Below are 68,505 nucleotides of genomic sequence, written 5' to 3' on the forward strand. Positions count from 1 at the left end.
AAAATTAACAAGTAATGCTGTAAGTCACTGGCAAATTCCAGAATCCGTTAACTGAACATTTTTCCTGTTACCAGGTAGCCTGTAACATTGCCATTTTCCTAAAACGTGCTATCATGTTCTTGAGAAGCTTAAATAATGAACAACAAGACTGTATACTTATGATTATGACTTACTGTATGATTAATGTGCCATATTACGCTTACACCGGAGATAGGACAGGAGATTCTTTGTTTAGGGATGTTACTTATTACTTATTGCGTTGTGATTGTGCTTGTCTTTGATGTTTTACAATTTTCATTTGACGTGTGGGTCTATGTTGAGAGAAAGGGGAATGGTTCTGGGAGTTTTCGTTTGAACGACCTCCAACGCTTTGTCTATTTTCTCTGAATGCTGTGTTACTCACTGATACAATCGTCGGAACTGCTGCTGAAAAATATGTTAGTCTGGACGTAGTTTTTCTAGTAGTAGATTTTTAGCACTGCAGTGTTGCTGCAGCTTACTGTAAACAGTTTGACACATTTTCTACGCCTGCCTATAGTCTACACTGAGTTGCCTATAGTCTCCATGAGTGCCGTTTAAAGATACACAACTGCTTGTGTGGCAGGTTTTGCATGGGCCCAACTGGATTTTCTTCCATTTTTAAATTTTTGGAAGAAACACTTAAAATACTACTCTTTACATTATAAAACAGAAACTATCGCTGCATCGTCTTCACTACAATAGCCACAGTACAATTCACCATATGACATGAGCCGTTTGGTATGTCATAGGAATGTTACCTGAAGCGTCAGTGATGACAAAAACGCCACTTCTGTCATTACTGACATTTATTCATGTTTGTGTAGTGTCTATGAAGGCACTATGTCCTCTTTATGAAGCTGGTATATACCTGATATATATTCATAAACTGGAACTATATATGGAAGGGTATTGATAAAAAGTGTTAGCAAATATGTTCCTGCTTTTGAAAATAATAAGTAATGATAAAAATAGTTTTATAGCTGTCGTTTAGATGACAGATTTTGATATTCCAGTTCTTATCTCTCCCTTCAGCGAAAGAAGTGAACGTTTTAAAGTCCAGGCCCAGCTTCTCAGACTGACTTAATCAAATGCCTTCAAAGGGTTCCCAGAAATATTTTCCAGTAAGCTGGCACTCGGCTGGAACAGAGAAGTATGGGAAGGCCGAGACTTAGACTCAACATTTAGCCATAAATTTGAAGCACTATTAACCCGCCCCCCCCATAATGCTTTTATTTTTCTGTTCAGCAAAGGAAACTAAATATTTTCATTCAATCCTGGCCATAGTTACCACAGAAGAGCTCCTGTTCTGCTCAAGTAGTCATTATTTATGACATTTTAAGTCAAACTAACATTATACAATACAAAAAATACAACACGATACAGCACAATACAATGCAACGTATTACAACACAATAACTTACAATACTATGCATTGCAATACAACGCAATACCACACAACACAGTCCTAAACAGTGTAATACAATACAATAAATGATGATACAATTCTCTTTTTATTATCCCCAAGGAGAAAGGGACATCATCATTTATGTAATATGCATAAACCAAACACACAAAGCAGAGAAAACAATAACAGAATTACAACAGCTGCATGCCAGTGTGGGAGCTGTGAAAAGTGCAAAGTCCACCGAACGCTAAATCCTTGTTGCCAGGGTGATGGATAAACACGGAACTTGTGTGTTGTGCGCTCTGTCAATACTGATAAGAGTTTCTTGCAAGGAGAAGCCAGGTTCGCCCTTCAGCCTACCAGGACTTTTGTGACTTTTTGGAAATGTATTTCTCACTTTCTCCATCTAAAGAGAATAATTAGGAAGAATTCAACTCTGAATGAACCTGCTCATACAAACTACATTATTTAAAATGATGCATTTGTGGAGAAAATGAGACTCCAGATCAGCGCGACTCAACTCCTCATCCTGCGGGACGTGGAGTTGAGTAGCGCTGCAGACACTGCGGCCCGCAGGACGTGGAGTTGAGTAGCGCTGCAGACACTGCGGCCCGCAGGACGTGGAGTTGAGTGGCGCCATGCAGACACTGCGGCCCGCAGGACGTGGACTCCTTGTTCGATTGAGCAGGTAAACATACCATACATTTTCTCGGTGTTCTTTTCTTTTTTGCAGGTTTCGCTCCTTTACCGCAGCCATTGTTTCTGTTCTGTGTTTTCTGTGTTCATCACACTCTCACACCTACATACACACACATAGGAGCGGAGGGTCACTAAATACACACACACACCTACATACACACACACAGGAGCGGAGCGTCACAAAACACACACACACACACACACACTCTGGAGCGGAGCGTCACAAAACACACACTCACACACCTAAATATACACACACTGGAGTGGAGTGTCACTAAACACACACACACTGCAGTGGAGTGTCACAAAACACACACACACACTGGAGTGGAGTGTCACAAAACACACACACACACTGGAGTGGAGTGTCACTAAACACACACACACTGCAGTGGAGCGTCACAAAACACACACACACACACACACACACACACACCTAAATATACATACACTGGAGTGGAGTGTCACTAAACACACACATACACTGCAGTGGAGTGCCAATAAACAAGCAGTTTAAGAGCCTCAATGAGGTACCATGTTCCGCTGTCCTGAGACTATAGCCCAGTTTGCTTTCAGATTGAGCGTACTGTCACTTTAAGGATGCACTCTGCCACGCTACAGAGAGACATGGCAATGGGGGCTCCAGTAACGCTCCACCATTGGCATTGCCGTCCATCCATTTCACAGACCAAACCGGCGCGAGACCAGCTCGCTCTCAGACAAAGAGGCCAGTCAGGAAGAGGAGCAGATGTTCAAAGAATGCAAAATAGAGAATAGTCCCGCCACTGCCCAACGGCTTGGCTTCAAACGTGCAAAAAGGCTGGCGAGCTGACAGCTGGCGTTGATGGTGGTGCGATGGGCACTCGCTGTTCTGGGAAACCTTTTCAGTGGGCAAAGGCACAAACGCGTTCTGAGTACCGTAGCAGAGCCTGCACATCATCCAGACATTGGCTTTTGTGCGCAGTTACTGAAATATAATGCATAAAGCACAGCTATGAAGTTGCTAACATCATTGTGCTGTAATGGAAGGCTACAGTAGCCCATCCCTGACAGCACAGCTACACAGGACTGATGTTGGTGTGATGCTGCGCCACCCCGTCTATGGAAGGCAGTCACGATCTAGCATGGAGTTAATTTGCCCATTACGAAGATTTAGCAATGACGTCGCTGTGTATGATTGAGGGCAAATATATATATATATATATATATATATATATATATATATATTTTTTTTTTTTTGCAAAGAACAGTATTGATTTCAAGAAGCCCTTTCAGTTTGGAACAAAAAATATATAATGAAAGTGATTTATTTCTATGCCTGTGCATCTGATACTTAACACAATCTGACTCTATAGTAATGCACTGGTAAGTGACTTAGCGGCATAGTGACATAGCCACGCCATGTCATGATGCTTACGCCTACATGGACCCTACAGTATGTCACTTGTCCCAGTGTGCGGTCTTGGTAGCACAATGTGTGGTATAATGGTTAGCACCATTATTGCTAATCATAAACTGCACTGCATAAGCACGCTTTATAGTGGGCAAGGACACATGAATACATCATTAGCTAGAACCCATCTGCCAGTACAATACATTGCCATTTTGCCATTTGCAACAATCTTAGGGAGGTTAGGGACCTGCGGGTTCAAGCTTGATTCCTGGGTGGCACACTGCCATTGCGCACATGTCCTGTTCCTCTTAAACATCCAGCTGCTTATGTACGCGGATTAATGAATAGAAAAAAAACGATCCACAGAGCAAAGATGCAATGCTCGGCAATAATTTATCTCACTCAATAGAAACCAGGCTGTCCCAAACGAAAGGATTGTGAAGAATTTCACATGACGGCTTTGGCAACGTCAAGTTTGCAGTGCAGTCTCCATTTAAGGTGGTGGTGACGTCATGCCGCGAAAACACCGGCGTCACAAATCACACAGGAGCTCCGCAGGATGCTGGTCTCCAGTGCAAACAAGAGCGTCCTGGACATTGGTCCCGTGGGAAAGAGGGGGAGGAGCCACTGATACAACAGCGAATGACTTTGATGTGTTTAGAGACCCAGGAAGTGTGTGCGTGTGTGCATGTGTGCTTGTGCAAATGCATGTGAGTGTGTGTGTTTGTGTGCACGTGCAAGTGTGTATGTGGGTCTGTGCATGCTTGTGTGTGTGCAGGAGTGCATGTCTGTGTGTGTGTGTGTTTGTGTGTGTGTGTGTGGGGGTGTGTGTGTACATGTGTGTGTGTGTTTGTGAGCGGGGCTGGATATGCAGGTGCACCCTGTGGAGTGGATGTTATGCCATGAGTATATTTTAAAAGAAGAAGCACATTTCTCATTATTAAACAGCAGTTGTCCGTGTCCATTTTTAGCCCAGTATCCGTGTACAGCGGACAGCTGGGCATAACAGTGCAGGTGCAGGGCTGGAGAGTCCCTGGAAAACAGCACAGCCCCCAATATTCATAAAACACATAGACTCATATTCATAACGCATCTCAGACCCATATTCATAAAACATCTCGGACCCATATTTATAACGCATCTCAGACACAATTCATAAGGAACCTCAGATCCATATTCATAAAGAATCTCAGACCCATATTCATGAGGCATCTCAGAGAACAAGAGCTGACCTCTGTTTCCCCTATACATACTCTCTTCTGGATTATGAAAACAAGTCAGAACTGATCCTAGTTCAGGGCACAGATTGATGAGAAACTACACAGTTGTTTTTTTCAGTCTGTGTTCTAGTAGCTCTCATTTAGATCAGCAATAAAATGTTCAGTTAGAATATTCTAGTCAGTTATATATTCTAGTCTAGTCATACAATCATGACCTCACACATGAAGGGGTCAATGAGAAACGTGTTTTTACGAACCCAGACCCAGGCCTGCAGCGATGCAAACTGTTGTTCGTGCAATCTGTTTAGAGAGTGGGGTGTTTTGACTGTGCCTGGTCTCGGTTATGAACCCACCACCGCTCGAGGCAGGAACCGCAACGCTGCAATTACCACTGCTGAGGTTTCTGCCGGCTCGCAAGCACTGACGTGGGAACTGCAGCTTCAGGGGGACAGGAAGTGAGCGGTGAGGAGGAGGAAAGTGAATCTGCGAACGAGTGTGCCTCTGCGCTGACTCAAAAAACGAAGAGACGAGGTGAGAAGATTAGCCTTTTCTGGGGCGAGGCTTCTGGAGGTGTGAAGAGAAACCTGACTTCCTTTGTTGTCATTTGGCCTATGCGATGGCCCTGGTTTTTAGTTCTGTTCGGTTTTGTAAGGTTTTATTTTGGTAACCTTATTATTCACATTTTAAAAACTAGACAAACTGATGATAAATATATTAGTGCAAGTGTGCATACAAAGAAAACCTCAAACAGGGCTGAACGGCTGAGCACAGGTATGCAAAGGTAATACGTTTAAAGGAAGAATAATAACCAGTGGTGTGGAATCAGAGGGGGCAGAGAGGACTGAGGGCCCAGGTGCAGGGAAGGAAAACGTCAAAATAATACCATTTTCATAAACTGTACACAATGGTTTCCATTTTAAACAAACATTTGTAAAGTCTGTGCTGAACATCTACTGAAGTAGATTGATTTTGGAAGGAAACACAATGCTGGTTTGGCATCTTGCCATTTGGTGCGTCTTTGACATCATTATCTTTCATAAATGCCAGGCGTCCACCCTTCCCAGTGTTTTACTGATATCTCTCTGTACATCCAATTAATGAACACAAAATGCACCCTCACTCAAAACGAACTATTCAGCACATTGTAATACATTCAGTTACAGAATTAATTGTTTGAGAACAGAGCTGACTGAAACAACTCATTAAATTAACATCATTCTGAAGGTCATTATTTGAAATGTGTTTGGATATCTGTTAGTCATGAACGGATTGAAATCAGTTTAGAAAGGAAGGTTGGGCAGATTGGTATTCAATACAAGACCAGTATACAGAACAAGCTTACGTTTACATTGCTAATGATTCAGCAGACCGACGCAAAGCTATTAGCACATGAAACATTTTCCGACTATAAAACCAACATTGTTACAGCGAAACAACTTGAAACACTTCGCTTGAACAGGGACTTGAACCCTGGACCCTCAGATTAAAAGACTGATGCTCTACCGACTGAGCTATCCAGGCTCTGTGTGGAATGGGCCAATGACAGGCTAGGTATGCATTTTCCCATTAGCCACCATTACCCAGCCGTGAGTCATACTCTTGTGTTCTAGTGTGTGTCGGCAATGAACCGGTGCTGAGGGAAAAAAAAAAGAAAGAAAAAAAAGGGATCTGGCCCTCTCAGTTCAGCCGTGTTTACCAAGATCTAACTATCATCGTAAGTGGACCACGTAGTCAAACGGAAACTGAGGCTGTTGAGCTTCTGCAGCTTTTGCAATGATGATGGCGGGGATTGCCACAGACAACAACCGCCGTAATTTACAGGACCGTGAAAAAGCCATGGCACTCTTCCTCATTCCCTCTGTGGTCACGTATTTGTCACACTGAATGGTTTCATATCTTTCGACAAAATGTAATGTTAGAACCCAAAACTCAACATTTGCATTTAATTTAATACTAATTTAAAATTTGTATTTCAAATGATTATTTTGTGTATTTAATTAAACGTATCAACACCTAAATCACCCCTGCAAATAAAGAAATGCCCCCCATTAAACTTAATAACCATCAACAGCAATAATTGCAACCAAATACTTCATATACTGTTATATCAGTCTGTGGAGGAATTTCAGCCCACTCTTTGTTGCAGCACTGATGCCAAATTGGCACATTTCGGGTCCTGCCACAACATCTCTGTTGGGTTCAAGCCAGAAATTTGTTTCAGTGAGGAAAATCTTGGGCGTGTTCCACAAAGCAGGATAACTAAATAAGCCAGATAACGGCACTGACTAAACCCCACCCCAAAACTGGAACATATATAAAAATATATTTTCTGGGTTTTACTGGATGAAATTGTCTGGCTAGCTCAGTAATCCTGCTTTGTGGAACTGGCCCCAGGAAGGGGGGCAAATATGTTTTCATGGCACTGTACCTCAGCACATACTGTATATTTATTTCTGCAGATTTTTCCTCTGTGCCTTGTTAAATACCCAGGCCTAATAAAACTACAACTGGCAGGCATGTGTGGTCAACACACCCCACAGAGGCACATGCTGAACCATAAACGCCGGAAAGTGGCCTCGTCGTAAAAGCAGCCAAACGAAGAGCTCTAAAAACACATGCGTTTAATTAAGCTAGTGCTGGCGGCGGTTGCAGCTGAGACAAAAGACTTCCAATATTCTAGAATCCTGACCGCTGTTCCATGCGACTGTCCCAGCTTTTGCTCCAAAATACCAGAGAAATCCCAGAAAACATGTTGGTTGCATTTGTTTGCGTCACAAATTTCCAGGACTGCATGTGGACTGCATTTTCTATGATATTCTATCCTACAGTTAGGCTTCTCCCCTTCAGCATTCCCAGGCAAAGGTGTAGGATACAAACATGTACCAGCTGTAGTTCTGGTGTCTCTGTAGCATGGCTAGCTCAGCTAGTTCGCTAGTAAGCACGGATGGTGCAGTGAAAGCGAAGGCTGGTAGCAGGTTATCGCGACAACGCTCCCCGATGACGTAACCCTCAAATTCAAAAGAACGTTGTTGCCCTTGGCTAGAGGCGAGTTTGTCTTTAGCTGACTGGTAACACATTCGTTCAACAAATAATTTGGACAAGTGAGAGGCCGGGGTTCAAATCCCACCTCGGACTCAGGAAATTTCTCACCTGTTACATCTCCATGGTAACGGCCTGAGGGTGACCCCAGTGAGTCATCGCCTGCAGGAAGTGGTCAGATGGGAAATGTAGTCACATCACCTGTTATTTGCATTCAAGCTGGATACTTCATCTCACATTGGGTGGTTGGTTCTGTTACTGCTACCGTTAACAAACAGGCTGTTTCAATGACCATTACTGGGTCGGATGTAGAATCGCAGTAGAGCACGGTCTCAGCCAATCAGCATCCACGATGGACACAATCAATTTCATTATCAAGCAAACAGCAAAAATAAATCCACTTCACTAACTTCACTAACTTTAATGAGTGTCTCAGCCCGCTGTCTGCCCAACCAATGAAATACCTAAAAGCCCAGGATTGACATACAGGGTGTAAGTGGTAGACAGACGGGGGAGAGGAGAGTTAGCGTTGAGGTCACAGGGCTGAATTCGCAAGAAGCCTCATCTCTGCCGGTCACTCAGACCGAGTAGGGCCGCGGGGGATTCCGGGAGATGACAGGACCGTGAATATGGAGGTCAGAGGTCGTGGGATCATGCTGGCGCTCACAGTGGATCGTAGTGCAGGAAGCTTATCGTGGACTCGACTCCTACGAGGTCGGCCTATTATGTCATCATAGAGACTACACTCAGGTCATTTAATTCCACAGTCATTTCTTGTGCAATGCGCTGCCATAACAAATGCTTTTAAATGGGAATGTAATTTTGTGTTGTTATAGTCACAGTGTTTGGTAGTTTAGGTGTTGTAATTATGTGCTGTTATAGTTTCAGTGTTTGGTAGTTTCAGTGTTGTAATCATGTGCTGTTATAGTTTCAGTGTTTGGTAGTTTAAGTGTTGTAATTATGTGCTGTTATATTCACACTGTTGGTAGTTTAGGTGTTGTAATTATGTATTGTTATAGTCACAGTGTTTAGGTTGAAGCACAGGGAATCTGATGACATAAAGGCATAGTTCTCTTGGGAAGGGCAGGATTTCTCATTCAGCTGCCACACCTGCAACCCCCCCACCCACCCTCCCAACCTCCCACGCCTTCCTGTACAGCACACAATTCCAGACAGTTGCTACATGGCTGCTTTGATAAACAGTGAACTTGCATTGAAATGGCAAGAGTCTCTGTCACTCTGATGGTGATGAGCCATCAATGAAATGCAAGTACCAGTTCACAAACATACACAGAGTCAACATGTACACACGGGCACAAACAGAAACATGAACATGAACAACCACATGCACACATGCACATACAACATGGTTTGGGGGAGAGAGGGTTGATTTCCTTGTGCTCCTTTTTCCTGTGAAAAGAAGAAAGGACTGGAGAGGAGAGTGGTAAGGGGGTTCTTCTGAGTCACACAGACCTACAGCCTACAGGAAATTAGTTTTGCAGACTTCCTGTCAGGACTGCAGCATGATGGGAAAACCAGTTACACTCACAACACACTTCACTTGTGGGGGTCACTGTACCACTAACCCAGGTTGGACTCCATTCTCCCCCGCCCCACCATATTCTGCCTCACAGGAAGGGCAGGGACTGGACTCTTGAGTAAGACTTGCAGTACAGAAAACGGCTTCAGGGTCTGCAATGCATCAACAAGTGAAAGCACTTCACTGAATGGAGACAGTCTTCCGCTTGTCTGTCCATTCATACACTCATGCTCGCACACTCAAACACACACACACACACACACACACACACACACACACACAAGCACACGCGCACATACACATACATGCACACGCACACACACACACACCTACCTACCCTGAGGAGCCAGAAGGATAGAAGACGATATCTGACAGAATCCTACATTTCTGAGAAAAGAACCCTACAGAAAGCATTTCATCTGATCTCAGCCTGGCCTTCCCAAAATATTACCCCATGCTCCAGCCAAACCAGCCAAACTCTTCCCTTCCTGGAAGCGACGTCAATACATCAATGTTCAGGAGAGGAAACAGGAAGTGTTCGGTCAGGGGTCAGACTGAGAGACTACAGCTTCTGGGTCTGACTTCATCAGGGGGAATACCAGGCCCGTCCCCTTCCAAAAGAACGCTGGAACACAAACATCTTGGGCCTCCCATTTGGGACAAATCGTACATCATAAGGCCTGGGAGATGGCTGGGGAGCTTTCAGTGAATTCAGCTGAAATCTTACCTCGCCCTGATCCTTAATCTGAACAAGGAACCGTAAACATCAGTCCTGGAGCGCCATGGTGTCTGCTGGATTTATTGGGGGCCAAGCAGCAGAGGCACACAGTGTGTTTCTACCTTTTCTTATTCATCATCATCTTCATCATCATCATCTTCTTCTTCTTCTGGCTAGGGTGTCGATGGCAGCCCCTAGAACTGTATGGTAAAAAGTTTTGAAATTTGGCAAATTTGTTGGGGAGAGTCCCATGAATCTTTTCACCAAGACTCATGTCTCCACCTTGAGCGCTCTAGCGCCACCAATGGGTCAAATTTGGAGGTACTTTTTTGCATCTAAATTTTGAACTGTATGCCGATTCCTTGGATCAAGCTGAGTTCAACACATGGATTTTCCACCATATTGGATTTTTTGAGAAAGTTTAATATTCACATAATATTCATTAAAAAAAAAATTATTGTGTCTGGTTATACCGTCCCAAGTTCGAGACATGGCAACTTTTCATGTCAATCTAATTGATGCAGCCGTCATATTGGGTCATATCTTTTTGTCATAAAACTTGCTATCTGTGCTTACACCCACACTTAACATGATCCAACATGAACAAACAAACAAAACACACACACATACACAAACACACACACACACACACACACACACGCACACAGACACATACACACACTCACACGCAGACACACAAAGAAAAGCAAAAGAGTACTAGTGGAATGTATGGTTCTGAGCAGTGTCCATGCCTGTAGGTGGACAATATTCAACAAATGCAAAATAAAACCAATTTACTACAAAAAGCGCAGAACACCAGTTTGACCCAACCGTGGCAAACTGACCATTATGCCAAAGGTTTACAGCTACTTTTACTCGTTGTGACTTGGCATGAGTTGCACTGGTTACCTAAACCCTTATGCCTGCTAAATTCCTGTGTGTATGTGTAAATGGAAACAGACTGCTATCAATCTCCTAGATCTCTTTTTTCTTTAGTTTTTTGAAAAACCCCCTCAAGTGGCAACCCGCACCCCCTCTCCAAAAACTAAAAAGCCATCTGTGGCAGGAAGTGGAAACTGGAAATGAACTGAGGGCAAGAAAATAAAGGAAGCTAAGTCTCCAGCCAGCTCTCCAGAGGCCGGAATGGGTGAAATGGTTCTCTTCCTGCGATCTCCATTCCCGGGAAAGTCCTCCAGACCGTCCGGCAGCACCACCATGATTCATTTGAGAATTCACCGCCGTTCAGCACAAAGAGAGATGAGGTTCCGGGCTGTTGGGTGGAGCTACAACTGCCTGCCAATCACTGGCTTGAAACAATGACAGAAACAAGCAAAGACTGAGGATAAGGAACTAATCTCTCTCCTATTGCTTCTCCGGGGGGGTGACATTCTGTAGCGGACCTTCATGAACTACCGTCTCTGAACTACTATACGGAAATGGGGAAAGAAATACACCAAAAGATATAGCTACAAAAAAGAAAACTCTTTCTATAAATTAATCTTTGGATTGCAGTGAGAATGTACATTACCCACAGCCCAGAGTGAAGATAGGCTGGACTGAGTTACTGTAGAGTCTGGTCCTGGTTTCCGCCAGCTACCACTGGATCGATGAGCTACTTTTCTCAACCCAAGTGACATAAGCAGCTGCTTAGGCCCGGCAACCTCCAGGCAGACAGCCCCCTAATTATTCTAAAATATGTGCACTCTGCTATGTCCAGCTTGAAATGATCAGTTACCAGCCTTTTACCGGGGTGGCTTGTAGCGTAGTGGTTAAGGTAAAGGACTGGGACACGCAAGGTCGGTGGTTCAAATCCCGGGGAGGATTGTCTCCTGCTTAGTCTAATCCAATTGTACGTAGCTCTGGATAAGAGCATCTGCCAAATGCCAATAATGTAATGTAACAACACGTTGAGTATGGAACTGGTCTGAACTGGTAAACAGCTACTGGCTGTCTCAAAACCTAGCGTGAGTTGTTTTGTTTCAGCAGGGGTATTTGTAATGTTGGGTTGGAGGGGAATCCCAAGCCCAGGTCCTGTCCTGCTGAGGGCCCTTCAGAGGCTGGGCGGGTACAGGCTTCTAGGGACACAAGACCAGTCTTCATCCATGTTAAGGAAGTTACCTGAACTGTCAGCTAAATGAAATAATTGGGGTCAATTCAATAAATAAAACCAAATCCGGAAACAAATAGGGCCTCTTTTACCCCTTCTCTCACTCTCTCTCTCTCTCTCTCTCTCTCTCTCTTACTCTCTCTCTCACTCTGTCTGTCTGTGTGGCTGCAGTTTTTGTTCAGAGCGAGGAGAAGGCTGGAGTATTAGTATTATCTGCTGATGAATGATTTGTCAGATTTGAAAGAGGAATTGGTGTATTCCTCCAGTTCTGTGTGCAGTAGAGTTGAAGGTTTGAGTATGAGACATGGAGAGCTTTGCTATGAGGTTTCTGCTCTTGTATGTGTCCTGTTGCTGTGTGTGGCTGCTTTTTGTTTTTTTTCCATTTTGGTTTCATTTTCTGGTTGGGGCTTGTTTTGGAGTTGCTGCAAGGAGATTACCACTGTGTGATTAATGAAAATGGGATTAAAAAAAGTATCTCTCTCCCAGTCTGTCTCTCTGTATTTTTTTCTCTCTCCTACACTTTTTTTTATTGGCTTTAGCTGATGTCCCTCACTGTACTCTGTGACAGTTCTTAGTCTGTAGATACGTAGATCTCAGCACTTTTAAAAGCAAAGGAAACTCCACAACTGACGTCTGTCTCAGGTTTGTGTTTGCTTCCAGATCATTCCGGCATGTTCATCCTCTTTTAAAAAAAAAAAAAAACAAACACGGGAGCACAAGAGGCAAACACATTGGGTACACAGGATCGGTATGTTTGATGGCTTGTATTGGACGCAGATGTGGGGACGTTTGACACCGCACACATCCCTCGATGGCTCACGCCTCGCCAGACTGCTCTGTTCTTTGTCCCCGTTAACCTTGGAGAAAGTAAACACGTGTCGAAATATGCTTCCGCCCTTCTGTTGAGTACTGTCCTGCCCCCGCGTCACTGCGCAAGTGTTCTCCCCACACTCTCAGAAATAAAGGTACGGAAAGTGCCTAAAAATGTACAAATGCTTGTCACTAGGGCAGTACCCTATAGGTGCATAAAAATGACTGATTTGTACCCAAAGAGAACATTACTGTCCCTTCAGGGTACCTTTGGGAAATTTGATTCTTAAGGAATAAACATGTACCTCCACTGTCACTTTATTTCTGAGAGTGTAGCTTCGTTTGCGAGGCAGCCCTTCAGTGCTTCCGAGGAATCTTGCATCATGGACCATACAGTGAAATACCCAGGCCTGTGCCTTCAGAGCAAGACACAATCGTATAAACAGGAAGGAATCGAGGTTATTAAGTATAAACATTTTACATGGCATAATATTCCAGTGAAGTTCTAGGAGGAATTGCCATCTGTTTCTGCACGGGGGTTTTGAACATGCACGTCATAAACACAGTAATCATTCATAATGAATAATCCACAGTTAGAAATTAAGTGGATGAATTGTGTCCTCACCATACGTCTATGCATTACTATATATTCAATGAAGTTAAATTCAATTCAATTGTATTTGTATAGCGTCGTATATGTTACACACAAATACAACTGAGCTGTACAGATTAACCTCTCAGTAGTAGTTAGTTTACAACTACATTAGCCAATCCATGGAGCCTTACTGAAAAGTGTGACTGTGGATATTGAAACGAAGACAGATTTCACGGAGAGCTTTGAAGCCCCAGCTGCACGCGTGTGCCCTGGGCAGGCTTCGGCGTGTGGCTGCGTGAGGTGTCAGAGAGAGACTCAGCCCAGGTTATCTGCCGCCTCTGGCTTATATAGCGGATATTTTTAACCAGAAGTGGAACCACAGCCACTTCCTCCACGCTGCAGTGTCAGAAACACAGAGGTTAACAGCTGGGCGAGCTGAGATGCCTCAGTAACTCGGAACGTCCTGTCCCTTCTCCGGTTCCTTCATTTAACCAAGCAGAGTACAGTAACCCTGCTGTGCAATTTAACCAAGCAGAGTACAGTAACCCTGCTGTGCAATTTAACCAAGCAGAGTACAGCCACCCTGCTGTGCAATTTAACCAAGCAGAGTACAGTAACCCTGCTATGCAATTTAACCAAGCAGAGTACAGTAACCCTGCTGTGCAATTTAACCAAGCAGAGTACAGTAACCCTGCTGTGCAATTTAACCAAGCAGAGTACAGTAACCCTGCTGTGCAATTTAACCGAGCAGAGTACAGTAACCCTGCTGTGCAATTTAACCAAGCAGAGTACAGTAACCCTGCTGTGCAATTTAACCAAGCAGAGTACAGTAACCCTGCTGTGCAATTTAACCAAGCAGAGTACAGTAACCCTGCTGTGCAATTTAACCAAGCAGAGTACAGTAACCCTGCTGTGCAATTTAACCGAGCAGAGTACAGTAACCCTGCTGTGCAATTTAACCGAGCAGAGTACAGTAACCCTGCTGTGCAATTTAACCAAGCAGAGTACAGTAACCCTGCTGTGCAATTTAACCAAGCAGAGTACAGTAACCCTGCTGTGCAATTTAACCGAGCAGAGTACAGTAACCCTGCTGTGCAATTTAACCAAGCAGAGTACAGTAACCCTGCTGTGCAATTTAACCAAGCAGAGTACAGTAACCCTGCTGTGCAATTTAACCGAGCAGAGTACAGTAACCCTGCTGTGCAATTTAACCGAGCAGAGTACAGTAACCCTGCTGTGCAATTTAACCAAGCTGAGTACAGTAACCCTGTTGCGCGGGAGAGCAGTACAATATTACTATGATAATTGTTTTTAAAAATACATCTTTAGAAAAACCACAAGGAAGCATACGTTTTATTAACATCATTTTACACACACACACACGCTCGCACAGACACACACCTGGCGTGTGGTGTGGATAACCGCACCCCTCTCACACACAGCCTTCCATGGTCTCCTTTCCCCAGCATTCCAGTTTTCCACTCAGACGTCAGCAAAACCCCTTATTGTTTCAGCCGTGTGTGGCAGCAGAGGAGGAACAGACCGAAACATCCTGTTTCTACCCTTCTAGCTGCCATGCAAACATTTTTGCTAATTTGGCCATCTCACTATTGTTTAATCCTCTTATATTTTCGCGAGCAGGCTTAATTAGTTCACAGTCAATCCTATCTTTTCACATTTGTAGTTTCTGAGTATTTAGCTCCCCGCCTACGGGGTTACTGTTACTCAGAAGCCTCGTCTCACTGTAAGTCACTCTGGATAGGAGCATCTGCCAAATACCGGTAATGTAAAATGGTGGAGGAAATCACTCAACCACTAGGGAGGTACTGGAATGAAACTCTGCAGTGACCTGGGCCCTCTATCACAAAGCAGGATTACAGGTAGGGTTGCCACCTCAGTCCTGTAAAAATCCTGGACGCATACGAAGCTGGAAAACTGAGTAAGCCGGACTGTCAACGGCTCTCGAGGGTGCGTGAGCCTGAAGGAATGTGGTGCACAACTACCTTGTGCTTGGTGCCAATTCCTCTTTCATTTACACAAATGTGTAATTCGGGAAGGTTAATAACATCTCTGCACCATTTGTTACATTACATTTAGGAACGAACACTGGATACGCTGTCTACATTTCATGAAGCAATACTAATGAAACGCTCAAAAATACTTAAATTCCGGGACATTTCGTTTCATTATTTTTTACAAAAACTCTGGGACTGTCCCAGAGAATCCAGGACGGGTGGCAACCCGAATTACAGGGTTAGCTGGATAACTGTGGTGAGTAAAACTCGGAACAGCTCTCTTTGCTTCGGTCCATGTTCCAGACTTGATTCCGGGTTTTAGTCAGCGCACTTATCCAGCTAACTCATTAATCCTGCCTTTGGTCTGGCATCTACAGGCCTTGTCTGATCTGATTCAGTCTGGTCTAGTCTGGTCTGGCATTTAGGTCGAGTCTGACCTGTTTTGGTCGGGCATTGACTGGTTTGGTGTCCTTGGGCCTGCTTTGCATGGATTGGTTGGGTCTGGTCTGCTCTATTCTGGTTAGATCCAGTCGGGACCCTGGCTGATGCCCTCATGGTTTCTCCAGGGCAGGAGCGAAATGTCACAAGCGGGCAGATGGAATTGAAACAGGAAGTAAAAGAGGAAGTCCTTCACTGAAGAGTGGCTCCATCAGCGTGGGTTCCCAGGGAAGCTACTGAAGAGGGGCAGCACAGCCTGACCTCGTGTTCATTTAAACCAATTGCTCCACTGGAGCACTTCCTCCCTCCCACTGCAGCTCCATCAAACAGAATACGGCTCCTCTCTGAGACAGAAATACACAGCCTGGATCAAAGGTCCCAGGGTCATAGCCTGCATTAAAGGTCACAGGGTCATGGATAATGCTACTGTATCACCCATATTACATCGGTCAGCCAATCAATCCATTTTAGTTTTATATAGCACTCTTAAGTGGTCCTGTGTGTGTGTGTGTGTGTGTGTGTGTGTGTGTGTGGTGTGTGAGCGTGTGAGCATGTGTGTGCATTTATGTATGTGTGTGTGTGGTGTGTGTGTTTGAGTGTGTGTGTGTGTGGTGTGTGAGTGTGTGAGTGTATGTGTGTGTGTGTGTGTGTATGTGTGTGGTGTGTGAGTGTGTGAGTGTATGTGTGTGTGAGCATGTGTGTGCATTTGTGCATGTGTGTGTGTGGTGTGTGTGTATGTGTGTGGTGTGTGAGTGTGTGAGTGTATGTGTGTGTGAGCATGTGTGTGCATTTGTGTATGTGTTTGTGGTGTGTGTTTTTGAGTGTGTGAATGTGTGTGTGTGGTGTGTGTGAGTGGGTGTGTGTGTGTGTGGTGTGTGTCTGTGTGGGTGTGTGTGGTGTGTGTGTGTGTGTGTGTGTGTGTGTGAGTGTGTGTGGGTATGTGTGTGTGGTATGTGAGTGTGTGTGTGTGAGTGTGGTGTGTGTGTGTGTGTGTGTGGTGTGTGAGAGAGTGTGTGTGTGTGTGTGTGGTGCATGGGTGTGTGTGTGTGGTGTGTGAGTGTGTGTGTGAGTGGGTGGGTGTGTGTGGTGTGGTGAGTGTGTGTGGGTGGTGTGTGAGTGTGTGTGGGTGTGTGTGTGTGGTGTGTGAGTGTATGTGTGTGTGTGAGTGTGTGTGTGTGTGGTGTGTGAGAGTGTGTGTGTGTGTGTGTGTGTGTGGTGCATGGGTGTGTGTGTGTGTGTGTGTGGTGTGTGAGTGTGTGTGTGAGTGGGTGGGTGTGTGTGGTGTGGTGAGTGTGTGTGGGTGGTGTGTGAGTGTGTGTGGGTGTGTGTGTGTGTGTGGTGTGTGAGCGTATGTGTGTGTGTGTGTGTGTGTGTGGGTGTGTGTGTGCGTGAGTGTGGGTGTGTGTGTGTGAGTGTGTGTGTGTGTGTGGTGTGTGGGTGTGTGTGGGTGTGTGTGTGTGTGTGTGTGTGTGTGTGTGTGAGTGTGTGTGTGTGTGTAGTGTGTGCTTTTGGGTGTGTGTCTGTGTGTGCTTAGTCTGAATCTGCAGAGGGAGCAGTGAAATCTGAATCGTGTCAACAAACCGCCTTCCAGAACTGCAGACTGCAGAAACAAAGAATCACAGCAAGAATACCCCTAAAATACACACAGCAGGCCTGACAGAATATCCTTAAAATACACGCAGCAGGCCTGACAGAATACCCCTAAAATACACACAGCAGGCCTGACCCCCCCCACCCCCCACCCCCACAGGCATGCATTACTCCTAATGGAGTCCTACTGTAAACACTGTGGATTGTGACCGGCTGCTGACATCAGCCACGCGTGATCCCCTGTGTATTTACCGTGCCGTGTACATCTCCACTGCCTCTCTCTCTCCTCTGCTATATCTATATGAGGTCACAAATACTCCATTAGAATGTTCTCAACGGAACATTCTGCGGCCGATGTCACATTCAATCCCACCAATTGCAAGTGGTGGAGTTGGAAAAAAGAAAGAAAAAGAAGCCTACTCTTGAAAAGGGCTAATGAGGCACTGGAAGCCCCCGGCAGCCCCAGCCTTTTCCTCACGGACCCAGACGCAGACGGCAGCGGAAAGCTGCCCACGGCACGCTGCGGTGCTGAAGCTCGCGGTACGGTGGGCTCTGGATCCATACAGTAGCTGAGGGCCGTCTGCGGGAGCCCAGTGTCGATCCCGCGACTATTTCCCCTCTCTAATCCGTCTCAAATGTCTCACAATGCGTTTACTTTGTCGGTTCATCTTTGAGGTGGATGTTGGTCTTATCATGTTTCGTCGAGGGAGTGTGTGAAAGTGAGTGCGTGTGTATGTGTGTGCGTGCATTTGTTTGTGTGCGTGTGTAGCCCTCTTTATTATCAGAGCTCTGCTCTGCTCTGATAGGCAGCTGCTGAAGCGTTTATCACCGGTTCATCTGCCGTGGCATGTAACTGACTGCGTTTTCTTCACTGTGCATGTGACTGGTGAGCAGTGAGTGAACGTGCTGACCTGCGTGGCCCAATTCTTGGTTTATATTGGCCTTGCTGATAATATTTGTATTTATTAGACTTATTTGGGGTGACATTGGCTCAGGCGATAAGAGCAGCAGACTGTGACTGTGTATGAATGGGTGAATGAGAAGCATCAATTGTGCAGCCTTTCAGATAAAGGCACTTTATAAATGCCCACCATTTACCGTTTATATTTTTTTGACTTATTGGTCTTCTACTGCTGTAGCCTATCCACTTAAAGGTTTGATGCGCTGTGTGTTCAGAGATGCTCTTCTGCATACCACTGTTGTAATGTGTGGTTATTTGCGTTACTGTCACCTTCCTATCAGCTTTGACCAGTCTAACCATTCTCCGCTGACCTCTCTCATTAACAAGGCGTTTTTGCCTAAATCCAAGGAGATCAGCAGTTTGTGACATATTCAAACCACCCTGTCTGCAAACAACAATTATTCCACGGTCAAAGTCACTTTGATCACATTTCTGAGAGATGTCTGAAAAACAGCTGAATGACTGCATGCTTTTATGCATTGAGTTGCTGCCACATGATTGGCTGATTAAATATTTGCATGAACAAGCTGGTGTACAGGTCTACCCAATAAAGAGCTCACTGACTGTATGATCTACTCCACGGTGTGAACGGTGCCAGACCAGGCTGAGCGTTGACGACACACAGGCTGGGAGACCGTGGGATCGGCACTCAGACGGAGCCTGCCAGCGCCCGCCAGCCGTAACCATCCCGCAGTCTGGCAGCAGATGAGACGCAAGGCCCATGTTCCTCCTCCCAGTCCCACTCCCAGTTTCCCAACGCCCATGTTCCTCCTCCCAGTCCCACTCCCAGTTTCCCAACGCCCATGTTCCGCCTCCCAGTCCCACTCCCAGTTTCCCAACGCCCGTGTTCCTCCTCCCAGTCCCACTCCCAGTTTCCCAACGCCCGTGTTCCTCCTCCCAGTCCCTCTCCCAGTTTCCCAACGCCTGTCGTCCTTCTCCCAGTCCCACTCCCAGTTTCCCAACGCCCGTGTTCCTCCTCCCAGTCCCACTCCCAGTTTCCCAAAATGCCCGTGTTCCTCCTCCCAGTCCCTCTCCCAGTTCCTGGATGAAATGGATGAAATGCCTTATGGGGGTGTGCTCAGTAGTGTTAGTAATGTCTTTTTTGTTGAGATTCAAATAACACAACCCGACCCCCACCCCACAAAAATGTGTAATGAGTACTTCACAGGACTTGACTTAAAGGTAGGACTCTGTCTTGTACCCTTTGGCAAACTACTGAAGTAGTTTCAGTTTTGAATTGTAATAACTTTTCAAACATTTTTTCACTTTGTCATTATGGGTTATTGAGTGCAGATCAATGGGCAAAAATGGCAATTTTATCCATTTAAAATTAAATCTACAACAAAAAAGTGTACAAAAAGTGAAGGAGTATGAAAACTTTCTGAATCCACTGTACACTGTATCCAGCTGTGTAAATACATACTATGTGAAAATGCTTAGGTTGTGTAGGTTGCTCTGTTTGCTTTGTAACATACGGTAAAAGAGAGAACCATTAAAAACACATAAAAAGCAGCAGAAACCTCACCAGCAGTACTGGAAAAAACAGAACAAATGCTCTATGTAGCCAAAAGAAACACACACACACACACACACACACACACAAATGTAAGAAAGCACGTATGTTGTTAAAATAATGAATGAATAACATGAAAAGCAAGCAATCACAGAAATAAGATAGTATTTATGAGCATTGGGCAATAGTCTCTCTCCCTCTCTCTATCTTCATGTGAACTGAGGGGGTGATCTATCAGCAGATGTTTTGGTGTGCACACTCCCACATACACACAAAAGATAAAGGGTTGACATTTATAAAGCGCCTTCATCCAAAGTGCTGTACAATTGATGCTTCTCATTCACCCATTCATACACACACTCACACACCAATGGCGATTGGCTGCCACACAAGGCACCAACCAGCTCATCAGGAGCATTTGGGGGTTAGGTGTCTTGCTCAGGGACACCTCGACACCCAGGGTGGAATCAAACCGGCAACCCTCCGACTGCCAGATGATTGCTCTTACCGCCTGAGCCAATGTCGCCCCTTACAAACGGGGTATTGCAGTGTAAAAATGTGTGGCGCAGCTTCTGGAAATCTGACACATAACACAGAGACCTCTGGCCTCCTTTGTCCGATCACCAACCCTTAGCAAAATGCCACTGTGGGAAAGGTCGCTAGTCTGGCATTCGGAAGCAATGTGTCGCCACCTGGTGGTGGAACCACTGAAATGCATGTTGAGGAAAAAAACACCATGGCTCAGATGTCCTGCCAGCTGGACAGAAGTATTTGTGTGGGGGGGGGGGGGAAACAGCAGAGTCATCAAAGTGTTTCAGCGAATGGATAAAAACAAAAATGGCTCAGTCCACACAACACGGTTTAATGTTTTGCATAAGAGTTTACTGCCCTTCCAGGAATCACCCTAGTGCCCAGAACATCAGATGTACTGACCAGGGCTGTCTCTAGCAGGGTGAAAGGTGCCGATGGCTCTAGGGGCCCACAGCTGCAGAGGGCCCAACATGCCAGTAGGATGGGGCCCCAGAGAGGCATCCTTTCAGGGGGCCCAATTCCAAGCTACATCCTACCTGGGGTGACATACCTGGGGCGTCATAGCTGGGGTGACATACTTGGGGCGTCATAGCTGGGGTGACATACTTGGGGCGTCATAGCCGGGGTGATGAGGCCTTCTCCACCGTTGCCCCACTAGAACTCTCTCTCAAAACGCATCAGAGCCGCAATTTCAGCCCATTTGTTCTAAACTGCTCCTGTTTAAATCTGCTTTTAAGGTCTGATTTCACTGCTTGTGTTCTAAACTGCTCCTGTTTAAATCTGCTTTTAGGGTCTGATTTCACTGCTCGTGTTCTAAACTGCTCCTGTTTAAATCTGCTTTTAGGGTCTGATTTCACTGCTCGTGTTCTAAACTGCTCCTGTTTAAATCTGCTTTTAAGGTCTGATTTCACTACTCGTGTTCCAAACTGCTCTCAGAACACACCTGTTGAAATCTGCTTTTAACAGCTGATATGTATGCCTTTTTTTTTACCATTCTTGTTATTTGTCTTTGTCATCACCATGATGAGTCAGTTGATTAATCGGTTGATTAGTCAGTTGATAGGTTCATTGAGCCAGCTGTGAGTCCCCTGGGCAAAAATGCATAAATGGAAGGAAAGGGTGTATGTTTTATTGTCTCTGTAACAGATTTCAGAGGAAAGATACAAGGAGCTCAAACAATGCAAAACACTCGCGTGCACACATACACACACACACACACACACACACACACACACACACACCATATCCAGTAACTGCCAAAGCCAAAGCCAAAGACTCTGTCAGTATCCACATGACACAAAACGGTGTATCTCTGTAATGAGCATAGTGCTATAGTCACATATGCTATATTGGCAAAATTCCCGATGCAGTTTAAAAAAAAGACAAAAATGTATCATTCTTAACCCTCTTCTATGAATAATTCCTGCGTTTTCCCACAGGATAAGCACCTGCATACAGTATGACTATGTGATTGGTTGGCAAGGACAGTGATTTAAAAATGTAGTCCAGTATAGTGATCTGTGGTTGGCTGGCAAAGACAGTGGTTATCTAAAAGCTAGCCAGAGCGTGCAATATAGTAACGGTGATTGGTTGGAAAAGCCCGTGGTTATGAAAAAGCAGAGTTTACACTACAGTGAACTGTAATTGGCTGACTTGGACAGTTACTGCGAAGAGACAAGCAGTTGCTAGCATAGTGAACTGTGATTGGCTGGCTCTGGCAGCTGCAGTGAAATGGCTGGCAGGTAGGCTGCTGTGCTCTTCTCACTGGGCATGCTCAGTGTAATTCAGGCAGCTGCAGAAAGAAGAGAGAGATAACCCTCAGGGCACTGTACATGCATCATATTTCATCATATACCTTTCCAGTGCGCTTCAGTCCAGCTGGACGAGCCCCTCCCTGAACCCCCGTCACTGACTCTTACATCACACGCTTACGACACACAGCCCGTTATTCCTATTTCACACTGCAATGTCCTGGTAAATGTTAGCCCTTTAGATTCCTGTCAAAGTTTAAAACATTTCTGCAGATGCCTGTACATGTTCATCAACCAACATGAACTGTACATGTTCATAACCAAGTCTTAAGATTCCGTGCAGTAATCATTTAAATTTAAATACGATTAGATTAGATTTGAGTAAGAGTTGTGCAAGATTTGAAGAAGATAAGAGTAAGTGTTCTGTAAGAGGAGAGTAAAAGTTATGCAAAAGTTGAGTAAGAGAGGAGTAAGAATTGAGTAAGAGAGGAGTAAAAGCTGAGTAAGAGAGGAAGAAGAGTTGAGTTAGAGAGGATTAAGGGCTGAGTAAGAGAGGAGGAAGAGTTGAGTTAGAGAGGATTAAGAGCTGAGTAAGGTATGAGTAAGAATTGAGTTAGAGCTAAGAGATGAGTAAGTGTGGAGTAAGAGCTGAGTAAGAGAAGGGTAAGAGTTGAGTAAGAAAGGAGTAAAAGAGCAATAAAAGCTGAGTAAGTAAAGAGTAAAGTGTAAGCTGAGTAAAAGAGGGGTAAGATAGGAGAGTTGAGTTAGAGGGGGGTAAGAGCTAAGTGCTAGTTGAGTAAGAGAGGAGTAAGAGCTGAGTAAGAATTGACTAAGAGTTGAGTAAGAGTTGACTAAGAGAGGAGTAAGAGTTGAGTTAGAGAGGAGTAAGTGACACTCACATTGGACGGTGACCTTGGCCAGGGCCTGGCTGGATCCCCACTTGTTGGAGGCGACACACTTGTAGGTCCCGGCGTGGGCCAGTCTGGCCTGGTTGATCAGCAGGAGCCCCTCGGTGTTCTGGGCGCGGGGGGGCAAGCTGCCCCCCACCCGGGTCCACTGGAAGCGCACGGGGGGCGTGCCGTGGGCCAGGCACTGCAGCCGAATCGCCTCGCCCACCTGCACGCGCACCTGCTCCGGGATACAGGTCGCATAGGGAGGGGCTGCCACAGGGGGAGGAGAAAAAGAGCGGTCAAGAGATACAGAGGCAGAAAAGAGAAGAGAACAATGAGAAAGTAGAGGAAAGAGCGAACAAAGAGGGGAAGAAAGAAAGAGGGGATTGAGTGGAAAGGAGAAATCACTGGGGATTTCAAACTTTATCAGTGAGAAGAGGTTGTGCTTTCCTGTCCCGGGTTTAGAGAGACAGAGGCACTCTGTACTCACTCTCCACCTCTATCTGGACCGTGGCCTCATGGAAGCCAGCGCTGTTTGTGGCGTTGCAGATGTACTGGCCTGAGTCCTGCCTGCCCATGTTCTCCAGGAACAGCGTGCCGTCCGTCACTCTGTGTTGCCAGGGCAATGGAGCCCTCAGCTTAGACCAGCTGACAGTTGGGGTGGGGTACCCTAGGAAACAGGAACAACTCAACAAGGCTGCTGGGGGAAGGGTGGGGGATTGGGTGGGGGAGTTGTGTGAGTGGCGCAGGGAGGCAGTTACCCGTGGCTTGGCACTGCAGCGTAGCCAAGTCCCCCTCCACCTTCACCATGTCAGACTGGAGGATGGAGGCTTGGGGTGGGGTGGGAGTGCGGGTTCCACCTTCCACCTTCACCTCCAGCTTTGCCTCCACTGTGCCCTCGCTGTTCTCCGCCTTGCAGACGTACACCCCCGCGTGCTCCGGACCAGCAGCCGGCACCTGGGGTGGGTGAGGGGGTGGAGGTCTAAAGCTCCTGAAACACCACAGCTGTCACCACCCTGCGTGGGCCACTCTGTAATACTATACAGATACATAGTGGCTAAGGCACTAGACCCAGACCTGGGTTTATGAGAGACACTAGAGTAGCACAGTGTCTCATGGGTTTCTGATAGACTAGAGTAGCACAGTGTCTCATGGGTTTCTGATAGACTAGAGTAGCACAGTGTCTCATGGGTTTCTGATAGACTAGAGTAGCACAGTGTCTCATGGGTTTCTGATAGACTAGAGTAGCACAGTGTCTCATGGGTTTCTGATAGACTAGAGTAGCACAGTGTCTCATGGGTTTCTGATAGACTAGAGTAGCACAGTGTCTCATGGGTTTCTGATTGACTAGAGTAGCACAGTGTCTCATGGGTTTCTGATAGACTAGAGTAGTACAGTGTCTCATGGGTTTCTGATAGACTAGAGTAGCACAGTGTCTCATGGGTTTCTGATAGACTAGAGTAGCACAGTGTCTCATGGGTTTCTGATAGACTAGAGTAGCACAGTGTCTCATGGGTTTCTGATAGACTAGAGTAGCACAGTGTCTCATGGGTTTCTGATAGACTAGAGTAGCACAGTGTCTCATGGGTTTCTGATAGACTAGAGTAGCACAGTGTCTCATGGGTTTCTGATAGACTAGAGTAGCACAGTGTCTCATGGGTTTATGATGGACAGTAGAGTAGCACAGTGTTTGTTATGTGCTGTAATAGATGGTGGAATAGTGCAGCGCTGATGAATGGCAGCTTGCTCACCTGCACCGTTGCCTTGGCTTCGGTGGAGCTGCTCGTCCCCGTTTTATCACCCCCCTCCCTGTGCCAGGTAACGGTTGGGCGTGGCCTGCCTGTGCCCTGGCACTCCAGGTTGATGGCTTCGCCGGTCCGCACCCGAACTGGGCTCTTGGGGGTGACCTGTACCTTTGGGGAATCTGCGGAAGGAGGACAACACCAAACCATGGAAAAACTTTGTGACGCTGTTCACAATGACAGTATCATGCAAATATCTATCACACTTTCAAAGGAGGAACCACTGAAGAATGTTATCACTCATCAAAAATATCAATCCACTCAAAAGTATTGCTTTTCAAAATTATCAATCCCCTTACAAAATCACTGATGTTCAAAAGAGGACTCCTATAAATCACCACGGTACTGCCCCTCCCCCACCCTTTTATCCCAGGCTGTGGGCACTGAGAGGGAGTGGGGTTGACATACACACAGCGAACAGGCAGGGTGTGGGTACTGAGGTGGACATACGCACAGGGAACAGTCAGGGTGTGGGTACTGAGGTGGACATACGCACAGCGAACAGTCAGGGTGTGGGTACTGAGGTGGACATACGCACAGTGAACGGTCAGCGAGGCGGAGCTCTGAGATTTCCCTTTCGTGCTGGTGCCCACGCAGCGGTAGGTGCCATGGTTACCGGGGCGGGAGTTGCTGATGGTGAGGACGGAGCCGTCTTGGCCGATTTTCACATTATCTGCGGCCGAGAGAAGGTCAGAGGTCAAAGAGAGCGCTCCTCACGTGTATGGTAAGCTAGAGACCCCAGAACACACACACACACACACACACACACACACATACGCACACACATATGCACACACATACTCAGTAATTATCTTTTTTGGGCAGACCTTTTTTTCTGCATGCTCACTATCTTTTCAGACTGTTAGCTCCTGTCCGCAGCGAACAGGAGAAAGTTTGAATTTGTTTGTCAGCCAACATTAGCTAACCTTAACCTTGTTGAACCTGTGTTAGGTGTACGTGCGATTTGTGTGCCGCGACATGACATCTACCAGGAGAAGAGGGATCGCAAACGAAGACGAGTTAACAGGTGCCAATAGAGAAAGAAGACTGATTGCGATTCACCTAACAGCGCTTGGTTGTTGGTTTTCTTCCACTCCAGACGCACGGGCTGGGTGCTGCTCTGAGCACTGCAGCTGAAGCTGACGGAGTCGCCCTGCTTGACCACGGCACTGTGCGGCTCCACGGACACCACCGGGGTCTGCTGCTCACCTGCGGCAGGTCAGAGAAAGCCCACCCCGTTTATACCGCCCACACAGGCCTTCTTATACTCCTTTCTCATATTCTCCCCTATTCATCTTCTTCCTCCAACAGTGTAGTTCAGTAACATCTCCTCCCTTATGATCCTCTCTCTACGTCCCTCTCTATCTCCCTCTCTGTCTCCCTCTCTCTCAATCTCTCTCTCTCTCTCACTCTGTCTCCCTCTCTGTCTCCTCCTCTCACTCTCTGTCTCCTCTCTATCTCCCTCTCTCCTACACTCTCTCTCCCTCTCTCTCTATCTCCCTCTCTATCTCTGTCTCCCTCTTCTTTCCATCTCTCTCCCTCTCTCTCCATCTCCCTCCCTCTCTCTCGCTCTGTAACTCTCATTTAAAATCTATGTGAAACTGCAAAAATGCACTGAAATAAGAAACCAAATCTTCCTCATTTTCTTCATCTTCATCTACCTGGACACCTAAGCTGTGCATGGAAACTGAAAGAGTGATCAACACAATGGACCTATTTTGCACACGAAGAGCCCAAATCATTACGCACACTCTACAGAAGTCAGATTCCAGAGAAGGAGGGAGGGAGAAAAACAATGAGGAGGAGAGAAGGTAGCGATTGAGAGAGAAAGAGAGGGAGGGAGAGATGGAGAGGGAGGGAGAGAGAAATAAAGAGGGAGAGACAAAGAAAGAGAGGGAGGGAAAGAGCAGAAGAGAGTGGGTGAGAGAAAAAGTAAAAGAAAGGGATGTGAAGAGAAAGAGAGATGTAATAAGAAAGCAAGGGTGAGGAAAAAAAGAGGGGAGAGAGGGGAATAAAGAGAGGAGGGGTTGAAAGGGGGGGAGGTAGAGAGAAAGTGGATGTCATTCTTGGGATCAGTGGCCATTCTGATAGTGAGAGAGGGACCATTCTGCCAGCAAGCTTAATCGCTTCTGGCTGTTCTGAACTGTTCTAAAGAACCTGTGCTGGGATTTTCTGCTATGAAGTGGTGACATAACCGATCGTTTCAAGGTGCATGCCAATACTCTAAAAAATGGACCTTCCCTTTTTTCTCTCAAAAAAGGATACATTTTTTTTAGAGCATTGGGACATTGGTCTTTCCCACATTGAATGTTTTGAAAAATAACTTTCTTATTCCCACATCTAACTGACAGGGAAAAGGTGAATTAGCTCCTTAAAAGTTTATCTTCTGTTGTCTGAGGTCCGGTCCAGGTGGTTTATTCTACCATAGAGAAAGGTTTATATACAGGCCGGCATCTTAAAACACGACACTCTTGCATGCCCCATTTGGACTGTCATCGTATCTAGAGATACAGCTTGAACTTGTCTCAATGCTTCTGCTGTAGTCACGCAATCCGCTGGTTTCCTGTCATGTGATATGTCTTATCGTGCAAGCTGTTTATCTACGCTGCGTTCTGTAAGGGCAGAATCAGATCGAGCTTCACTTAAACCGTTTTTACAGCTTTTTCCTTCAAGGGCCTCTGCTGTAAACCACCAAGAGACGGTCACTGAGACAGCCAAAAGACTCCACATAGTTAAAATAAAGTAGTTAAATAAAAAGTGCAATAAAAATGACCTTTCAGGGCCCCATTATCACAAAACTGCTGACAAGATGTTCATGATTTATAAAAAAATTACAAAATTACATGCATTAGGTTAGGTGCCCTCCTGCCGTTGCCCTCGACCGAGGCACTGGCTTAAGACCTGGAGTTGGTCCCTGGGCGCTAGGGTGGCTCAAATGCAGAAGATAAAGAACACCACGGGGTTCAATCTTAAAAGAACCGAACTTTGTGAATATGAACAGAACTCTCGGAACGGGAGTGAGGTGTGGCCTCCTATCTGTTTGGGTCCCAGTGCTCTGTGTGTGTGGGGGGGGGGGGCAGTGGGTCCCCTGAGCCTTTTGGAGAGGGGGGGTGGGGTGGGGGGGCAGAGAGAGGGGAAGGTGCGAGTTATTCACCTCCATACCAGCATGATGCCATGGTTACTGTCAACAGTTGTATCATGATGGGCAGGAAGTTTAAAAACGGGATGGAAAAGGAAATAGGAGATCGCATGACGTGACCGTGCCAATGGGACAGTGCACCACAGGAAGTAAGGTGTTACAACTGAAGAACTCACACGAGCCTGTACTTGATACACATGGCAACCGCGTTATCCAACGGACTGCCTTTCGAAATCGTGCCGCAGAGTACATGAAGGGTTGCATTTCGCATTTTTAAAAGGCTTTAGAATCCCCTGTACATTCACTTCATTTATGGCATTCAAAAGCCATAGGATACGTACGTACGCTTTTCAACCGACCGATTAAAATGCTGAAGAGGTCGATCATACGCTGTGGATCTGGATCGCCTAAAATGATGATTTATAATCACACACTGAATTCATTTGCAGAGCACCTATTTTAAAACACATGCGCTTCTCTCTGTCGTTTATGGGAAGAATGCTGGGTAATGTAGTCACTATCTTAATGGGTAATGTAGTCACTATCTTTTGGATCTTTCACATGTGCCCCTAGGGTTAAGGCTTTCCAGAAACAACGGTAATAAGCGCACGCATGTTTTTAGACGCCATATTCAAGTAGTGTGTGGTTACATAAGCTCATTCAGCAATTTATTAGGTAGAACTGTACACCAGCTTGTTCATGCAACTATTAACAACTAGCCACTTTTGATCAGCCAATCATGCGGCAGCAACTAAATGCATGCAGACATAGTCAAGAGGTTCAAATTTCAGAAAGGGGAAAGTGTGATCTAACTGGAATGTGGAATGACTGTTGGTGGCAGACAGGGTGGTTTGAGTATCACAGAACGGTACAAAAAAAAAAGATTTAATCCAGTGAGCAGCAGTGCTGCCAACAGAAACGCCTTGTTAATGAGAGACGTCAGAGGAGAATGGCCAGACTGGTCAAAGTTGACAGGAAGGTGACAGTAATGCAAATAAGCACACATTATTACACAGTGGTATGCAGAAGAGGATAGCCTACAGCAGTAGAAGTAAAAAAAAAAAAAAGTCTAATAAATACCTAATAAAGTGCTCACTGAGTGCATATTACATTGATTAAAGTGTACTATAACAGCCAAATACATCAACTTTTGTTTCCTCTTTGTTGTGGGTGCATAGTTAAAAATGTCTGCCATACAGTTGTGAATATTCCTGTATTCTTTAATTTAGTCAGCCTTCTGCAGTTTTTGGCCAACATTATTTTCAAACCTAGCTACCGCACAGTTCCAACGTGCGCTTCCTTGCCCACCTGGCACAAGATTAAACTGTTACCTAGAAACCAACACAGTTTCACCTGCACTACACTTTACATGTTTAGCAGACACTCTCACCTTGACAATCTTAGACACCTAGATACAGTATATATGGAAGGAATTCAGGTTAGATTAATTGTTTAATGGTATACAGGCTGTGCTCTACCTGGGAATGAAACCTATGACCTTATGGCCTTATGACATTATGCTATGGTGCCACTCAGTACCTGTCCAATAAAACTATTTTACTCTAACATGGAAGAGGCTACCACGAGAAGTTAACCAAATTTATAGAGTCAAACACTTATATGTATGTATCAAATACTAATTTTAAAAAGTAACATATTACTGTAAGCAATTTATGACTTTTTGCAGAAAAACTTGATCATGGCTCTCTGAGATCAAAAGCTAGGAGCCAAACAAAGTCTGCAGAAGTTCTCCAAAATGTACACAACATTAATTGCACAGCATTCATTAGGAGGACTTCAGGACCAAGTCTGGATCAGATTCAATAAACATTTGTGCTCAGGTCAGAAGCAAATACAAGCAGTGTGGGGAGTAACCAGTAGCCACCAAAATGAAATCGCCAAATTGAAATTGCGATGAATAAGCACTTGCATCCATGTGTACGTCAAAACGGAGGAAATCTACACACCTGATATTTCACTGCAAGTACAAAAGAGGTGGAATAAGTACTAGAAACTTTTTTAAAAATTCATGCAACAACTACATACTGCAAAACACACTGTGTGAATTTGCATTTATTCAGGACATTTTGATGAAAGTCTGGCGCTGAAAGGTCAAATAAACGTTCTTTGCAGTATACAGTTGTCGCATTGAGTTAATTTATTTTATCAAAATAAAGGACACGCTTGAATTAAATGCAGATCAATAAGATTAAGACAAGATAATTTTCTGCAGATGCGGTTCAGAATGTGCCGCACCAGAGGTGAACTCTCTTACCAGCAATGACCAAGGAGCAGAATATGAGAGTGGTGTAGATTCTCATGACTGGGAGAATGGGCAGAATCTCTCTCTCTCGCTGTGATGAAGTTTATCCCTTTTTCCCTAGATGTGGTGGTTAAACAAACTGACCCCCACTGCCCCAGTCAATAATTATCCCAGGACAGACAGAGCAAGGGAGGGAAAGCGACGGGGGGAGGGGGTTACAGACCGAGAGAGAAACAGAGGAAGAGACAGAGACAGAGACGGAGGGAGGGAAAGAGACACACAGGGAGGGAGGGAGGGAAAGGGAAAGAGAGAGGAGGATGGGGAGGCAGAAAAGGAGAAAGCAGAAAAGAGGGAGGAAATGAGATAGAGATAGAGAAGAAAGCAAGGGTTAAGAAAACAAAAATGAGAGGAGAGAGGGAATGAAAGAGAGGAGGGGTTGAAAGGGGGGATGGCCAGAGAGAAAGGTGGTGTCGTTCTTGGGATCAGTGGCCATTGAACCCCGCGGCCAAGCAACACGTGACCAGTGATTAAACAGAGCTGGGTGTTCAGATGCATCAAGGTAAATAAGCCAAAGTCCGGAAAGTTCTTCAGGCAGCTATAAATCTGACAAACACATTCATTTACCTGGAGGGGGTTGGGGGGGGGGGGGTTAAGAAAAAAAACATTCCCTTCACCAAAATAACGGGCTTTGGCATGGATGTGAGTCACTGTTGAGAAAAGGTGTGCTAAGATGGATTGTTCGTGGAGCAGATTTTGGGCCCAAGGACAGTTTGTTCGCTTCCATGCCGAATATAAGCCAAAAAATTCAACCTACACAGCAGTGTTCTTAGTAAAATCCAGTGTGTTCCAGTCTCAGCTTCTTAGCAAGTTTTTAGAAATAACTCCCATTGTTTGTAATGGCCAATGGTATTGATCAATGGAAGCCATCTCATGGCTCTTTTACAACCCCTGCTGGTCAGTTGGGTGACTGCAGTCTGGCTGCACAGGAAGCATCTGCTTCTGTCTGTGCTTGCCTGACTGATGAAATCACATGCTTCACGACCCTGACTGATGACATCGCAGGCTTCACGACCCTGACTGATGACATCATGCGCTTCACGACCCTGATTAATGACATCACGCACTTCACGTGAATCCCAGTTAACTAAAAAAGAGAGATCATCCAAGTGAGACAGAGAGAGAGGGAGGGAGAGTAAGAGAGGAAGAAAGAGAAAAATTGATGGTGAAATAAAGAGAGGGAAGAAAACAGGACAGAGAAAGGAGAGAGAGGGAGGGAGAGAAGGAAGAGACAGAGGGACAGAGAGGAATTTGTCCATGGACTGTGCCTTTTACTGCAGTGTTGCTGGTCACAGTCAGAGTTGACCTGAGTTTTTTTGAAAAAATGTATTATTTTTTTCACAAAAAGAATCTAAGCAGTATTATTCAACTTAAATGTCATTTAATTCCCATTTAATTTCCCAAACAAATTCCCACAAATTCCCAGTTTTTAGTGTTAAAGTGTACACTATCAGTTATGGTAACACACAATGATTATACAGAAATCAAACTTACAGTCAAAGTGAGTTACAAAATAGAGAACTAGAGAAAAGCACAGACACAATCATTTAAGTGCTAAGGAGCATGTCTTCAGTGAGTGCACACGGTCTACATCAACATACAAATGAAAGATTTAATGACTGGGGATTAAGACCAGGATTTGCAATCCAAAAATAAAAATGAATTACTAATGCAAACACAGGGTGGGAATCACATGCCGGCCTTACAATCTTAGGGCCTAGAGCTGAGAGTGTTCTGTGTTCTGGCCCATTAAAAATAACTAGCAGCACAGACATCTGGGCCCTGCCTTATAATCTACATGATGGAAAATGGTAAATGGTTGGCATTTCTATAGCATTTTATGTCCAGCATTTATCCAAAATTATCCAAGTGATTGGGTGTCATGCAAGGCACCAACCAGCTTCTCATGAGTCAGGTGTCTTGCTCAGGCACACTTCAACACACCCAGGGTGGGAATCTAACCGACAACCCTCCGACTGCCAGATGACTGCTCTTACCGCCTGAGCCCTACATGACCATGACACCCTCAGGAGGAGAAGTTGCTGCCGGCTTCTTCTCGGGAAAAGAGTTCCCAAGCCTGTTCCTGGAGATGTACCGTTCTGTAGGTTTTCATCTAAACCCTAATTTGGCACACTTGAGTGTACTAATTAGCAACTCAGGGTGGCCTACTGGTGGGGTGTTCTACTGGCAACTGCAGAGTTGCAGGTGTAAGCCCCCGGTTGGCATACAGGGATGCTGACTTGTCTCCGGAGAGATAAAGTTGGGTCCCTAAATGAAAAAAGAACCCATGAGAAAAGCTTAACCCCAAAAACTGCTCCAGGGGCTTTAACCCTGTTCCCTCTTGCATCCATGCAAAAGAGAACACATGCTAAATGGACCTCCCCTGGCTGAAATAAAAAGATTTTAAAAAAACATACAGGATGGTGGATCTCCAGGAACAGGGTTGGGCAGCCCTGCTCTAGCTGTTAAGTGAGGTGTGCTTTGGTAGGTTTGGAGTGAAAACCTACAGGACGGATGATCTCCAGGAACAGGGTTGGGAAGCCCTGCTCGAAATGCTCGATCACTGTACATCAAAGTGAAACTGATCAGCATCATGTTCCCATGGGATTTCCATCACCTAAAGTACATAGTAAATATCAGGACAAATATTTACAGAAATAGATACATGTAGTGTATGTCCATCCACATACAATCTGATAATGCACTGGTCCCTGCCATATTTGTGTCATGTGTTTTGGGTTCAGGCTTATTCTGTATGCATAGTTAAGCATGCATGTCATCCTGTAAGAAACCTCACAGATATAATGGACATGTACATCAAGGCAAAAGGTATTTTAGCCAGGCTATACGACCAGTGTGTTGAAGGTCGCTGTACTGCTAACTTTGTAGGGGAAAATTCACAGAACGAAAGATCTCCCTCCTAAAAGCATGATAACCAATCACAAGTCAAAATCAGACTCCGCCTTAGTGAGCAGGCTGGTTCCTCCAAAACTCTCGACGATGTGTGCTAAAAGTTTATCAATATATCTGTATTAAAGTATGATATGTACCCTGTATAGTTTCAAACTGATTAACTGCTAAATTGTGCTAGGATTACACAGTGAGCCCAGCCAGCTGGCAGGGGGGGGGGCGTCTTGAACTGTGTAGACCAAACTGTCAAGGACACGGGCAGAGCAAGATATGACTATACAGCTGATTTCTCCGGGACTCTCGATGTTTTATGCCAGGAGTGTATCTATTTGACCTAGAACATTAATCATAGCTGAGCTTATGAAAACGCAAGAAACCACAGTGAAAACTGTTGAAATGAGAGCAAAGAATGCTACGTACATTTATTCCCTTAGAAGAGAATAATTAATCAAATGTTTAGTATGTCTGTATATTAGAAAAGTATATTAGAAGTGAATATTAATGAAATGTTTAGTTTGTCTGTATATTTTCAATGATTACTGCTGCTTAGTTCGTCTTATAAAAGCGAAAGATACAGAGTGACGTGTATGGATGACGTGTTAGGGAGGGCATCCAGAACTTTCTGAGGTCTGGTAGTTTGCCAAGAGCAGGTGCAGGGTGAAGTGAGGACACGTAGTTGGCAGAATGCCCTGAACTTTGTACAGAGTTGGCAGAGCATAAGGACCGTTGGCTATTTGCCACAATGACGTTGTGGGAGGAGCGTTGGGAGGAGTTACGATAAGAAAAGTGTGGGTGATTTGCCAGAATGAGGTTTGAGGAGGAGTTGTAGGTGGAGTAACTGTGTATAAAATGGGTGTACAAATGCCAGTCGGGGTTCAGTTCTGGAGAGCTGATCCGGCTTTATGCACGTGTGCTAATAAAGTCTGATTTTCCTGAAGATCTTGCTGCCTGGTGTCGTCTTTTCCCTCGCGAAGATGTTTTTCGACAAATTGAAGATTTGGACTCTGTCGTTTCCTAGACACGACAACTTGTTTGGTTTCAGTGATGTTTTCCAGTGGGCTAACGTGACATTCAATAAATTTTCTTGAGTAAGTGTTTGTTGCCTTGGGTGAGTTCCTGCAAACTCTGGAGACTAGTGTGCGTAGAAATCCCAGGATATCAGCAGTTTCTGAGATACTCAAACCAACAACCAACAACTCAACAATCATTCCACAAGTCACATAGATCACATTTTTTCTCCATTCTGATGGTTGATGTGAACATTAACTGAAGCTCCTGACCCGTATCTACATGACTACATGAATTGCGGTCACACACTTGGATGATTAGATAATTGCATGAATAAGTAGGCGTAAAATGTTCCTAATAAAGTGCTCAGGGAGTGTACATTAGTTGCCAATTCATGTAACCTGATTGTAAAGTGTAACCAAAAAATTGACCTGTCACCATATTCTGTGGTAATAGTAAACACTTTCAGTTTGAGTCATCAATACCTGCCATATTTTTGTTAAGTAATTTAAGTTTTTAATTTCAACAGTTAACAGTTGTATGCTGCTTTCTTTTGTGACTTTTACAATGTGCTGTTTGTCCTTAATGCTGTCGTGCAGGTATAGGCAATTTTTAAACTGGTTCCAAATGGTTTTGGCAGTTACCACCGCTTGTTTAATGGTTCCCACTCTGAATATCAAACACAACTGGTATCAAGTGCTTGAACTCTGCACTCATCCAACATATAAAATATGTTTTGTGACTTCATTTCTTAATTATCAATCATTTTGAAGTTTAAGGCACAAGACCCAGTGTGCTCAATGGGCCACATTGTATTTAAAATGAAGGGGGGGCACACTCCTATTCCTGGACCATGCATAATTAATGAGACCCTAGGGAACGACCAGGCAAAAACTGGTCTGGTAGAATCAAGAGGGTGCTAGTTCCCTGCAGCCCAGAATGGTGAAATTTGAGAGCCTACAATGCCAGAACAGGAACAAGTGTAGGAACCTTATGGATAATAATTTGAGCTAATAAGCAGCTATTGTGTTTAATTAAAAACCATTAGCACACCCTGAATCAAAGAAAATCTGATGAACAGAAAAAAATTAAAATAATGAACCACAATTATCACCAAACCAAGCAATATCCCATCTTGGGTTTGAAGCAGAATTAATTTTCCCTGGAGACTTGGAAGTGCCTCCAGGCTATCCCAGCATGCACAGGGACAATGAGGAATCTGGAGAAACTCTAAATACAGGATAGACAGGTTCAGTGAAGGTGGTGTGGAAAGTGTGCAGGTGGGTCAGTGTGTCAGAGATCCTGAAGAAGGACAGAATGCCGGCTGGCCAGTTCAGGTACACCCCAACTCTGCGGGAACCCCAGGAGGACTCAGATAGTGGATGACACTTCCCATTCACCCAGGAATGAGGGTTGGATGGACCCATTGCCAGACTCCAGGACTTGATATTGCCAGTGTCATGGAGAAACACCAAATCATTCCTGCTGATTCCTTGATATGCGACTCCAACTGCAAAGTCATTTTCCCCCCCAGTCCACTCCACCTCCCAGTAACAGCGCCCAGTAAGACCTTCTCTGCACAGCACTTGGGGATAGCAGACAAATCGCTCGGGGTGATCAGGATAAGGTTCCTCTTTCCCCTCTGATCGAGTCACTTTCCTGTTCCCGTCAGAGAGAATGAGCTCCTTATGTGCCGTGTTGGGGTCCAGTGTGAGCTGACAGGCATCTGCAGATGAGGAGGTCAGGAGAAACATCTCTGTGAGAACATAGTGGATCAGAACCGGGAGTTTTCCAAGCAGATTAATTATATACATGTATTGCTGGCTACAATTATGGAACCATAGGGTTCCTCCCCAGGACAATCACGTGTGTTTTTTAGGCACTTCTATTTGTAGCTTTTTTTCTGAGTGTGTGTGTGCATGTGAGGGAGAGAAGAGAAAGAGATAGAGTAAAATAGAGATGATGTCACTGAACTCCACTGATGGAGAAAGAGAAGGGGAGAGGGGTGGTAGAGCAAAAGTGGGCAGTATAACAGGACAAACATTCTTCCCTCTGCTCTCTCAAATTTAAAGCATTCAGTGCAGACAGACTTACATTTCCTCGGGCCTGGTTTGAGCCTGTTCTCTCCTCCATGGTCAACGCTGTAGGGACAGAAGGACAGACAGACACTGAGACACACAGACTGTCTGTGCATGTAGGGCTGTGTAGAAACTGAGCTCTGTGACAATGGGAGAGCTCCACAAAATCAGGACTTTACTGATCAGCTGAAAGCATGTGGTAGTATCTTAAACATCTCAGTTTTACCATCTCCACTACACTGGATATGCACCAGAATGCAGAGGGAGGGGTTTTAACCAAAGAGGAGCGCTATAGAAGCCCCGCTTGCACCATTTCTGTCTCTGTACCTACTTCAGTTTCTCCAGTCTACAGCTGGGGTCCTCCAGTGCAGCAGAGAGCGCTCTCACTCCCGACTCCCCTGGGTGATTGGAGCTCAGATCTAGCTCCCTCAGGTGTGAGGGGTTTGAAGACAGAGCAGAAGCCAGAGAAGCACAGCCTCTCTCAGTCACCTGACAGCCTGACAGCCTGTAGAGAGGAGAAAAGAGTAAACACATATAATTATATCAACATGATCAAACAATGTATTATTCATGGTGATGCAACAATGTGAAAGCAGTTGTATTTTGTTCAGTTTTGCAGCTGAGTTTTATTAGTTCTGGAAACAAACAATGAAACTGGAAATATTTGAGCAGGGGCCGTTTAAAGCCCTTTTCTCCGGTGATTGGACTAGTGGATGAACATGAAGTGTAAAACAATTTAAAGGAGGAAGAAGAATTTTGACCATCCTTTATTTACATTATCAACATATCAATTACATTATATAAACAAAAAGAAAAACTCTGTATGTATATATATACACAGTACTGTGCAAAAGTCTTGGGCACCTGTTTAACATTCTGTACAGATAAGATTCTTTCAAAAATAATTAAATGAAAGGTCCAAAATAAACTTACTGTACATTTTACATTACATTGAAGTAATTAGGCAGAATAGTTCAAAACTGAACCAAATCAATATTTTTTGTCCTTGATGAAGTTTTTATGTAAAAAGTAGTCAATTGCTTACAGTAATATATTACTTTTTAAAATTAAATACAAAAATGGCTCTGTAAAATTAAATCTTTTGGAAAATTAATGTTTGGAAATCTCAAATGTGTTCTTTTATACGAACACACACAAAAAATAATTAACATATATATAATAAAGTCTGGGGTGCCTAAGACCTCTGTTCAGTGCTGTGTGTGTGGGTGTGGGTGTGGGTGTGTATATATATATATACATATATATATATATATATATATATATATATATATATATATATATATATACACACACATATATAAAAAAAATATGGAAAACGATCATTATTCTGCCCCTGATCACACCACTGAACACACCCCTTCACCAATCATCATTTTTCAACTCATATAAACTCTCATTTTTGCTTGTCCAAGAATTAAATTAACGAGCTGGCATTTTGCTCTTTGTTTTTGTTTATATGGGAAACCAAGGATAAAAGAAGGAGGTTGAAGAAAGAAGAATCACCATTAAATGTACCACTCACCTTATAATCTGTAGTTTACAGTTTGGATTCCTCAGTCCAGCACAGAGGAGCTCCATTCCTGAATCTCCCAGGTCATTGTGGCTGAGGTCCAGCTCTACCAGGGGTGAAGAATCTAACTGAACGGCTGATGCCACAATTTTGCAGGACTCCTCTGTGAGATTACAGTCAGAAAGCCTGCAGAAACCAGAGGCTTCATTTAGAAAACAGCATTTTTCCAAAAAATTATTCTCCACTCATCTCTGTGACACATTCTATTCAAATTATTTTGGCAATGAAACGGTAACCAGCACTTGTTTTTTTTTTTTAACTGTAGTTGTTCGATAAACTCATCTAAAAACACAATTTGTCATCAACAGAGAAAAATAATATTGCATGTGTGTGTGTTAAGACTGACTGTGGGCTCACCACCTGCAGGGGTTGGCATCGGAGTCGGGTGCTTTGCCCAACGGGCAGTAGGCAAAGGAGGGGATCCGGGCGTGCTGATCCTCGGCGTCGCAGACAGGTTCTGGGGATGTGGAACGTCACCTCTCTGGTGGGGAAGGAATCGGAGCTAGTGCGGGAGGCGGAGCGGTACCAACTAGAAATAGTTGGGCTCACCTCCACGCACAGTACTGGTTCCGGAACCAAACTCCTGGAGAGGGGCTGGACTCTGTTCTTTTCTGGAGTTGCTCAAGGTGAGAGGCACCGGGCGGGTGTGGGGATACTCAAAAGCCACCGGCTGAGCGCCACTGTGTTGGAGTTCCACCCGGGGAACGAGAGGGTCGCCTCTCTGCGACTACGTGTCGCTGGGGGGAAAGCTCTGACTGTCATTTGTGCTTATGCACCAAACCGCAGTTCAGAGTATCCGGCCTTCTTGGAATCACTGGGCGGCATCCTGGAAAGGGTGCCACCCGGAGACTCCATAGTTCTGCTGGGCCAATTCAACGCTCATGTGGGCAGTAACGGAGAAACCTGGAGGGGGGTGATTGGGAGGAATGGCCTGCCTGATCTGAACCCAAGTGATGTTTTGTTATTGGACTTCTGTGCTGGTCATGGATTGTCGATAACAAACACCATGTTCGAGCATAGGGTAGCTCATAAGTGTACTTGGTACCAGAGCACCTGAGGCCAAAGATTGATGATCGACTTTCTAGTCGTATCATCAGACCTGCAGCCGTATGTCTTGGACACTTGGGCGAAGAGAGGTGCAGAGCTGTCAACTGATCACCACCTGGTGGTAAATTGGATCAAGTGGCCGGGGAGGCTGCTGGACAGACCCGGTAAACCCAAACGTGCAGTGAGGGTGAACTGGGAACGTCTGGCGGAGGCCCCTGTTCACAAGGTCTTCAACTCCCACCTCCGGAGGAACTTCTCACGCATCCTGGGGGAAGCTGGGGACATGGAGTCTGAGTGGGCCATGTTCAAAGCCTGGCCAGAAGGTCATCGGTGACTGTTGGGGCGGCAACCAAAGAACCCGCTGGTGGACACCAGCGGTGAGGGAGGCCGTCAAGCTGAAGAAGGAGGCCTTTCAGGCTTGGCTGGCCCGGGGGTCCCCTGAAGCAGCAGACAGGTACCGGGTGGCCAGAAAGGCTGCGGCTTCGGCAGTCGCCGAAGCAAAAACCCGGGTATGGGAGGAGTTCGGGGAGGCTCAAGTTTGGCCTCGAGGAAGTTCTGGCAAACCATCCGACGACTCAGAAAGGGAAAGCAGGGCTTGTCTCAGGCTGTTTTCTGCAGGGGAGGAGAACTGCTGACCCGGACTGGGGATATTGTCGGGCGGTGGAAAGAGCACTTCGAGGAGCTCCTGAACCCGAACAACACGTCCACTGTGGAAGAGGCAGAGCCTGAAGACTCTGGGGAATCTGCACCTATATCCCTGGCGGAAGTTGCTGAGGTCGTCAAAAAGCTCCTCAGTGGCAAGTCGCCGGGTGTGGATGAGATTCGCCCTGAGATGCTGAAGGCTCTGGATATTGTTGGGCTGTCTTGGCTGACACGCCTCTTCAGTGTCGCGTGGAGGTCGGGGACAGTACCTGCAGAGTGGCAGACCGGTGTGGTGGTCCCCATTTTCAAGAAGGGGGACCAGAGGGTGTGCTCCAATTATCGGGGTATCACACTCCTCAGCCTCCCTGGGAAAGCTTACTCTAGGGTGCTGGAAAGGAGGCTCCGACCGACGGTCGAACCTCGGATTCAGGAGGAGCAATGTGGCTTCCGTCCTGGCCGTGGAACAGTGGACCAGCTCTTTACCTTGGCGGGGTTGCTGGCGGGGTCATGGGAGTTTGCCCATCCAGTCCACATGTGCTTTGTGTACTTGGAGAAGGCTTTCGACCGTGTCCCCCGGGGAACCCTGTGGGGTGTACTGCGGGAGTATGGGGTACCGGGGCCGTTGTTACGAGCCATCTGGTCCCTGTATAACCAAAGTGAGAGCTGTGTCTGCATTCTCGGCACAAAGTCAAGCATGTTTCCAGTGGGTGTTGGACTCTGCCAAGGTTGCCCCTTGTCACCGGTCCTGTTTGTGGTGTTCATGGACAGGATCTCAAGGCACAGCCGAGGTGAGGAGAGTGTCCGGTTTAGTGACCTCAGAATCGCATCTCTGCTTTTTGCAGATGATGCGGTTCTGCTGGCTTCATCGGACCGTGACCTTCAGCACGCACTGGAGCGGTTTGCAGCCGAGTGTGAAGCGGCCGGGATGAGAGTCAGCACCTCCAAGTCCGAGGCCATGGTTCTCTGCCGGAAAACGGTGGATTGCTCCCTCCGGGTTGGGAACGAGTCTTTGCCCCAAGTGAAGGAGTTCAAGTATCTCGGGGTCTTGTTCACGAGTGAGGGTAGAAGGGAGCATGAGATTGACAGGCAGATTGGTGCAGCGTCAGCAGTAATGCGGGCGTTGCACCGGCCGTCGTGGTGAAGAGGGAGCTGAGCCGGAAGGCAAAGCTCTCAATTTACCGGTCGATCTACGTCCCAACCCTCACCTATGGTCACAAGCTTTGGGTAGTGACCGAAAGAACGAGATCGCGTATACAAGCGGCCGAAATGAGCTTCCTCCGTAGGGTGGCCGGGCTCAGCCTTAGAGATAGGGTGAGGAGCTCGGACATCTGGAGGGAGCTCGGAGTAGAGCCGCTGCTCCTTCGCGTCGAAAGGAGCCAATTGAGGTGGTTTGGGCATCTGATCAGGATGCCTCCCGGGTGCCTCCCTTTGGAGGTTTTCCGGGCCCGTCTAACTGGGTGGAGACCCCAAGGTAGATCCAGAGCCCGCTGGAGAGATTCTATATCTCTCCTGGCCTGGGAACGCCTCGGGATCCCCCAGGAGGAGCTAGAATGCGTTGCTGGGGAAAGGGACACCTGGAATACCCGGCTTTGCCTACTGCCACCGCGACCCGACTCCAGATAAGCGGGTGACGATGGATGGATGGATGGATGTTTTTCTAGGCTAACGATGCTAAATGACCAATTGTTTTATAGTGGCCATGATTTTCAAGCTATTCACTCCATTCAAGTTTTGTCTTGTTCAGAAAGTCATGGCCTTCAATGACATGATTTAAGGCCAAATGCAATGTCTGCAATTATTTACATCAGTTTTTGAATGGAGACGCCCAGATGGGTCAATTTTATTGCCTCGCCATTCAGCCATTTTTTGATGCATCAACTATTGCTTAATTATAGATGATAGCCACCAATTGGATATACAGTTCCTGAGAAGATTTTTCAGAGTTTTTTAGAAAATTCTAAATAGCGCGAAATCTCATTTTCTTGGAGTGAGCAGGGGAAACAAACAGCCTTAGTCCCATGCCTCTCGGACAAACGAGTTTTCAAACTGATATTTTCAAATGAGCTCCATAGCAAGTTTCAAGAGATCTGACCAGACTGTTTGGGTGATATAAGCGTTCAAATGAGGGGGGGAAAAAAACAGAACAAATACAATAGGGTTCCAGCACTATGTGCTGCCTTGGACCCCTAATAATAAAAATAATAATAAGAGCAATCAGATTTCCCCCAGAATGCAAAACTCACGTTTTTGTATTCATTCCATTTTTACCTGTGCATAGCATCACTATGGAAACAGGATATACCATTTGAAAGCGTTAAAACTCTCGGTTCAATCTGTACAACATATTTTAAGATGCCATTGCTTCAGTGACAACAGTTCCTTATTTTGTAACATGCGTGAGGGGGTCTTCTCTGCATTTTGGAAATCGATATTCTTTACAAAACAAGGTAATGTCAGTGTCCTTTTAACCACAAGGGTCCATTACATTACATCACATTTGGCTGATGATTTTATCCAAAGTGACTTACAGTTTATTTAGACTAAGCAGGAGACAATCCTCCCCTGGAGCAATGCAGGGTTAAGGGCCTTGCTCAAGGGCCCAACAGCTGTGTGGATCTTATTGTGGCTACATCGGGGATCAAACCACCAACCTTGCGGGTCCCAGTCATGTACCTTAAGAACTACACTACAGGCCGCCCTGACCTGGTCCAGCAAACCAAATGCATAATAATACAATTTCAAAAAACTCTGAGAAACATTGATAGAATGTCCATTGTTTACTTATAATTTCTCTCAAGGAATTACCATTGTTGTCCATTTTGCAGTGGCATACTTATACAAAAGTACTTGCACATATGAATGCTATGTTTTGTACAGGCTCTCTGCAACAAGAAGAGCCCACATATAAACTTGTCTGACCAGTATCTATAATCGCGTTGCACAGTATATGCGTAATCCCCATCCATGAACAAAAAATACAGTATAATTTAAGATGAACCTAGAACTGGCTAGTGTTATGGTATTGAATTAATGACTGAGAAGTATTTTATTTTTTCCTGCTTTACAAAACAGTAGCATTTTCAAGGAATCTCTTGGCTCTCTAGCCTCTCGAGTATTCCTGAGTGAATATTTCAGAGAAAGACAGTGAAAACACCTTTGATCCACAATAACCCTCTATTGTGGATCAAAGGTGTTTTCACTGTCTTCCTCTGAAATATTCATTTTCATTGTCGAGACCCAGTTTTATATCAGTGATCAGAATCTAAATACATTCTCAAAATATTTTATTATTATTCAGTATGCTTATAAATAAGGAGCAAGCCTGCTTTTGAATAATAAATAGTATGTGAAATTGTGGAATGTATTAGTATACAAGATAATTGTACTTATTTTTCTTGACTTATCTGAATTATGCCTGTTGTCAAAAGGGTTCAAGGGATTTTAATTTTGGGTATGTCATCTTCAAACTTGCATTAAGAAAAGGGGTGCTACTGTTGAAGCCTCTCTTGCACCATTTCCGTCTCTGTACCTACTTCAGTTTCTCCAGTCTACAGCTGGGGTCCTCCAGTGCAGCAGAGAGCGCTCTCACTCCTGACTCCCCTTTGTGATTGTAGCTCAGATCCAGCTCCCTCAGGTGTGAGGGGTTTGAAGACAGAGCAGAAGCCAGAGAAGCACAGCCTCTCTCAGTCACCTGACAGCCTGACAGCCTGTAGAGAGGAGAAAAGAGTAAACACAAATAATTATATCAACATGATCAAACAATGTATCATTCAGTAAACATTCAACAAACTATATATATATATACATATAGTACTGTGCTAAATTCTTAGGCACCTGTATAACATTCTGTACAGATAAGATTCTTTCAAAAATAATTCAATGAAAGGTAAATAAACTTACTATACATTTCACATTACATTTGAGTAATGAGGCAGAATAGTTCAAACTGAATCAAATCAATATTGTTTGTGACCACCCTTCGGCGTTAAAACTGCACCACTTCTCTGAGATATAGAACTGCAGGACAGAGTTGGCTAAGGCAATCAGCAGGGAGGTTGTTCCAAGCATATTGGAGACCTTGCCACAGTTCTTCTGCAGACTTTGGTTGGCTCATTGATTCTGATCTCAGACAGCCTTGATCAAGTTTTTATGCAAGTAGTCAATTGCTTACAGTAATATCCATCCATCCATCCATCCATCCATCCATCCATCCATTATCTGAACCTGCTTATCCTGAACAGGGTCGCAGGGGGGCTGGCGCCTATCCCAGCATACATTGGGAGGAAACCCACGCAGACACGGGGAAAACATGCAAACTCCGCACAGATAGGCCCCGGCCGACGGGGATTCGAACCCAGTAGCTCCTTGCTGTGAGGCGGCAGTGCTACCCACTGCACCATCCGTGCCGCCTTACAGTAAAATATCGCTTTTTTTTATGAAATACAAAAATGTCTCTGTAAAATTAAATCTGGTAAATGGATATTCAGAAATCTTAAATGTGTTCTTTTGTACCAACACACACAAAATAAAAAATAAAAATAAACATGTATATAATAAATACACACATATATGAAAAAATATGGAAAATCATCATTATTCTGCCACTGATCATACCCCTGAACACACCCCTTCACCAATTATCATTTTTCAACTCTCTCTCATTTTTGCTTGTCCAAGAATTAAATTAACGAGCTGCCATTTTGCTCTTCGTTTATTTATATGGGAAACCAACGATTAAAAAAGGATCACCATTAAATGTACCACTCACCTTATAATCTGTAGTTTACAGTTTGGATTCCTCAGTCCAGCACAGAGCAGCTCCACTCCTGAATCTCCCAGGCCATTGTGGCTGAGGTCCAGCTCTACCAGGGGTGAAGAATCTAACTGAACGGCTGATGCCACAATTTTGCAGGACTCCTCTGTGAGATTACAGTCAGAAAGCCTGCAGAAACCAGAGGCTTCATTTAGAAAACAGCATTTTACCTAATATTTATATACTAAATAGATATAATCCACATTGTTTTGCCGATGAAAAGGTAACCAGCACAAGCTGTATTCTAGTTATTTGATGGAATCATCCAAAAACATAAACATTTCTTTATTAATATTACTAGTTTTTGTCTATTCATAATTTTTTTTATAGAGGAACTGCAGACCATTCATTTTCCATATGCCTTATCCAGTTCCTTTTTCCAATTCTGTGGTAAGGATGAAAGTATTGATTCTAACTTTTCAGGGAACCAAACTGTCATATTACTTAATTTCACCTTCTTCATTTAAAATATAATTTACAAAAGACAATTCTATGATTACATTACATTACATTACATTATTGGCATTTGGCAGACGCTCTTATCCAGAGCGACGTACAACAAAGTGCAAACCCATAACCAGGGATAAGTCCGCTGAAAGACCCCAGAGGGAAGTACAATTTCAATTGCTACCCGTACAACAAAGATAAGGACAAGGGCCTATTTTTTCTTTTTTTCTTTTTCTTTTTTTAAACAACAAATAAACAAACAAACAAAGCAAAAGTGACCAAACTTAACTATCCAAATACTGCTTGCCTAGCCAACTAAAAATACCGAAACACAACGTAAATCACAAAGACAACAATTAAGGTTCACAGGGAGGTAGGGAGGGATGGGGAGAGGTGCTGCTTGAAGAGGTGCGTCTTCAGTTTGCGCTTGATCAAACCATTGTTTTGTCAATCTCGGTTTATTACCTATTATTATACTTGTATTGACCCATATAATCGGTTGAGATATTTTTCTGGTTGATGATATTAGAATTATAACCAGCTTTGCTTGGATTCCCTGAGAAATTGAGAGAAATCGAAATGCATTTGTTTTTTTAAACCATTTGAAATGGACAGAATTGAGCTGTAAATATGCCAACAGGCCAAAAAGGATGGGCCTGTTCAAGTAACCTATTACTGAACCAGTCAGATTTGAGCAAAGTTTCCCAATAGTGATGATTTCATAGAATGATTTAATACTTTAATATTCAATAATTGTACCCCTCCACAGTCATATTTATTATACAGGTATGTTTGCTTGATTTTAGCTGCTTTCCCATTCCAAATAAACTGAAATATTTGTTCACAGAGTTTAAAAAAGGAATCACTGGGACTAGGTAAAGACATAAATAGGTAGATAAACTGTGAGCTTACTAGAGAGTTCATTAGTGCCGTTTCGCCATATGGGAAATTCCAGCGTAATGGATGTGACATTTGGATACAATATGACAAACAAAATCCTTCAGAAATATTTTTTGTTTTTTAAGACTGATTGTCATGGTGGGCAGTAATGGTGGTGCCCGCTAGAGGGCCTAGGATAATTGTTGACACCTGTTCCTCATTTGCACCAGGGGAATTATCTCCCAGCTGAGTATTTAAGGCCAGTTCCTACCAGCCTTCAGTGCTTTTGTGTACAGTTCGCTCTACTCAAAGCCGGTAATGCACACGGTAGACTCTGGTCTGTTAAAGAGTCAGGTACTGTGCAGGTGTGTGTTTGCTAAGCCATTCTATCAAAAAAGAGAAAAAGGTAAGGAAGGCGTTCGGTTTTGTTGTGTAGGTCACCGACGCCTTCCCAAAGGGTTTTCTATTTTGTTTGGGGCTCGTGTGAGCCGACGGTAGAGGGACGGTGTCCCCGGTTATTGTATTTTTGTTTGTGTTTATTCCTGAGCTGCGCCTCATGGTTTTTTGTTTCATGCCTAGCTGTTTTTTGCTAGGTTGTATTTTTATTTCTGAACTCTCAGTTGATGATCCTCAGTGCTCGCCTTTCAAGCACTTATACTGGTTGGAACACTCGCCCTGTTTTCAGAGGGTGGTTTTATTTTTCTCAGCCGTTTTGTGGGCTCCATTTCTGTTTCCTTATTAAGAATCGCCTTCGGGTTTGTTTTCGTTCCTCCCCCGTTTCGGGTGTAGCTTTTATTTTCTGTTCTACTAATCCCTACACTCCGCTCCTGGGATCTAGGAAAGGTTCTCATTCGGTCGCACTTGGCTCTCCACTCAACCCCCACCTGATACTGATGTAACTAACAGCCCATACAAAAACACGAGCAACAACATACTACTACTACTACTACTACTACTACTAATAATAATAGTATTTATGCAGCTCTTTAACATAGTTATTTACATCTCATACCTTCTACTGTTGATATATAGTTTTAGTTCACAGCATTTTATAATCCCCAGAAAACTTTAATTTCACTAAATGCAATGAAAGATCATTGGAACAGTGATCTAGTCATTTTTAGTAACTTAGCAACACTTACATGGCCCTCCTGCAGTTTCTGACTACAGGTAGCAGCCTCAGCTGACCTGCCTCCGATGTGTTGTACGTCTTCAAATCAAATACATCCAAGACGTCCTGTGACATCAACAGCACAAAGGCCACAGCCGAACATTGTCCTGGGTCCAGTTTTACATTGGAAAATTTTCCTGATCTCAGGGAAGTCTCGATTTCCTCCACTAGAGAGTTGTCATTTAGTTCATTCAGACAGTGGAACAGATTCTGGATCCTTTCTGCTGTAGGTACCCCTTTGATCTTTTCTTTAATCAACTGAACTGTGGACTTTGTGCTTGTCAGTGAGGTCAATACATGTGAGGTGCTTTCTGTATCTCTCAGTGTGTGCCCGAAACTGAAGGGCTTTTCCCTATATGACTGGAGTACACATTTAATAACCAAGTTTCTCCTTTCAGTTCTCGGACTTTTGTTTCTCCGTCTGCCTGCTACAAGTGAGCTGCTTTCTGGATGTGTCAGAAAGTCCTGGAGAAGTGCCTGTGTGGACTCCAGTGAGAGGCCAAGGAGGAATTGGAGGAAAAGATCCAGATGTCCATTGTCACTCTTTAGTGCCTCATCGACTGCACTGCAGTATAAATCAGACAATGGTACTCTGGGGGATTCACCTGCATATGCTTCCTTTGAATCTTCCTCATCCTCCTCTGGGTCCTCCAGAGACTCTGGACTGAGTAGATTTATGTTTCCATTTACACATGAATGAAACACAAACAAAGCAGCCATGTACTCCTGAATGCTCAGATGTACAAAGCAGAAGACCTTCTCCCGGTACAACCCAGAATCGTCTTTAAAGATCTGTGTGCACAGACCAGAGTGCATTGATGCTTTAGTGAAATCGATGTCACATTCACTCAGGTCCTTTTCAGAGAAGATCAGGGTTCCCCTTTTCAGGTGTCGAAAAGCCAACTTCCCCAATTTCAGGATGATTTCTACATCTGATGCTGACATGTTCTTTGAGTTTGTCTCATTCATGCTGTGGTACTTTTTTTTGTTCATATTCATTTGAATAAGCAGGAAGTGTGTGTACATTTCCGTCAGTGATTTGGGGATTACTTCTGTTTCAGCACCACCAAAAACTGTCTCTAGAACAGCAGCTGAAATCCGACAGAGGACTGGAATATGGCACATGATGTACAGACTCTTGGATGTCTTTATGTGTGAGATAACTCGGCCAGCCAGGCTCTGATCTCTGAATCTTTTCTTAAAGTACTCCTCCTTCTGTGGGTCATTGAACCCTCGTACCTTCGTCATTCGAATGATGTACTCAGGAGGGATCTGATTGGCTGCTGCTGGTCGGGACGTGATCCAGAGGAGAGCAGAGGGGAGGAGATTCCCCAAAATGAGATTTGTCAGGAGCTTCTCCACTGAGGTTCTCATTGTTACATCAAAACACGTCTCATTTTTCTGGAAATCTAGAGGAGGTTGACACTCATCTAGACCATCAAAGATAAACAACACTTTGACTTTACAATCGAGGCTTTTAATCTCATCCAGGGAAATATAATTTTGGAAAGTGAGTTTTGGAAAATAGTGCTGAAGAAGTTCCATCAGACTGAATTCTTTCTCTTTTTTCAAATTCAGATCTCGGAAAGGAAGTGTAAAAATTAAATCAATGTCCTGATTGGCTTTTCCTTCTACCCAGTCCAGAATGAACTTCTGCACAGAGACAGTTTTCCCAATGCCAGCGATCCCCTTTGTAAGAACAGTTCTGATAGTGTTCTCATCACCAGGTGTGAGTTTAAAGATGTCATTGCAGTCAAATTGAGTCTCCTGAGAGGCCTGTTTTTTAAATTCTGTCTCAATCCATCTCATCTCATGTTCATTATTGACCCCCCCGCTTCCCCCCTCTGTGATGTAGAGCTCTGTGAAGATCTCATTCAGGGGGATGTGATGGTTCTCCTTTCGTAATTCATCAAATATGCGTGCAAACCTCTTCTTCAAGTCAGATTTTAGTGTCTGTTGGTCTTTGATTATGGCTTCATCTGTGGAGAGGAAATATGAAACATGAAACAATGATGCTAAAAATAAGATTAAAGATTATAAACTGAGCAGAACAGTGAAAGAACACAAAGATGTCTGCAAAACTAGCAGTATCAGTCTTATATTAAATCCCTTAAAATACTTTAGAATATTATTTTTAAAATAGCATGTTTCTATACATCCATAATAAATATTCAGATTCAAGTATTCATCACTTTTGTATGATGAGTGTGAGGATATAGATACAGGACATTATAGAAAGACAAAGAATGTGGGTATTGTCTTGACAGTGTAAACTGCATAAACCCAGCCTTAATTTACCACAAAACAGCATCAATTATCATAAGCTTAGCATCATTAGCAAAATTTGGTGTCCACCATAAAGAATATTCTGTGAAGGCCTAGTGTTAGTCAATTATGAATTACGTTAAAATTATGTCCAGCAAAACTGTAAAACTGTCTCTGTAGTGGGTGTGGAGGCTGTGTGGGGATCAGTAATGGTCAGTCTCAGCTTTGTCAGAAGTAGGAATCTTCATTTACATTTTAGAAACTGACATCTTGTCTTCAGGAAGGAATAAGCAAAGGAAACACAACTGTGATGACATCAGCATCAATATACTTAAGCCACAGATGTTTAGAAGAAAAAGTATCTTACTTGTTTTTCTATTCGGTTGCTGGGGTGAGGCATCTGTCTTTTGAAACAAAAAAACAGATCACAAATCAAAATGAAGTTCAGAGCAGGGCTGATTTGGTCTGGGGGCCAATCCACAGCCACCACAGACACAAGACCAGCTTGAGTTCATTTGATCACTGACGAATAAATTAAAGGTACAATAGGTAATATATATAATATCTAATGGTCAAGAGAGGAATTGTAGCAACAAACACCCTTATCTGTGAACGTTTTTTGCTCTTAATTTAGTTATGTTCATTTAGACGGGTACATGTTTTGCCCCATCAATCTATACTCAATAACCCACAATGACAAAGTGAATAAAAAATAATAATAATAATACTTGAAAATGTATTCAATCTAAAACTGAAATCTCTCATTTTCAATTATTCAGACACTAAATTCAGTACTATGTAGAAACACCTTTGGTAGCAACCACCCAATTCTTGGGTAGGTCTCTACAACCTTTGCACACCTGTATTTGGGCAGTTCACCCCATTATTCCTGGCAGAACCTCTCAAGCCCTGTCAGATTGGATGAGTCTTTTAACTGCCATCTTCAGGTCTCTCCACAGAAATTCTACTGGGTTTAAGTCTGGGCTTTGGCTGGATTACTCGATGACAGTCAGAGACTTGTCCTGAATCCACTCCAACGTAGTCTTGGCTGAATGCTTCGGGTCATTGTCGTGCTGAAAGGTGAACCGTTTCTCCAGTCTGAAGTCACATGCAGCAGTCTGGAGCAGGTTCTTTTCAAGGACTTTCAAGGAATTCATCCTTCCCTCAATTCTGACCAGTCGCCCTATCCTTGGCACTGAGAAGCACCCTGTAGCATGATGCTGCCACCACCATGTTTCACCATAGGAATGGTATTAGCCAGGTGATGAGCAATGCCTGGTGTTCGCCAGACATGCTTGGAGTTCTGCCCCAGGAGTTAAATTTTTCTCTCATCGGACCAAAGAATCTTTCCAAATGCTCTCAAAGTCCTTTAAATGCTGTTTGGCAAACTCTAAACTCAAGAATGGCTTCCACCTGGCCACTCTACCATAAAGGTCTGATAAATGAAGTGCTGCTGGGATGGTTGTCCTTCCAGCTTCCAAAGCTCTGTTAGAGTGACTGTTGGGTTCTTGGCCCCATCCACAACCAAGGCTTTCTTGCCTGGTATGGCAGTCCGTGGTTCAGCTTCTGCCCTAAACGTGTTGCACCTAAGTGTGGAGAAGATGGGTCTGATTTCTGTGCTCTTCCATCAGTTCCTGATGCCTGGCCTGCTGAACTAAATTGGCTTGCGCAAGCTGCTGTACCAAAGCCTCCATATTACAAATTGTGGTTTGTATTTTATTGCACAGTGTAATTAGTCCTCCCAGCCACTAGTCTGCCCATATGTGGTTTCCTATTTTGTGCAATAAAATACACAGTAATCTGGTGCAATAGGTAAACTTTTATTATGACGCTGAGATCTCTCGGCTCCAGCAGCAGAACAAACAAAACAAAATCAGAAAAGAAAAGCCAGCTCTCATGTAGAACCTTCACAGTCTTGGAAGTCCACCCTTCCTATCACTGCGCAGCAAAGCTCAATACACACAGCACAAATCCAATCCAAATCAGGTTCTCAAAACAAAAGCCTGTCATACAAGGTAGTAAAAGATTGTTGTGTAAGTGCTGTCCTCCTGGCTCCCTCAATGCTTTACCCAAACCGGTACTTTGCAAAGCAAATCAGCACAGGCGGAGCTGATATAGCCAGATTAGCTGATTAATCTCAGGTGGAGGTGTGGTGGCCCAGCCTGGGGAACCTGCAGTGGCTCCAGTCAGCAAGGGAGTGAGTAAATGCGAGATTTCTGTTTCTGATTTGTTTTCACTTTGTCATTAAGGGTTATTGAGTGTAGATTGATGGGTAAAAATAGATTTTATTTAAAATGAATAAAATTGCTAAGTGATAAAGTGCACAAAAAGTGAAGGTGTCTGAATAATTTCTGAAGGCACTCTTTATGCACAGCAATTATCCAACTATAGCCCAATTCAGGCAATATTTATGTCATGTAAACAGTCTATTTTCCATAATTGTGGTATGGTCTTAATCACATCATGCAGAACCCATTAATCATCATTTTGCCAAATATTTCCATATTAGTAGGATTTATTTTGGCTTTTTAAAACTGCACATGCAGAAAAGGTCACCAAGCGCTGTGAACCATTCTTACAAGAATTCAAACTGAAACCAGAACAGCAACATCAGAGTGGTGTGAGGAGTGGATTTAATGAAAGCAATCATTTTCGATGGATGAAAAAAACTCTTCTCCTGCTTAGTCAGGTTTCAAGAGTGGGTTATTACATCAGTGTTGCAGACCTTCGACTGATGTAATCCATGTAAACCCGGGTGTTAGAGAAATCACGTTATTCCAAACCATTTAAATGCTCAATTGGAATATTGACTTAAAATGATTGCTTCAATAATTGGGTTATTGGTGTGCATGGAAATGTGGGCAGTGACAGAATAAGAAAGGCATAGTAATGTATGAAGGAATCTACTCTCCTGTTTAAACACATGTATCTTATTCACACCATGTTTCATTAATTTGGACAAAGTGCTCAATTTAAATTATTGACCCAGATAGAAGATTCTGGGTAGAAGAGCCCAGATATGGAGTTATTTTGCACATTTTAACACAGCATTTTTCCAAAATTAATATATTATTGTATAGTATAGTATATAATCCAGAATTTACCTTGTTGAGTGAGATCATCTGAAACCAAAACAGGAAAACATGGCAGGAACTTGATGTGCTCACCATTCGTAATCAAACCCTGCCCTGTTTGCATCATTACATGCTTAACTCCCAATGGTAGTAAATGCTTAAATTTTCAATGACTGACTTAAAACCCAGAAGATTAAGATTAAGATTATTTCACACCTGTTTGCCTCCCAGCTCCATCTCAGGGTTTGTCAGCTCCTGCTTGGCTCCTGAGGTAAAAAGTATATTGTGCATGTTATGATATAGTTGAGGTTATGGAGGGGAAGAATCAGTGGGTTTTTTTTATTACGAATTTAAAATGATAAATCCATCCTTACCAGTATGACCAGGTGGGATGTTAACAGTCAAATTAATGTCTCCCCTGACATGACACTGTGTTAGCTGTGGTACTACAGCATTGCCTCCAGGCTGAGCTGTGACAGAATGGTAAGGCGCTGATCTCAGATCAGCAGGCTGCTGCTCTCTGTGGTCCACAGTACTGCCCCTGGTCTGAGCTGTGAGGGAGGGAGGGAGAGAGGCTGTACCCAGATCAGTAGGAGCCTGCGTACTGTGGCCCTCCCCTGTTAGAAGTGAAAACAGATGAAGTCAAACAATTATTTAAAATACTTAAACGCTTAAGATGTGACGTACAACAAAGTGCAAAGTGTATACCCATAGCCAGGGAGAAGTGCGCTGAAAGACCCGAGAGGGAAGTACAATTATAGTATTTTTTGTAATAGTGCAACACGCAAATGTATGAACAAACAGCTTACCTAGCCAAACACTGCTTAACTAGCCAAACTAAACATCATGATACACAATGAAATCACAGAAAGACAACAATTAAGGTTTACAGGGAGGTAGGGAGGGATAGGGAGAGGTGCAGCTTGAAGAGCTGCGTCTTCAGTTTGCGCTTGAAGATGGAAAGAGATTCTACAGTTCTGACCTCAACGGGGAGTTCGTTCCACCACAGTGGAGCAGTAACGTGTTGGTTAGTAACTTGAAGTGTTTCAAGCGTACATGTATTTGACCCAAATCAGCAAAAATACAAAAGGAAATGACCCTAACCCTATCACATAACTACGCCATTGCCCCCTATACTAGCTACTGTAAAGTTGACAGGTCTTTGTCTCTCTGCCTCTCACCCTCTTTCTCCCTCACTCTCCTCTCTCTCTGCCACTCTCCCCCCCTTCTCCCTCACTCACCTGTTTTACCTTTTGTAAAAATATATCTTTCATTTCCCTTCCCAAAAAAATCCTGTCTTTGCCAATCAAACATTCAATGAAGCTGAAAAAAAAAAAAAAAAGATGAACTATCCTTTTACACAACACAACATTTTACACTAATTTACTGTGCGTGTGCATGCGTGTGATGAGTTTAATGGCCTGCTATGCCAAAATATGCTTCAAATAACTCATGTAGAAAACAGAGCTATCCTTCACAGAGAACAACTATGCTAATCTTAGCAACTTTACGGTGGAATTTATATATTTACACAACGCAGTTGTGTTTAACTTACAAAACACTTAACAAAGGTGTTTAACTTACTGGTAGAATTCTCCATTTCTTAATTGTTCCTTATGCGCCTGCTGTTCCTTCCATGAACGCCTGATACAGCAAGTTAGTTTTTATTTTGGCTGCTTGGAAATGGGTGGAAATGCTGTATGTTTCACAATATCAAGAGAATCGAGTTCAGACTGGCCCGTTTATCATTCGTGCATTCCTTATCTGATTGGCTGAGAAAAAAGCAGAAATTAGAAACTTTTTTTTTTTTTTTGTCGAAGAAAGGGGATGAAAGAAATAACAAGAAGCCTGAATTCTCGTTATGCATGATATTCCTCCCAATTAGCTTGGATACATTTCTCTGTAAGTTGGCGGACAGAATGTTTTTGTAGACTTATGAATTCATCCTGCTGCTACCATCATGACTTACTTCATTAATAAAGATTAGCGAGCCCACTCCAGAAGCAGGCTTGCAAGCCCAAGCCATATGTTTTGGATCATGAGCAGATCCCTTCTCCACCCTTTGGACTTTCCATAACTTAACATAACTTCCATGTGCCAGTGTGCTTTCTGCATTGGATTAATTTAAAAACTAAATATAATGTTCACCAATATTACAAAATGTTCTCTTAACATTGTACATGTTACATCACATTACATTACTTTAATGGCATTTGGCAGACGCTCTTATCCAGAGTGACATACAACAAAGTGCAAAGTGTATACCCATAACCAGGGAGAAGTGCGCTGAAAGACCCGAGAGGGAAGTACAATTATAGTATTTTCTTTTATTGTAATAGCGCAACACGCAAATGTATGAACAAACAGCTTACCTAGCCAAACACTGCTTAACTAGCCAAACTAAACATCCTGATACACAATGAAATCACAGAAAGACAACAATTAAGGTTTACAGGGAGGTAGGGAGGGATAGGGAGAGGTGCAGCTTGAAGAGGTGCGTCTTCAGTTTGCGCTTGAAGATGGAAAGAGATTCTACAGTTCTGACCTCAACGGGGAGTTCGTTCCACCACCGTGGAGCAGTAACTTGTTGGTTAGTAACTTGAAGTGTTTCAAGCGAACATGTATTTGACCCAATCCCATCAGCAAAAATACAAAAGGAAATGACCCTAACCCTATCACATAACTACGCCATTGCCCCCGATACTAGCTACTGTAAAGTCAACAGGTCTTTGTCTCTCTGCCTCTCACCCTCTTTCTCCCTCACTCTCCTCTCTCACTCACCTGTCTTACCTTCTGTAAAAATATATAATATCCTTCATTTCCCCCCCCAAAAAAACCTGTCTTTGCCAATGAAACATGTGTGCATTAGTGTTCTGCAGTGGGTTGGTAGCATTTTCTCCTTGATTAGTTAAGTATCATTTGTTTGTTTGCTGTTTCTATTTCAGTTTAGTTGTCATTATAGTGTTCTGCTGTGTATTTGTTTGTTTGTTAGCGAATACAAGTGGTGTTTATTTAGATTACAGTGAAACTGGGTTAGGTGTTTGTTTCTCTCAGGTGAGCTAGGCTATTAAGTTAGGCTATTGTTTTTACTGGCTGGCAGGCCACAGCTTTTGTTGTAGGAGGAGCCAATAGTTTGCACCCTGCTCAGGGTATAATTACTGGCACACCTGAACTCACTTCAGTGTGAATTAGTGTTCTGCAGTGGGTTGGTACCATTTTCTCCTTGATTAGTTAAGTATCATTTGTTTGTTTGCTGTTTCTATTTCAGTTTAGTTGTCATTATAGTGTTCTGCTGTGTATGTTTGTTTGTTAGCGAATACAAGTGGTGTTTATTTCGATTGCAGTGAAACTGGGTTAGGTGTTTGTTTCTCTCAGGTGAGCTAGACTATTAAGTTAGGCTATTGTTCTTACTGGCTGGCAGGCCACAGCTTTTGTTGTAGGAGGAGCCAATAGTTTGCACCCTGCTCAGAGTATAATTACTGGCGCACCTGAACTCTGCTTGGTCTGGCCTGCTATGCCAAAATATGCTTCAAATAACTCATGTACAAAGCAGACCAATCCTTCACAGAGAAAAACAGAGCTATCCTTCACAGAGAACAACTATGCTAATCTTAGCAACTTTACGGTGGAATTTATATATTTACACAGCACTGTTGTTTAACTTACAAAACACTTCACAAATGTGTTTAACTTACTGGTAGAATTCTCCATTTCTCACCACCATTTCTCACCACCTACTCCACTCAGCTCCTTGTTCAAGCAATGGTCCTGTCCCGCCTGGACTATTGCAATTCTCTGCTGGCTGGCCTTCCAGCATCTGACATCAGACCCCTACAACTCATGCAGAATGCTGCAGCCCGTCTGGTATTCAATGTTCCCAGACATTCACATGTCACCCCCCTGCTCAGCAACACTGGCTGCCTGTTATGGCTCGCATCAAATTTAAAACTTTGGTGCTCGCATACCAGGCAGTTAAAGGATCAGCCCCTGTATATATTCAATCCCTTATCAAGACCTATACACCAACAAGACCCCTCCGTTCTGCCACACCTGCACTTCACATTCACGACTGCTGTCTGTCCTGGTCCCACGGTGGTGGAATGACCTCCCGGTGGATGTCAGAACGGCAGAGTCTCTGACCTCCTTCAAGCGCAGACTGAAGACCCATCTCTTCAGGCTACACCTTTCCCTCCCCAACTCACAATCACCGTGATTAGCCTTAGACCGTAATGACACTTATGTATAGATATCGTTACTTGTATAGGTATTGTTGTTTTTATTGGCTGTTGTATTGTTGTATTCTAGCTGCCAACTGTGGTATGCTTGTTTGAAAGTTGATTGTACTCTTCAAGGGTTATGAATTTCTGGATGTTTACACTAGGACTCGGAACTGTACTGTCCTCTCAGGTCCACTTTTGCACTTGTTCTTGTGTTTGATTTGTACTTTGTTGTACGTTGCTCTGCTAAATGCCACGTAATGTAATGTAATGTAATGTAATGTAATGAACACCTGATACACCTGATAAGTGTATCAAGAAAGGGGATGAAAGTAATAACGAGAAGCCTGAATTCTCGTTAACGTGACATTCAATAAACTTTCTCTAGTAAGTGTTTGTTGGCTTGGGTGAGTTCCACCCAGTTTTTTCTTTTTTTTTTTTTTTTTTTTTTTTTGCTCCAAAAAACAAAATCTAGAGACTAGCGTTTGTGAAAATCCCAGGAGATCAGCAGTGTCTGAGATACTCAAATCACCCTGTCTGCCAGCAACAATCATTCCATTCATTAATTTTCCCTGGAGACTTGGAAGTTCCTCCAGCCTATCCCAGCATGCACAGGGACACTGAGGTACCTACAGAAACTCCAAACCCAGGATAGACAGGTTCAGTGAAGGTGGTGTGGAAAGTGTGCAGGTGGGTCAGTGTGTCAGAGATCCTGTAGAAGGACAGAGTGCCGGCTGGCCAGTCCAGGTACACCCCAACTCTGGGGGAACCCCAGGAGGACTCAGATACTGGACTGCATATCATATTGTGCTGGGAAAAGTGTCTGAAATTATCCACTTCCAGACTCCAGGACTTGTTACTGCCACCAAGAAAACAACTGCTGTGACAACCTTTCCTGCAGATTCCTTCATATGTGACTCCAACTGCAGTCAATCCCTTCCTCTTGTTATGGTCTACCTCCTTCCACTCCATCTCCCAGTAACAGCGTCCAGTAAGGCCCTCTCTGCACAGCACTTGGTGATAGATGTCAAATCTCTCTGGGTGATCAGGATAAGGCTCCTCTTTCTTCCCTGTTCGAGTCACTTTCTTGTTCCCCTCAGAGAGAGAGAGCTCCCTGTGTGCCGTGTTGGGGTCCAGTGTGAGCTGACAGGCGTCTGCAGATGAGGCGGTCAGAAAAAATCTCAGTCAGAACATAGTGGATCAAAGCCAGGATTCTTTTAGTCTAGTACTGTCAAATGCTGTGTGTGTGTGTGTGTGTGTGTGTGTGTTTGTGGGAGGGGGGGGGGGGAGGAAGAGAAACTGAGTGATGGATGAGAGAAGAGAGAGGTGTTGTAGACGATATAAAGTCAGGTCCATACACATTTGGACATTGACAAAGTAATTGTTATTTTAGCCATCTACCACATGATATTTGATTTGGGAGTAAATAATGAATATGAGCTCAAAATGCATACTTGAATTTGAGGGTATTTACATCTAAATTGGGTGAACGGTGTAGGAATTACAGCCCTTTTTATTCACAGTCCAATTTAAGGGGCTAAAAAATTATTGGACAAATTAACATCATCATAGATGAAATTGTCATTTTTCATACTTGGTAGCATATCCTTTGCATGCCATTACTTCCTGATGTCAGTGACCTATCAACGTCAGAGTCTGGATCAGTGGTGGCAGCTAGTTAGGACGGGCCCTGGTGCCCAAATCTTTTATGAGCCCTTCCTCTGACAAAAAAATCCCAACCAACATGCAGGCACGCGCACGCAAACACACACACACAGCACCATTAGACAGACATTTTACAGACAATATCTAATGACTGATGATGTTGATAGGTCCCGGACATCAAGAAGTTAATTAAAGCTGAAAGTCTGCACTTTGAGCTCATATTCGTTATTTACTTCCAACTCCAATATCGTGTGTTAGACAGGATCATGTGTCACTCTGTTGTCCCAAACTCTTTCCCTACTTTACTTTACTCTGCTCAATCCTACAATGCAGACAAACTTACATTTCTTCAGGCCTGGTTTAAGCCTGTTCTTTCCTCCATGGTCAACACTGTAGGGAGAGATAGACACTGAGACAGACAGTCTGTGCATGTGTGGAAAATGAGCTCATGACAATGGGAGAGCTCCACACAGTCAGGACTGTATCAGCTGAAAGCAGGTGGCAGTGAGTATCTAAAACATCTCACTAGTGGTACGAATCTACAAGATAGAAGCCTATCTTGCACCATTTCTGTCTCTGTACCTACTTCAGTTTCTCCAGTCTACAGCTGGGGTCCTCCAGTGCAGCAGAGAGCGCTCTCACTCCTGACTCCCCTGGGTGATTGTAGCTCAGATCCAGCTCCCTCAGGTGTGAGGGGTTTGAACACAGAGCAGAAGCCAGAGAAGCACAGCCTCTCTCAGTCACCTGACAGCCTGGCAGCCTGCAGAGAGGAGGAAAGAGCTCTTCACTCACAAAGCACTAGAGGAAGAACAGAAATAATCATACAGAACTGATCAAATTTTAAACATACAATTTATGTTTTATTATGTTGTATTATGATCCAAAAATCCACATTTTACATTTTACATCTCAAGGAGGCCGAAACAATAATCTGCAGAACCTGGAGTTTACTACCAATGTCGGCTACGAATTTCCAGTCCCATGCTATACTCCATCTACCAATATTACAGTTTTTGTTCAATTGTTTACACACGTTTTCTGAAACCATACCTCAAGTCAAAACTCTAAAACCACAATACCATTACCAATGCTGGAAAAACTGCACACTTCTTTGGCTAAATGCAACCTTTCTGTCAAAATCATTATTTTCTCTTCTCAAAATAAATTTTTTGTGTCAAAATTATACACACATGCACCAATTGGTTTTATGTTTTCACACTAACACCAGGACTTGAAAAACAATAACCAAAACCTTACATTCATGTTTCAAACCCCTATACCATTTCTGCAAAGAATATACCGTAAGCACATCATCTGTTTCCACTCCCGATTCACAATTTTCACAATTCTAAATCACTTTTTGCAAAACATTCCACACAATTCTCTACTTTTGGCACAATTCTCATGAATGTAATTTATTGTATTCACATATAAAACAGAGACCAACACCATTCATTCAAAGTGTGTTCTTTGTTATATACACAACGCAGGTAAAGTTTTTCTTCATGATTTTGTTTTTTTAGTCATGATAACCTGACTTCTTGTTTAAGGGGGGAGGAATATATTATGTCTTTGGTTTTGTTTGTGTCACACTCTCTTGGTTTTTATATGCAATTTGCGCAAAAGGGCATTGAAGAAACGCAATGAAAGTATTAAATATGTCTATTCTTTAGATTTGGAGAAGTAAGCGTTTTAAATGTATTGTCCCATTTTCAATCACACGAGGATAGCCACTCCCCTATCCATGCAGTTTGCGCTGCTGGCCGACAGGCAAGACAATGCAAATATTTGACGAACAGTCAGGTTCACCCTTCAGGACTATCAGACCATTTCTGGCTATATTAATTATTATATTAAAATTTAATACGGTGACATTATTGATAATGTTAGCGAGCTAGTTTGCATTCATAAGGACATTACAGTTGTGCTTTTATCTTAACTTTGCTAGCTAGCTAGCAAAAATTATTATTGGATACTTTAGTGATTGATCATAGTTGATACACTAAGTTAGCTAGCTTGTGAAGATTCAGATGAGTGTGTATCATGGAATTAGCTATGGTAACAAACAACAATGTGTGGAAAGTGGGGGCACGATATGTCATAGCTAATTGACAGTTCTCATTACCACGTAATTCCCACTATATTTATATAGTGGGATATTTAGGCTTAGAATTAAAATATGCTTTAAAATACATTTAAATGACAGAATAATAAAAAATATATATATTCAAATTAGTTTTATTTGTATTTATTAAGACAGCTGGCAAGTGTCACAACCAACAACCATGTTACTCTTTTAAGTTAACTTCTGTCTTGTCGTAGTTCCATACCCATTTCTTGCAAGCATATACACTCAACATAGAAACATCTACGAAATAGTTCAATGCACAAACACACATAATAATAATAATAATAATAATAATAATAAAATAATAATAATAATTTAAAATAATAATAATAATAATAATAATAATAATAATAACAATCATAATCATCATCATAATCACCACCTTAAATCAGTACTAACCTCAATATCTGTAGTTTACAGTTCTGACTCAATCCAGCACAGAGCTGCCTCAGTCCTGAATCTCCCAGGTCATTGTTACTGAGGTCCAGCTCTACCAGGGGTAAAGAGTCTGATTGGAGAGCTGTGGCCACAATTTTGCAGGACTCTTCTGTGAGATTACAGTCAGAAAGCCTGCAGAAACCAAAGAGGCTTCACTTAGAAAGCAATAACAAATATTAATTCTGTAGTCATCTGTCTGCAGTAGGGATGTGTACCGAGAGCCGGTATTTTTTGGTACCGGTTCCTAATTGGTCAGTACCAGAGTACTGCTAAAGATTCTGGACAAATTATACTGTTTTCGGTATTTTTCCAAGAGTCTACCTAACCGTCGTGTAATTATGACACTGCCGCCGTTGACAGGTTATGACGCAGCGCCCCGTTGTTTTCTCTAGTAGTCAATATGTCAGCAGTAAGAGCTAAGCACTCGAAGGTATGGGCTCACTTCATCAAACTCAATGAATCCTCGGCTCAATGCAATATATGCAAGAAAGTAGTTGCGTCAAAGGGGGGTAACACCAGCAACATCATGAAACACTTGCAGTCTACCCATAGCATGAAGCTGAAGGTGTGTGGCGTGTTAAACAACGCATCTAAAGTTAGCAACCCGGCAGACGCTAACAACACCGTGCCCTCCTCCGTGCAGGCAGACTCCGACAGTGCTTCTTCATCAAGTCACGGTGAGTATATGAATCATTAAGGGAAGTGAAATACTAGATTAAGTTGGCATAATTTACAAGATTGATTCAATTACCATTTTTTTAAACATGCGCAGCGCCATTTTATCCGAGTCTATAGCGTGACGTCACAGTCCAGCGCGATCTCGGCTGCTGCCAGAGAAAGTAAATATGTTGCTTTTCCTTAACAAAAACTGTTAGGCTTAAATGCGTCAGGAGAAGCGCCTCCCCTACACTGTTCTGTTTACATGTATGTGTCTGTTGGGTTGAACATGTAGGCAAGGGCTTTGGTCATCTCCCTAGGTTTTTTTATTTATTTAATCTATTCTGAGAAGCATTTGTAATTTTAAGTTAAGCTTCTGTTCTGTTGAAGCATTATCATATTGACAGTTACCTTTAAGGCTGTATGGAGCTGCCTGCTCGTTTTTTTGACATACCTCGCACTGCACATGTTGACTTGCTAAGGGCTTAAAAGGCAGGTCCTGTAAGTTATTTAATGATGTTGCTGGTGTTACCCCCCTTGTGGTAATAAAAAACGATTGAATCTTTTACCATCTTGTTATGTCTTTATTTTATACACTAAATTACACGCCGTGGTATCGATAAGAGTATCGATAAATACCGGCACCAATAAGGAGTATCGGTATTGGTATCGGTATCAATAAAATCCTAACGATACACATCCCTAGTCTGCAGTCATCTGTCTCTTCTTGGTTTAACAATAAAAACAGCAAAGATTCTGCATTTGATAAACTCATACAGAAACACAATTAATCTTGTCTGTTTCATGTTAATTACAATGACATTTTTTACAATTTTAAGAGTAACTATGGCGTGTTCCTTCTCAAATGTTAATACGAGGCTCTAAGAGAGCTCCAGAAGTCCTCTGAAGAGATGGGAGAACCTGCCAGAATGATGACCAGCAGCACTCCATCAATCAGGCCATCATGGTAGATTGTAGGGGTGAGCAAGGAGGGTATTATCCGTATTTGTATCCGTTCAACCATTTGTATTATCTATATCTGTATCCGTATCCGTAATCGGACATGGGCGGCATCAGGCAGCTGTTTGATAAGTCCTTTAATGCTTTGTATGATAAGTTCTGAATTATAGTCAGTTCCAGAATTATTGGCACCCTTTCAGAAAAAAAGCTGAATAAACACAGGTCATAGCCTAATTGTATGCTTGTCCTGAGTAATTCTCTTTATTAAATGCACCAAAGGTTCTGCAATCAATTTGTGTCCTGCTAACTGTGAACTGTAACTGGCCTTCGAGCTCATGTGTCTGGGTCCTATAGTTTTTTATATCAGGAACTAAACTGTTTTACATCAGCTGCATTTTCTTCATCACAAACACAAGTCCATTGGGCATGTCCCTGGTTGAACTTCTGAGGCTCTCTCATTGAATTCCATCCATCCATTATCTTAACCCGCTTATCCTGAACAGGGTAGCAGAGGGGCTATAGCCGATCCCAGCATACATTGGGGCGAAAGGCAGGAATACACCCTGGACAGGTCGCCAGTCCATCGCAGGGCACACACACCATTCACTCACACACTCATACCCATGGGCAATTTAGACTCTCCAATCAGCCTAACCTGCATGTCTTTGGACTGTGGGAGGAAACCCATGCGAACACGGGGAGAATATGCAATCTCCACACAGAGGCCCCGGTCGACCGGGATTCGAACCCAGATATGCAGATGTTTTGTATTTGTGGACACTTGAGGACATCTGGGTGCAGTTTTGTGAAAGCTCATTTGGAAATGTAATGCTTTAATGCTAATCTTTAACTGAATTGGAACACAAGTTGACATCAAGACTGTGCACAAATATGGGTTGGACCCTGACTTAGAAAATAAGTGATATTCAGTGCTAAATGATATAGACATAAGGAGTTTTTTTTTTTGTGTACACTGTATGTACGTACATGCTCTGGCATAAGTTTCCTGTCTCAAATTTCTGAATGGGAAAAGGCTCTTATTTAATTCACATCTTCAACTATGTGTGTGTAGCAAATAGTTTTTGAGATATTGACACTTTTATGGGACTAGCAGAAAATAATGGTGGAAACTGCCCTTAAAGTGGAAAGGGTTAAGCGCTCCTCATGAATTAAAGAGGGTTGACAGGCCATTTTACTGTAGGCATCTACAGTAGATTATGCAACACTGTACAATCCCTGGAAAACATTCATTGCAATAATTAGCAACTTAGCAACACTTACATGGCCCTCCTGCAGTTTCTGACTATAGTTAGCAGCCTCAGCCGACCTGCCTCCGATGTGTTGTACTTCTTCAACTCAAATACATCCAAGACCTCCTGTGACATCAGCAGCACAAAGGCCACAGCCGAACATTGTCCTGGGTCCAGTGTTACAGTGGAAAGTTTTCCTGACCTCAGGGAAGTCTTGATTTCCTCCACTAGAGAGGTGTCATTCAGTTCATTCAGACAGTGGAACAGATTCAGGATCCGTTCTGTTGTATTGTTCTTTCTGATCTTTTCTTTTATGTATTGAACAGTTTTCTGTACTCTCTCTGTACTCTGTGAACTGCTTCCCGTCCCAGTGAGCACTGGGTCCCGAACATGTGAGGTGCTTCTCAACCGTCTTAGCAATTTTGGTACATGGAAAGTGATTCTTAGACTGCATAGTGGCATGTTCCTTGTCTTTGACATAAGTGATTTCTCTCTTGATGGTGTCTGGCTCCTTACATGGCTCTTTCTTTTTGTTCTGTTTCTGCTTGCTACAAGTAAGCTGCTTCCTTCGTGTGTCAGAACATCCTGGAGAAGTTTCTGCGTGCACTCCAGCGAGAGACCAAGAAGGAAACGAAGGAAAAGGTCCAGATGTCCATTCACACTCCGAAGGGCCTCATCCACTGCAGTCCTGTGTAAATCAGACAATGAGATTTTCTGCTTATTCTCTGCATATTGTTCCTCTGGACTGAGTAGATTTATCTTTCTGTTTACAAATGAATAAAACACAAATAATGCAGCCAAGTACTCCTGAATGCTCAGATGCACAAAGCAGTAGCCCTTCTCCTGGTACAACTGAGAATCCTCTTTAAAGATCTGTGTGCACAGGCCAGAATGCAATGATGCTTCAGTGAAATCACACTCAGTCAGGTCCTTTTCTTCGAAGATGAGAGTTCTGCTTTCCAGGTGTAGAAAAGCCAACTTCCCCAATTTCAGGATGATTTCTAAATCTGATGCTGACATGTTCTTTGAGTTTGTCTCGCTGGTGTTGTAATACTTTTTTTGGTTCATATTTTCTTGAATGAGCAGGAAGTGTGTGTACATTTCCGTCAGAGATTTGGGGATTACTTCAGTTCCAGAACCACCAAACACTGTCTCTAGAACAGCAGCTGAAATCCAACAGATGACTGGTATATGACACATGATATACAGGCTCTTGGATGACTTTATGTGAGTGATAATTCTGTCAGCTAGGTCCTGATTTCTGAATCTTTTCCTGAAGTACTCCCGCTTATGTGCATCATTGAACCCTCGTACCTCTGTCACTCGATCAAGATATTTGCGTGGGATCTGATCGACTGCTGCTGGTCGGGACGTGATCCAGAGGAGAGCAGAGCCCAGAAGATCCCCGGCAATGAGATTTGTCAGGAGAGTGTCCACTGAGGTTCTCGTTGTTACATCACACCACATCTCATTATTCTGGAAATCTAGTGGAAGTCGACACTCATCTAGACCATCAAAGATAAACAACACTTTGTCTTCATGATTGTGACTTTGAATCTTATCTGGGAGAAAAGTGAGTTTTGGAAAATAGTGCTTAAGAAGTTCAATCAGACTGAATTTTCCCTGTTTCTTCCGATACAGATCTCGGATAGGAATTGGAAAAATTAAATCAATCTCCTGATTGGCTTTTCCTTCTGCCCAGTCCAGAATGAACTTCTGCACAGAGACAGTTTTCCCAATGCCAGCGATCCCCTTTGTGAGAACAGTTCGGATAGTGCGCCCATGACCAGGTGTGGGCTTAAAGATGTCATTGCAGATAATTGGAGTCTCCTGAGAGGCCTGTCTTCTGAATGCTGTCTCAATCTGCCACACCTCGTGTTCAGTATTGACCGCCCCGCTTCCCCCCTCTGTGATGTAGAGCTCTGTGAAGATCTCATTCAGGGGGATGTGATGGTTCTCCTTTCGTAATTCATCAAATATGACTGCAAACTTCTTCTTCAAGTCAGACTTCAGTGTCTGTGAGTCTGTAATTATGGATTCACCTGTGGAGAAGAAATATACAACACAAAATTATGACGATAAAAAAAGACTCTAAGCATTGTCATGGTTTCATTATCATAAAGAAGCAGGAAGTTTAAAGCAGTGCAAAACAAGTCATTTAAACATTGCACAGGACAACCTAAACTTAATGTCTTGTAAATGCTTTTAATGTTGTTGCCTTTTGTATTATTTTGCTTCAGCAGAACCTACTTAGGTTATATTAACCATTGTACATTGTAGATTAAAAAAAGACATATCCTCTATAGTCAACAGTGTACCATATCCTAAAGGCTAAATAATCAAATTCAGTTGTCCTCTTCCTTCATCACACTTCACGAATACCAAGTGCAGTAACATTGACTGATGTTTCAATGTGACACTATACCTGCTTATACAACTGCATAACTGTGGATTTCTGGAGCTACCAAAGCCAATATATAAAATCACATTGGCTTTTAATATATTAACAGAAGACATAAACAGAGGCAATAAATTAATCAAGACACCATGGGCCTGATTTACAAAGCAGTCACAGGGTGTGAAATACATAGCCATCGTCATGTTCAAAATAGCGTATAGTGGCAGTTCATTTTTACTAAACTGGCGCAATGTTATTCTTTTTTTTTCCAAGAAAGATCCACTGTATGGAAGCCCTGTAGCATATCCATTGTCATTATAGTTCTGTGTCTGTAGTACGTTCGTAGTCTGGGTCTGTTAATTTGTGTCAAACATTGAAATGGGGGACTACATATAAATAGTGCTCTATTACTACATGGTGAAACTGAAATCAATAAAAAAAACTAAATATCTGTGCTTTGACCACGTATGAATTGTTTTGATGACAAACAAGAGAAAATATTAAATCAGGAAAAGCAGAAAAAGATCCCAATAATTTTTGAGCGGTAGTGCATGTTTCTGTGTCTGCCCACTTCATGTTTATATTTCTGTTTCAGTAGCACACCTATGCTTCTGTGGCTGTCGCACTTCTCAGCTCTGGGGGCATCAGGTCTGGAGCACCCAGCTCCGCTCTTCCTCCCAGGAAAGTCATCACTGCCCGAAGCTCCAGGTCCCAGAGTCATATTCCTGACAGCAGGGGGCAGCAGTGAGGTACCGTTTGAAGCAGCAGAAGCTCCTGCTTTCACATGCACTCATCACATCCCTCTATATGGGCCACTGTGTGTGAATCAATGCCCAATCAGGGTCCATCTTATTTGTAAAAAATTTGTCAGTGATAAAGTTTGTATTTGTATTTAATTAACATATAATATATTTTGCATGTCATTATATGCTTGCAGCAGGCAGGGGGACCTGTATCAGTATTGAACAGCCAAACATCTCTGTGGAGCAGTGTATAATAATAATGATAATAATAATAATGTGTGATTGGTCACTCCACTGGTGGGTGGATGAAGAAGACAAGGCTCCACAGAGCCCAGGGTGTAGCACTGCGTGTGCTTCATCAGCTCATTCTCAATGACAGGTGCTCTCAGGTGCAGGAGGGGGTTACGGGGCTGAGCTGAAACTTACTGCAGCCGCAATCTGCAATCGCCTCCATCCTCAAAACCTGCAGAGAAAGAAACTGGCTTTACAAGTGAAACGAAATGAAAAAACTTCAACAAGCAGGCCTGCGCAGATTAACTTATACCATTGTGCCAAGTACATTTTGAATATTAAAACACAGAAGAAGATTCGTATTGTTTATTTCATTCTATTTTTTATTTTACAAATAACCGACTCCAAAGGCAATCAAAAGCCTAGAATCAAGACTAGGTACTCCTTACAGTAAGGGTGGGTAACGTGTAACGGTAACGTGTCATTCCACTGTAAGTTCCCGGTGCTTGAAGTGAGCCGATACTTACTTTTGATTTTACCTACGTAGGTCAACGTTAGCCTACTACCTGCATACCGACACTTGTTAGTGGAAATAAGCACACAAACTGTAGTTGTCTGCAACAATAATACAATTTCAGTTTTAGGCTGACTTTATGGATTTGCCAAGTTTTACTTCTAAAATAAAGACATTTTTATTGCAGTGTTTGGGATTAGAATTCTGACAGCAACTGACACCTCCTGATATGTTTACGGGACTTAGAACTGTGAGCATATCAAATGGCTTGTAAAACTAATTTGGCATAGCCTACCTCCTGTTAAACTTGTAAAACGTCTGTCTTGACCCAACTGTTAATAGAACCTGTCCTTTCAATGTTAGCTTGGTACAAAAATGGGTAACGTAACATAAGATAATGGCGAGAACAGGCTATTCAGCCCAACAATGCTCGCCTTTTCCTACCCCTAAGCGTACCTAATGCCTAAAAGCTATATTTTATCTAACACCGTATCAAGCCTGGTATTGAAAACCCCCAGTGTTTCTGCATCCACTACATGTACTGGCAAACTATTCCACACATACTCCCAAACTATTCCACACATGCACACATAGTTCCTAGTTCCCCCACGGAGTGAAGCTTTTGCTACCAGTCAGTGAGAGTTGATGTTTGTTTTAACACAAAAATCTTACCTATTGTACCTTTAAATAAGTATTATTAAGGGGCATCAACGTTGTGCCCAGGTCTACTGCTTCACAGTGTACCTTCACTAGTGACACAGATTGTTTTTACAATGGCTTCAGAACGTATTCAGACCCCTTCTCTTTTTGCACTTAATTACTGTTTCTCCAGTCTGACATCACGTGCACTCTGGAGCAAGTTCTCTTCATGGACCTCTCTTT

General features: G+C 43.6%; 3 protein-coding genes and 1 non-coding gene across 4 annotated transcripts in view; all 4 read right to left on the reverse strand.

The window, feature by feature from the left end:
* Positions 1 to 6,186: 6,186 nt before the first annotated feature.
* On the reverse strand, positions 6,187 to 6,259 carry trnak-uuu (transfer RNA lysine (anticodon UUU)). Its single transcript has one exon. It is a non-coding gene; the product is annotated as a tRNA-Lys (tRNA).
* A 15,443-nt stretch (positions 6,260 to 21,702) lies between these two features.
* LOC133112264 (basement membrane-specific heparan sulfate proteoglycan core protein-like) lies at positions 21,703 to 30,590 on the reverse strand. Its single transcript, XM_061222874.1, has 8 exons — positions 30,453 to 30,590; positions 26,101 to 26,247; positions 25,577 to 25,711; positions 24,988 to 25,160; positions 23,998 to 24,193; positions 23,727 to 23,906; positions 23,246 to 23,506; positions 21,703 to 22,387 (listed from the first exon to the last, which is right to left on the reverse strand). The coding sequence occupies exons 1-8, from the start codon at positions 30,496 to 30,498 to the stop codon at positions 22,380 to 22,382; spliced, it is 1,146 nt and encodes a 381-aa protein (XP_061078858.1). The 5' UTR covers positions 30,499 to 30,590; the 3' UTR covers positions 21,703 to 22,379.
* Positions 30,591 to 34,438: 3,848 nt separating this feature from the next.
* LOC133112125 (NACHT, LRR and PYD domains-containing protein 12-like) lies at positions 34,439 to 54,090 on the reverse strand. Its single transcript, XM_061222840.1, has 11 exons — positions 54,007 to 54,090; positions 52,797 to 53,039; positions 52,639 to 52,688; positions 49,716 to 49,752; positions 47,055 to 49,062; positions 44,542 to 44,715; positions 43,307 to 43,480; positions 38,037 to 38,210; positions 36,825 to 36,998; positions 36,510 to 36,556; positions 34,439 to 36,141 (listed from the first exon to the last, which is right to left on the reverse strand). Exons 1-11 carry the CDS (start codon positions 54,020 to 54,022, stop codon positions 35,603 to 35,605), a joined length of 3,636 nt encoding a protein of 1,211 aa, XP_061078824.1. The 5' UTR covers positions 54,023 to 54,090; the 3' UTR covers positions 34,439 to 35,602.
* Positions 54,091 to 56,904: 2,814 nt separating this feature from the next.
* Positions 56,905 to 68,505, reverse strand: part of LOC133112135 (protein NLRC3-like) — a 14,472-nt gene continuing 2,871 nt past the window's right edge. Inside the window, exons 3-9 of the mRNA XM_061222849.1 lie at positions 67,305 to 67,341; positions 66,739 to 66,860; positions 63,769 to 65,779; positions 60,832 to 61,002; positions 58,891 to 59,064; positions 58,648 to 58,694; positions 56,905 to 57,793 (exon numbers count right to left, since the gene is read on the reverse strand). Coding sequence (XP_061078833.1) covers positions 57,237 to 57,793; positions 58,648 to 58,694; positions 58,891 to 59,064; positions 60,832 to 61,002; positions 63,769 to 65,779; positions 66,739 to 66,860; positions 67,305 to 67,341 — 3,119 coding nt within the window. The 3' untranslated portion in view covers positions 56,905 to 57,236. The remainder of the gene's footprint in view (positions 57,794 to 58,647; positions 58,695 to 58,890; positions 59,065 to 60,831; positions 61,003 to 63,768; positions 65,780 to 66,738; positions 66,861 to 67,304; positions 67,342 to 68,505) is intronic.

This window comes from Conger conger, chromosome 2, assembly GCF_963514075.1.
Source record: "Conger conger chromosome 2, fConCon1.1, whole genome shotgun sequence".
Taxonomy (NCBI): Eukaryota; Metazoa; Chordata; class Actinopteri; order Anguilliformes; family Congridae; genus Conger; species Conger conger.

Excerpts from the sequence above, each read along its gene's own strand:
- LOC133112264 (XM_061222874.1), bottom strand. The coding sequence starts at position 30,498 with ATGAGAATCTACACCACTCTCATATTCTGCTCCTTGGTCATTGCTG. Across the intron at positions 26,248-30,452 it reads CTGCTCCTTGGTCATTGCTG|GTGAGCAGCAGACCCCGGTG; the intron begins GTAAGAGAGTTC and ends GACCTGCCGCAG. Across the intron at positions 23,907-23,997 it reads GCTGCAGTGCCAAGCCACGG|GGTACCCCACCCCAACTGTC; the intron begins GTAACTGCCTCC and ends CCTGTTTCCTAG.
- LOC133112125 (XM_061222840.1), bottom strand. Across the intron at positions 49,753-52,638 it reads TGGAGCTGGGAGGCAAACAG|ACAGATGCCTCACCCCAGCA; the intron begins GTGTGAAATAAT and ends TTGTTTCAAAAG. Across the intron at positions 49,063-49,715 it reads GCAACCGAATAGAAAAACAA|ATGAAGCCATAATCAAAGAC; the intron begins GTAAGATACTTT and ends TCCTCTCCACAG.